Below are 59,014 nucleotides of genomic sequence, written 5' to 3'. Positions count from 1 at the left end.
TTTGAGCCTGGGGATAGAACTCAGGTTAATTTAATAGGTTCCCCCCCTCCAAAGAAATAAGCCAATTCAAGACGAATTAAAAAAAAAAACAAAGCATGTTTATGTGGGAATGGGCTCCCAGGTGAGTCCTCCAGCCTCAGAGGACCGCAAAAAGTTGGGGGCAGACTATAGTTTTTTAATAGATTGTAGGTGAAGATAATGTGTCTATCACATGCTGGTCTTAAGCCCAGGTATGATCATCTAGGGAGAGGGTGGGGTTTGGGTATCTAGTGACGTCAGATGATGGGGATTAGGACACTCAAGAATTCCGGACTCGGTTTTTTTTTTTTTTTTTTTTTTTTTTTTTTTTTTTTTTGGCGCCTTTTTCTGTTCTGAGGCTTTCTAAGTGGGCGGGGTTGAAAGGATAGAGAAGATTGGAATTTATCGGGATGGGAGATGGGGGTGCAAGCCTGGGACTCCAACCAAACAGGTGACAAGCAGCATTATCAGTTGATCCGGCCCCAAATGTATCCTTTAATAATTCTCTCACCAATTTTGAACCTGCTCTATTGGAAATCTCGGTGTCTGACTTCCTGGATGCTCTACTTGGGTATGGAGGGAGCCTTTTTTTTTTTTTTTTCCTTTTCTTCCGGTGTTTGCGTCTCTGACTGACCCCTTCTGAGTTTCAGTTCGGCAATGCATAGCATTTAGTCTTCTGTTTCCCATTCCTGGCTTCCCTTTCTCTCACCCACCACTTCTCCCTGGGTCAGCCCCTCCCAGGATCCCCATCTTCCCATCTCGTCCGCGCAGTCTTTCCTTCTCTTCCGGCCTCACTTTGCTCTAACCCTCGCGTTCCCCTCTGTGCAGAAGCGTTCCTTTCATTTCCTTGCTGGAGGGGTGGCCCCCGATCCCACACAGCAGCACAGCTCCCCCGGGACCTCCCCAGGCTCGGCCGTTGGAGGAGGCGTGGCCCCCGAATAACAGGTCTCCTGCTACACACTCGGCAGGCCCGAGCCCAGACAAAGACATTCCACGGCGCCCGCCCCCTCCGCCCGTGGGAGGGGGAGGGGAGACACGTGTACCGCTAGCGCCGGGTCACGTGGAAAAGAAAAAGAAACGAACGAAGGCGGCGGGCGCCCGCGCAGGCGCAAAGAACTCGGAGCCTGAGCGGAGAAGCTACGTCTTCAGTCGGCGCAGGCGCGGTGGTCCAAGTGGGGGACTTTGTTCTCCGCGGAGAAACTCAAGGGCGGTGCCGGCAGGCGCCTGCGCACGCGCGCCGCCTCATTTCCGGTGCTCTCTCGCTGGGTCGCTCGGGTCGGCTTCGGTCGCTCTCGCTCCCGTTCTTCCACCCCCGCCAACCGCCGCTCGGGCCTCAGCTGCCGTCGCATCGCCTCCTCGCTCGCTCGCCACACATCATCCCTGATGCAGCGCCGGGACGACCCTGCCGCGCGCCTCACCCGGTCCTCGGGCCGTAGCTGCTCCAAGGACCCGTCAGGTGCCCACCCCTCGGTGCGTCTGACTCCATCTCGGCCGTCGCCGCTTCCTCACCGGTCCCGGGGAGGCGGAGGTGGGCCCAGAGGAGGCGCGCGGGCCTCTCCCGCCACGCAGCCGCCGCCGCTGCTGCCTCCCTCTAACCCGGGTCCCGACGCGACTGTGGTGGGTTCGGCGCCGACCCCGCTGCTGCCCCCGTCAGCCACAGCCGCGGTCAAGATGGAGCCGGAGAATAAGTACCTGCCTGAACTCATGGCTGAAAAGGACTCGCTCGACCCGTCCTTCACTCACGCCATGCAGCTGCTGTCCGTAGGTAAGCGGGTCTTAGCGTACCTCCGGGTCTCTCGGTACTGGCGGTAAGTGGCCGCCGCTTTGTTCTTGCTCCCGCCCCCTCGGAGCCCGGGCATCGTGAGTTCTCATTTCGACTTGTCCTTAGAGATTCTGCACCTTCAGTCCCACCCCGGCCCAGGGTATAAGAAAAGGTTTCTGAGCCACGGATGAGGCCCAAAGAGGACTTGCGATCTCCGATCGTAGAGAGGTTGATGGATAGATTGTACTGTGCTCCCGCCCCCTTCTCCTCCCGAAGTAGTTGCCCCGCGCGCCAAGGACCAGGTCTTTAACAGAAATGAACCTATTTCTCTCCGCCTTCCCAAAGAGAAAACATTTTATTATTATTATTAATATTATTATTATTTTTGGATGGCGGGTGGTGGGGAGTGTTTTGACCTGGGGTGTGAGAGGTAAAGACGGCCGGAATGCCGGTCCCTCGAGGCACATCCACGGAGCGGTGCGGGATTTAGCGGGAACTCGGGTTTACGTTCATCAGAGGCCCGGTGCGACGAGAGAATCCGGGAGCTTGAGGTTTTCTCAAGTAAAGTTTTCCATTTTGGCCTGTGGAGTAAGAATTGTTGCAGACCCGGATGTGTGTTTTCCTTTATTTTTAAATGTGTTTTTGAAGTTATGTAAACGTGGGGGAAAATAACCCAGGAGACTGGAAAGAAATTATAAGAGGGAGGTAAGGACGGCAGGTTCTTTTAGGTGAGATGAACGAGCAGTTGGTCTTGTTTTAGTTTTTGCTTGAGTAGCCTTTGTTCTCTGTGGACTAGGGAGCTCTCTTCTCTTGACTTGAGCGACTTGGACATTTTTCTTATTCAAACCGCCTGTTGGACCCTCACTTGTAGTTAGACACGGCTTTAGTTAAGTTTTTTATGATACCTAAATTTATTAAGTATATAAGACCCTACAGTCTGTCTCACTGATTGAATAGTTGGATTCTTGTGGGGCAAGTGGAACCTTGTCACCAGACAAAAATTGGGAAGGTTGAGCAGATTCAGGAAGAAACCCTACTCTTGATCTGGTAACTGTCCTGGCACACTTGACCAAGACACCCCACAGAGACAACTTTGTCTATCAGTCAGGTAGGGGTAACACTCCACATGCAGATGAAGCATCCCTAACCTCTCAGACCAAGCCAATAGAAAGCATCTGCTTTGGACCCAATCCCACCCCAAAATTAGATCCTACCCACAGGAATAAAAGGTATTGCATCCAAGACCGTCTGAGAGATCCGCAGACTCTGGCCAAAATGATACTGTGGACAGTTCCTTGTGAAAACACCATTATCTAGTGGATCAGAGGTTAATAGCATTTTCTGCTCTCTGTTCAGTTCCCAGCACCCACATCAGGTGGCTCGCAGACACCTATAACTTCAGCACTGGGGGGATCTGATGTTCTCTTATGTCCTACACAGGCACTCAAAATACAAAGCTGTAAAGAAATAAAAGAAAAATACCATTTTCTTTCATCTGTTCTTTGTCTCCCAGCATTGTTAAAGGGGCTTTACTATTTGTACAATGCAGAAAGGTCAAGTATCTACAATGACTTAAAAGACCTTTTCTATTCACTCAAATATGAAAAAAAGTAAAGGGCCTTTGAAGCACAATAAATAAAACCTGTGGTCAGTAAATAGAAACATCAATTGTTTACGTTTCACCTTAGGGCCTCTGTTCTGTAACACTCAGGTTCTTATGTTTCTGTGCTTTTGTTCTGACAACTTAGTTACTGGTATTTTTATTCTTTTATTTTTTTTTAAAAAGAGACAGGTCTCAAGTAGCTGAGATTGGTATTTGGTCAGTGTTGACCTTGAACTTGTGTTCCTTTCCCTCCAGTGTTTGGGCAGTGTGTCTCACCACACTCATTTTGTACATTGCCTAGGATCAAACTTACTACTCTACTACCTGATCTAAGTATTGGGGACATTATCTTTTATACTTGTTTTTCATACTGGCTTGCAAATAGCAAACACTTTGACTAAGTACCTTCAGACTGAAGGATATCACTATGGTAAAGTGACTTGGTAGTCTTATTTTTATTTTCTCAAATCTTTATAACCTGTCAGATTAATTGCTGAAGAATTATATCAGTTTTAAGATGTTTTCTTTGGAAACTGACCCTTAACTAGTTACTTGGTCCTGAGAACTTACTTTACAGCAGTGTCATTTGTAAAGTGGTGAGTGTGAGGTCTAAGTTATGTAAAATCAGTCAATTTCCTTTGACCTGTACTCACTAAAATGTCACCATAGTTTTCTTCTGCTTATCCATTCCTATATACATATGGCATAGTTTGGCCTTTCTGACTTCAAGTGCCCCTGATCATTCTCTTTTCAACTGGTTTTCTGGGTTAATAGAAAAAATGTTTAAATGTTTCTTTTAGCTCTGCAGTCACAGTTTAACTTCAGCATGGTTACTTTTAAAGTTGAGTCTTTTTGCTTTTGCCTTATTTACATTTTTAACTTTTTAAAATTACTATGTGCATTGGTGTTTTGCCTGCATGTCTGACTGTTAGGTTGTCAGTTCCCTGGATGTGGAGTTCTGGATCACTGTCAGCTACCATCTGGGTGCTAGGAATTGAGCCCAGGTCCTTTGGAAGAGCAGCCAGTGCTCGTAACTGCTGAGTGATCTTCCTGGCCTTTGTTTTTGGTGTGTGTGTTTTTGGTGTGTGTGTGTGTGTGTGTGTGTGTGTGTGTGTGTGTGTGTGTGGCTTGTTTGTTTTTGAGCTGGGGTCTAACTGTAGACTAGGTTGTCCTTAAACTTAGATCCACCTGGCTCTGCCTCTGGATGGCTGAGAAGACAGTCTTATTATCTTTACAGATGAGGAGATAAGAGGCACATAGATAATAGTTGACTAACAAAATTAGCAGCGTCAGCAAGATTTACAATCAATCTACATTTGATTCACACACTTGACTCCTTTTTCCCTTCAACAGCCAAAAGGCTTTTCCTTGTTCCCTCATTATACACTGCCTGCTGCAAATAGAATTTTAAAAAGACAGACCCAGTTGGCTGAAATAAGAAAGGTATGGGAAAGTCTGGAGTACTCGTAGGAAAGTGAGGTGAAGAAGCTGAGATGCAGAGCACTAGAGAGCAGAGTCCAACACAACCTTTTTCTGTGCGCCCTTGTCCATCCCTATAAAATGCGTGAGACCCAGACCACCATTTCTGATGTCACCACACAGCCCTCCCTGACCATTGCCCAGTTTATTTTGTGTTTATTATCAGAACTGATGTGCTGTGTACTGCCTGTGTCTATATGTATGGGCGGGGCATCTTTACATAGTGCTGGCTGTTCTGGAACTCTGTAGATCAGACTGGCCTCAAACACACAAAGATATACCTGCCTTGGTCTCTTGTGTGGGATTAGCCACCATGTCCGGCTACGATTATGTATCTCCTTCATGGTTAGACTGTCAGATCCACCATTTGTAGTGATCTTCTGTCTGCTTTCTCACCACTGTCTTCCTCTGTCTTAGAAGGTGTGTCTCAGTGGCTTTGTACCCTGTTAACCTTACCTCGATAGGAAAATACAGAAATCTAAGGAATGTATGGATATCTATGTATGTACTTATTTTTGAGAAGGAATGTATAATTTGAACGTAGACTCACTGCTGTAGGCCGAATTGGTTGATGTTCAGCTGTAGTGATACAATGCAGATGTGTAAAGACACAGTTACCTAACCATGCTAGACTTTTGAGATGAAAATTTATATAAAAATGCTAGTCTGTTAAGTGCTCTTTACAGTTAGGAAAGTAGACATTTTAAATGACTCAAAGTGAGCATTTTGGGTAAAATAAGTCATCAGACAATATGCAAATCAGATTTGTGTGCTATGTCCTCAGAGAGCTATTTTCTATTAGCTTATTGTTTTTGCATTTTGTAAACTGATTCCCGCTAGATTTAGTTTTTTGTCTTGAAGGCCTGGAATGAAGTTCCATTGTAGAAGGCTTGTTTGAGCCTGTGCTTTCTTCACAACAACGGATTTTAGGGATTGGGAGATTTTCGCCTTGATAAGTTGAATATAAAGTAGCAGATAGGAAGTCATTGACACATGGACAGGTTTAAGACAAAGAAGTGAGGTGGAGACCATGCATTAGAAGGAGTTTCCAAATATTGCTGGTAATTGGCATAATGACTCTGGATAACAGTGGATAACTGTTTGACATTTCATTTGAAAACAGAACACTCAAATTCCTTAAAGCTCAGCAACAAAACTGGACTTGTTGGTACAAGCCTGTAATCCTAGGTGCTCAGGAGGCCAAGACAAATCTCAAGTTCAAGGTGTGCTAGAGCTACAGAATACAGGGCCAGCTTGGGAATTTAGTGAGACTTTGTCTCAAAATGAAAATGTAAAAAGGGAGCTGTGTGTAGTTTAGTGGTAAAATGTTTGCCTAGTGTGGCTGGGTCTCACAATGGAGCTCTAGCTAGCCTAGAACTAACTGTAAACCAGTCTGGTCTCATGGTCACAGAGATCCTCTTCCCTCTTCCCTCTGCCTCTGAGTACTGGGATCAAAGGCTTATGTGCTACCATCTCTGTGATAATGCAGCATTTTCTTGGAGACAAGATCTTGCTATTTAGCTTGGGTTGACCTTCAAATGGTGAATTTAATGCTCTCAGTGTCTTGATTGACACTACCTAGCTTCTTAAAAACAAACCAGTTAGGATGGACAACAAATTGGAGGTTACTGGTGGTTAGGGAAGAAAGTGATGGCTAAGCCTATAACTAGGTTAGCATGGAGACAGAAAGATGGGTCAGCATTTAAGAGTACTTATTTTACATGGGACTTTGGCTTAGTTCAAAGCATCCACATTTTGGCTCTTAACTGCCTGTAACTAAAGTTCTAGGGGATCTATCTGATTGATGCCCTTTTCTGGTTTCTCTGAATACCGGGCATACATATATACAGGCAGGCAAAATGCGTCTGGAGAGGTATCTGGGCAATTAAGCATTCTTCCAAAGGACCTGAGTTCAATTTTAAGCACTCATGCGGTGGCTTTTTGTAACTCCAGTCCCAGGGGATCTGATGCTCTCTTGACATACACTATCACCAGGCATACAAAGTTTGCATACATGTGCACTCATGCAAAAACACTCATACACATAAAGTAAAACGTTTGGGGAAAAAAGGAGTATACATAAAGATTTTTCTTTAAAAATTAATAATTTAAAAACAAAAATTTCCTTTGAAGTCATTCCCTAAAGAAAGGATTTGGGAAGCCGTGATAAATATGCCATAATAAGAAGGTTTTATCTATGAGAATTGAGTTCCTTTACAAGGATTCCAAAGTCAGGTTTTGGGGGCAGCCAGTACCCACATTTTCACTATTCTTTTTTAGTTTTTGTAGCTGTACTAGAACATATAGGCCAGGCTGGCTTCAGACTCACGAGATCAGTCTGACTGCTTCCTGAGTGCTGGGATTAATGACATTGTAGTGTGCCACCACTGGGCCATTTTTTCCATTCTTATGTATGTAACATATTGTTATGGGACTTTGTGTATGGGGGGGTAGGTAGCTGTGCCTTTTCTCAAATTCTTGATGGGGTCTATGACCTCATCCCCTCTTTAAAGAAAATGTCAAGAACCTAATATGCTAGGTGTTCATACTTGAAACAATTTGGTAAGTAAAAAGTCACAGGGTAGGGTTCTTTGATACAAAGATCATTGTCTTTCCAAAAGAGACACTAACAGAAAAGGTGTAGAGGCTGGAAATAATAGGGTCTTACAGAAGGCCTCTGGAGTGCTAGATCACATGTGCTACCATATTTGGTTTGGGTTAGCCATGGGAAGCTTCCTTTTCAAATGAATGAGGACGGGGTTCTCTTCAAGGATTACAGTTACTTATTTTGACCATTGTAGAATTCCAGAAATTAATAACAGAAGAGATGCTGTGGTCAGAAATATGTGCCAAGTGCACCTGGAGTCTAGAGGATGACATAATTTCACTCTTTGGAACAGATTTGCTAAGCTGAGTTTAATGCCTTAGCAAAAAAGAAAAAAATAGTAACTGTTTTGTTTTATAATTAGTTCCTAATCAAATGTTAAGAAATCAGTGTAATGTATAAAGTGTATAGTAGTCTCTTCTTAGTGCAGTTATTTTTACATACGCACTCAAATTTGTTTTGGTGGTACTAAGGATTAAACCCAGTGCCTTTGTATGAATGCTAAAGAAGTGTTCTACCTTTTTTTTTTTTTTTTGCCACAATGATGATTGCTCATTTTAATGTGTTCTACCTTTGAACTCTGTAATTTCTGCTCTCATTTTACCTTGTGTCCCCTACCCCTCATTTTGTTTGTTTGTTTGTTTAAGACAGGGTTTCTCTGTGTAGCTCTTGGTTGTCCTGAAACTGGCTCTATAGACCAAGTTGGCCTGGAACTCAGAGATCAGCCAAAGGCAGGCATCACCACAGCTCAGCTCTGTTTAAAAACTAGTTCTCAGTAAATTTTTCAGGCTTGATTTTTTTTTTTTTTTTTTTTTTTTTTTTTTGAAACCCTGCTCCAGCCTTCTGAGTCCTGAGATTGTAGGCTATATAAACACTAAGTCCCATCCATATATTTTTCAGGCTTATCCAATATTAACCTTTTGTGTGCTTTCTTTTCTTTTTTTTCCTTGTTTTTCGGTTTTGTGTGTGTGTGGGGGGTGTTGGTTTGAGGCAGGATCTCATAGCCCAGGCTTGTCTTCAACTTCAGATCATTCTAACTCCAAGTGCTGGGGTTTTATAGCATTGCTCAGTTTATCCTTATTAAAAGGTCATCTCATAGATGCAGCAGAGCCAGGATTCAACTCGGTTCTATCTACCCTCAAAATGGTTGTTCTAGTTCAGTATGTATGATTGTATACATAATCCTTGCCCTCTGGAGGCTGAGGCAGCAGGAAGTGTTTCAACTAGGTGAGACCCCCTTTTAACAAACAGCAACCATTCTTCATTCTGAGATTCATTAAATAGTCCTAATTTTTGGAAGTTTACAGGGGGAGAGAAGGGAAGAAAATTAGTAAAGTTTTAAAAAAAAAAAGCTTAATTCCACTTACTATGTCAAAAACAATGGGTTGGTCCAATTGATCTGTCATTAGTTTGGTGGCAATTCTATAACATTTCTGAATTTAGGTTTCTTTGCCCACTAAATGGGGATAGTATTGGTTAAAATGAGTAACCCACGACTGCTGACACATCGGAGACACTATATAAACAGGAAAGGTTATAATTGCCAGGCCGACAAACAGATGGGTCACAATCTCTTGAGTTGTTTATACCTTAGCTTTTCTTTCTTTGGCTCTTGGGACAGCCAAGGTCTTCAGAGGCCCAGGTAAACATCATTTGAGGGAGGCAGTCTTAGTAATGTTGTTTAGAAAGTGCTTTTGCTTGAGGGTAATACAATCTTTATAATTGCTGTTCCTAGCTCAGGCTAGCTTTGAACTCACAGAAGCCCTCTTGAGTGCTAGGATCAGAGGCATGTGCTACCATATTTGGTTAAGGTTATCCATGGAATATTCCTTTTCAAATTATTTTCTTTTGAAGGAAGCAAAAACTATGCATAGCTGGTATGCAGTTCACTGTGTAGACCAAGTACTGAGATTAAGGGTTCATGCCCTCATACCAGGTGTAAATTGTAGTTTTTAAAACTTTATAAAAGTATTTCATTGCTAAAGTGTCCTGTCCTCCACTAAGAGATCACATGATAGAGTGAGATTTGAAGTTAGAAAATATCTAGTGCTTTGTTGTTATTCTTAATATATTATTTAATGTATATGAGTGTTAATGCCTACATGTATATATGCGTGTCATGTGTTTGGGTGCTCGTGGAGGCCAAAAGGAAGCATCTGGGGTCCTCTGGAACTGAGTTAAGGTTGTGAACTGCCGCATGGGTCCTGGGAACTGAAGCGGTGTCTATACAAGAACAGTGAATGCTCTTAACCATTGAGCCATGTCTCTAGCCCTAAGCTTATGTTTTAGTCTGTTTTCTGGTACTTTAGCAGCTTGTGACCTAAAAGTAAATAACCTCTTCAATTTTCAAATTCTCAATTATATCAGCAACTACAGTGAGTTGTTTTTAAGGGGAAGTTAGGTAATATTTGTTAAGGTATTGAGTTCAGTTCTACATATTGAAGATGCCCCTTGCTGAAGGCCTACATTGTTTCCTACTCTTGTTTTCTTAGCTATTCTGACTCCTTTGTGTGTATGGTATGTAAAGGTCAGTGTTGGTGTTTTCCACAGTTCTTATCTACTGTTTATTTTATTTTACTTGTTACTTTATTTCTTAAGACAGGCTCAGTGGTTAGAGCACTGACTGCTCTTCCAGAGGTCCTGAGTTCAAATCCCAGCAACCACGTGGTGGCTCACGACCATCTGTAATGGGATCTGTTGCCCTCTTCTGGTGTCTCTGAAGACAGCTAAAGTGTACTCATAAAAGGGGTGTGTGTGTCTTTCACTGAATCTGGAGCTCACTGATTTAGACTGTAGATGTCTCTACAACTGCAGAATCTGGATTATAGGTAGCGTATGCCACCTTGCTTATAATAGTGCTGGTGATGGTGATGATGGGATTGAATTCATATTGTCATTGTGCAGCAAGTGCAGATGACTCAGACATCTCCCTAGCTCTACTAAGAAGTAATTCTGCGACATAGGGAGGCCCTAAATTTATAGGGTACATTATATTGTAAGTAAACAAACCTTCCTACCATCAGTTTTGCAATCCATTTGAAGAACTGAAGGCCTAACTATATCTCATTAGTTAAGAAATACAGAGGAACCCTGTACTAAAAGAGAGATGGAAGCAGGAGGATCAAGCATTCCCATCTTTGAAGCTTCAAATTCCAAGTATGTTGGTTCTGATGATTGTGTCTGTGTCCTTGGTGGTTATGATTGTTTCAGGGGTGTACACTTATCTCTAAGGTTGTCACTGTATATACTGTGCATAACATTGTGTCAGACTTGAGATGAGAGTTTTCTTTTAAATTTATGAATGGGTGTTTTGTCTGCTTTTATTTATTTAGCTGAGGAGGGCAGAAGAGGGCATTAGATTCTCCTCAAACTGGAGTAATAGATTGTTGTGAACTGTCATGTGGGTGCTCTACATGAGCAGCAAGTGCGCTTAGTCATAGAGCTCCAGTCCCTCCAGTCCTCCCTCCCTGTTACTTTAAATTACTGTGCTGTATTTTCTTGTTTGGATATTAAGTTTGGTCTAGATAGGAATTTTATGTATTATCCACATACTGAGAAATAAACTCTGATCTTGAATATGTTATTTTGTCTTTTTAGGTGGTTGGGTTTTGGTTTTGTCGTGGATTTTAGAAAAGGTCTCATTTATCTCAGGTTGTCCTCAAACTTTGTGATCCTCCTGATTGGTTCCTGAGTGCTGGGACCATAGGCAGACACCTCATTCTTTATAAGCTAATTTTGCTAATATTTTATAGATATGAAAACATGTGCAGAGCAGTTAAATAGCTTTCTAAGTTGACCATAACTAACGTGATAGAACAAGAACCTCTTTCAAAGTCTTTAAGACTGATTTGAACAAAACCATTTGCTATAGTGAAATAATAGCTAACTGTCATACTTAAATAGTAACTTGTGTTTTACTGAGAACTTCTGGTCTGATGAAACAGTGGGAATGGAGAAGGAACAAAAAAAAATCTGTAATTAGTTGAATTAGTTGTGATTATCTGGAAACAGCCACTGTATGCAGCACAGCTCTTACAAAAATTTTTGTTTTGTTTTGTTTTAGTTTCAATTTTTATCTGTTTGTCAGTGCCCATTGAGTCCAGAAGGCTATTTAGATTCTGGAGCAGCCACAGAGGTAGTTGAAAGTCACTCTGCCATGGGTACTGAACTGAACTCAAGATTTCTCGAAGAGCAGTGTGGCTTCCTAATGGCTGAGGCATCTTAAGTCCTCTTTGTATTTTTCTTGTTGAAGATTTTGATTTGTCCTAATTTTAAAAATCTTTCCCTACTATACTGCATTAATTTAGATAAGTGCATACGTATATACTTTGGTTTTTTGTTTTTCCTAGACAGGGTTTCTCTCTAGCCTTGGCTTTCCTGAAACCTGCTCTGTAGACCAGATTGGCCGAGAGATCTGTTTGCCTGCCTCTGCTTCCTGAGTGCTGGGAACAAAGGTGCGCGCCACATGTACTCATAAGGCAAGGAGCCTGTGAGTGGATGGTGCAGACCCTTCAGGTGAGGGTGGGAAGTAGGATTCAGGCTCCGTAGTGAACCTCTTACAGCTTTGGGGGTCTCATCCATCTATCTCAAATTAGCACATTTTTTTCTGAACTGTTTGGTTTTTACACAGTACTTCACAATAATGCTTTAAGCAGTCTTGCCAGATGTCTTTATAAGTACAGAAATTAAGTTCTGTTTTTCTTATTCAGAAATTGAGAAGATTCAGAAGGGAGAGTCAAAAAAAGATGACGAGGAGAATTATTTGGATTTATTTTCTCATAAGAACATGAAGCTGAAAGAACGGGTACTGATACCTGTCAAGCAGTATCCAAAGGTAACGGAAAAGGGCTCACTTCTGAGTTAATGTTGTTGGCTGTGATAAAGGCATGGGATGGCCATGTATCCACCTATAAAGCTTCCTGCTGCTTGAAGTACCTGTTATTGGGAGTTAAAATAGCGAAGTCCATAATTTATAATTATAGTCAAGAAATAGCATAATTATAGTCAAGAAGGAAATAGATACTTTTAGTATTAAAAAATAATTTATCTTTCATATGTTTTGTTCAGGCTGTAGGACCCATATAAAATTCTGGATCCCTTTATGAAAAGATTGAGCTAGAATTTATCTTATTTTATGTATTTGTACACATGCCTGTGTGTGTATTATATTAGCACCATGCACATCCCTTGTACTTAAGGAAATCAGAAGAGTGTATTAGATGCCCCTGGAACTGGGACTACAGGTGGTTGTGAATTGCTTTGTGGGTGCTGAGAACAGCATCCAAATCTTTTGAAAAAGCAACAAGTAGTATTAACCATGAGCCATTTTTCTGCCTCTTACTTAGAATTTAAATCAAATAAAATACAACACATATTCTCAAATCAGATGAAGTTAATTTTATTGTTATTTAATGCATATTATATAGTTTGCATGTATGTATGTGATTAGTGCCTGAGGAAAGCAGAAGAGGGTGTAGGATCCATTGGAACTGGAAACACAGATGGTTATAAACTACCGTGGAGGTGCCAGGAGCCTAACCTGGTTCCTCTTTTAGAGCAGGAAGTGTTCTTAATTCTTAACCTGATCCATCTCTCCAGTCTCTTGAGAATTAGCTTTTTAAAAGAAGCTGCTGCTGCCAGGCAGTGGTGGCACATACCTTTAATCTGGAGGCAGAGGGCGGCAGATTTTGAGGCCAATCTGGTCTACAGAATCAGTTCCAGGATAGCCTCAGCTACACAGAGAAATCCTGCCTTCAGCAACAACAAAAAGAAGCAAGGTAGATAGATTCTTTTGGGTTTGAAAGATGGCTCAGAGGGTAAAAGTTTTTATCACTATGCCTAAAGACCTAGATTTGATTTCTGGAGCCCATATGGTAGGAGAGAACCAAAGTTCTGACCATGTGTGTGGCTTACCTGATTAGTACTTTATTGTGTACATGTTCTGGTTTATTCTACTCCCTCTTGTACATAAATAAATGTAAATGTTTAAAAGAAATGTTCATCTTTTTAAAGGAAAGTAGCTAGGTTTTAGTTTACCATACATGCTACCGTGAGGTATATTTGTTGTATCTTAGGTGTAATACATATTAAGTAAAATTAGAATCTTATTCCTACTTTATAGGGTTGTTGAGGGTGTATTAGAATTCTGTTTTTTTAATTTTCTGACAGTTCAATTTTGTGGGAAAGATTCTTGGACCACAGGGAAATACAATCAAAAGACTACAGGAAGAGACTGGTGCAAAGATCTCTGTCTTGGGGAAGGGTTCAATGAGAGACAAAGCCAAGGTACGTTCAAGTAAATAAATCCCTAATGCCTTCTAGTTGCCCAGTGCCTGATATGGATGCTTTATGCAAGCAAATATTTAGAGGTTTGTTTGGGAGATGCTGAGAAAATGTCTCACTGTGTAGCCTTGGCTGGCCTGAAACTTGCTGTATAGACCAGGTTGGTCTCAAAGATCTCCTGCCTCTGCTTCCCACATGCTAGGATAAGACATGCATCACTGTGCTTCAACCTCTAGCATACAATATATGACTGCTGTAGGCTTTCATTGTGTGTAGGCACTCACTGGCAATGTTGGAAAGAGTCTAGATATGCCCTAATGATTTCCCTCCTTTAATGTGTTTATTTTATATATATATGGTTGTTGTATGCATGTACATCTACACACCAGACGAGGGCATCAGACCCCATAGGACTATGGTTAGACAGTTAGGAGCTACTATATGGGTGCTGAGAATCGAACTCAGGACCTGGAAGAACAGCCAGTGCTCTTTACCATTAAGCTATCTTTCCAGTGATTTTTGTTTCTGTTTTGTTTTTCTCCTTTGGCTGCATTATGATATTATGATACAATTAAGTTCCATTGTTAGCTTTGGTAAGCTTACCTCTGAAAACTTGAAATACTAAATTTAACCATACCAAAGACACACAGTCTGTTTTCCAGTGACAGGAAGTAAGTGTTCTGTGCTGGTGAGTTTGGGGTTAGATCATTTGATGTCTAGTTAACAGGAATGTGATACCTGCTAAGACGATAGATTCCAAAAGTAAACATGACTTATCCTGACAAAGAAAACATATTTAAGGGTTTTTTATTTTCTATTCCATAACACTACACAATGTGCAGTCAATTGACAAGAAACTTTTAGCATGTGTAATGGTTTTCCTTTCTAGAGTCAGCTTCTTAGATATGAATTACCTGATAAATCTAGATTTTTTTTTTTTCTTTTTTGCAGGCCTAACCTTTAGGTAGTTAAATTGATGATTTTGATTTCTTTATCTTTTTCTTTTGTCCTTTACATTTCTCATTAGATACATAGAATGAGTGAAGTACATTATTTTAGTTAATGAGATTCCTAAGAGATTTTCTTGTCTGTCCTGGACAGCAGAAGCACTTCAGCAGACCAGTGGTGATAGAAGAGCACAACGGATTTAAAACTAGTACCTGCGTGCATATGCTAAATACTGCACAGACTAAATACTGTTAACCTGAGTAGACTCTAAAATTCTCATTTACGTCAGCAAATGCTCTACTGGTTTAAGGAAACAGTTAACCAAGTGGTTTAGTTAGGTTTTATTCCTTTGAAGAGACATCATGACCAAGGAAACTTATAAAAGAAAGTTTTAATTGGGGCTGGCTTATAGTTACAGAGGTTTAAGTCCATTATCATCACGGGAAGAATGGCAGTGTGCAGGCAGACATGGTACTGGAGATTGGAGATGGAAGTGAGAGCGGTACATCTTGACCTGAGGGTAGCTTACACTGGGGGAGCTTGAACACTGGGAGCCCTCAGAGCCCACCTACACATGACATATTTCCTCCTTTTAGGAGGTCAAACCTATTCCAACAAGGCCACACCTCCAAATAGTACCACTTCCCATTAGCCAGGCATATTTAAATCACTACGTCAGTTATAGATTTAGCAGATAGTATAAGTTCTAGGACTTAGCTTTCCTTTCTTTAAGGGCTTTTTAAAAAAAGATATTCTTGCTTTCCCTTTGACTACAGGTAATGATACTGTTTTCTTTTAGTCTGTATGAGTTGTTTCTTTGCATTTTCCCATAGGAGGAAGAGTTACGCAAGGGAGGAGACCCCAAATATGCCCACTTAAATATGGATCTGCATGTCTTCATTGAAGTCTTTGGACCCCCGTGTGAAGCTTATGCTCTTATGGCCCATGCCATGGAGGAAGTCAAGAAATTTCTAGTACCGGTGAGGAAATGCATATTCTTTATTGTCTAAGCAAGGGAAAGAGTAAGATTGTATTGTTAGAAAGGCTGTGGTTCTTGACTAGGGTCTGTACTTTTGTTTAGTTTGCTGAGGTTCTCCCACTTCTTATTCTTAATTCTCAAAGCACTATACTCCAAGGCCTCCTTGTCTAACTATCTGTTGTCAGTCTCTTGGGTCCCTGGTGTGTTAACAGTTTGCTTAACAGACTAATAAAGTCTTCCTTCAGTTCACTGTTTTGGTACTACTGTGGAACCAGGAGATGGTATTAGGAAAATGACTTAAGGTAAGTCTGCAGTTAAGGAGTTCGTGTGCTAGACTTTTAAATCTAGAGTTAACAACTGGAAACTTAACAGCATCCAGTGTTACTAAGCTAATCTCTAATGAGGCACATGGAAGGGTTCTTCTGGTGGAGATTTTTTATTCAGAGTCTGATTTAGAAGAGGTGTATGTTGCAGGCATGACTATTGATGGCATATACTTTTCTTTGTGTTTTTTGTTGTTGGTTTTGTTTTGTTTATTTGAGATAGGTCTCATTGTGTATCTCTGCCTGGCCTAGAACTCACTGTGTAGACCAGGCTGGTCTCAGCTTGCAGATCTGTCAGCCTCTACCTCCCAAGTGCTATGATTGATGATGTGTTCCACCATGCTTAGAAAATGGTGTATACTTCTTAAGGTCACCTGATTATAGAACAGGTTAAGTACAAGTTGTCTGAACTGTTCTTTAATGTTTGGGAATCCCCCTCCCTTCAGATTTTTGAGTTTTCCCAAATACATAATGAGGTTTCTGGAGGATGGACCTCCAGTTTAAATAAGCACCTTTTTTGTTTGATCGAGAACCTTTAGCGTTGCCAAGGCTTGTCTTGAATTTGCTATGCGACTGAGGGTGCCCTTGAATTCATTGAGCTTTGTGCCCCTCATTTGCTATCATTAAAGGCTCTCAGTGCTTCACCTGATTTTGTGTGTTACATATCCAACCCTGGGCTTGTTTATGCATGTTAGACAAGCCCTCTACCTACTAAGCTATGTCTCCAACCCCTCAATTTATATGTACTAAAGTTTAATTGACACATTGTGACAGTTGGAGACTCCTGAGAAATGAGTTGGGTATTGGTACTTAACTATCTAATCGAAATAGCAGTGATATGTAAGGTCAAGGAGAGTGGAGTGTTAGTTGCCAGGGAAATTGCTCTAATTATGTCATTCTTTTTTCTAAGATTTATTTATTTATTATATATAAGTACCCTGTAGCTGTCTTTAGGCACACCAGAAGAGGACATCAGATCCCATTACAGATGGTTGTGAGCCACCATGTGGTTGCTGGGAATTGAACTCAGGACCTCTGGAAGAGCAGTCAGTGCTCTTAACTGCTGAGCCATCTCTCCAGCCCCCCTAATTATGTCATTCTTAAAGTAGTATTCAAAATAAATAAAAGTTCATCAGGTACTAAGGTTGAATGTTTCTTGTGGAAAATAGGAGGGTTTTATGTTCTATAAATGAGTAAAACACATTTGACACAGATGTAAGATAACTTGGGTATAATCCCCACAGTTCATGTGAAGATGGAAAGAGACTGTACAAAGTTGTCTTCTAAGGTCCACACACCTACTGTGGCATATCCATGTATGCACAATGGCTCTTGAAGATCTCAACTATGAGGAAAAACAAACATAAAATGATATTTAATACCTGGATAGTGAGAACTACATGGTATTTTAGGGAAAGAGGTTTGGCTTGGCAATAACAGAAAAAGAGGATCTTCCCCTTTCCCCTTTTTGGCTACACTGAAAATTTGACTCAGGGCTTTGTTTGTAGAGTAGGGATAGTTTCTACCACTTGGATGTACTCCTAGCCCTTTAACATGTTTTGTAAGGGTCAGAGTTCTCAATTATATAACACCAATGCATAGAACCTCATTAACGGTAGTGTCTTCTACTCTAGGAAAAGTAACTGTTTGCAAAGAATGTATTTGAGACTAACCTAGACGGTGAGTTGTAGTTGGTTTGACTTGTCTTGAGAAAGTTTTGTGTATAGAGAAAGGAAGTGATCAAGGGAGAGATTGGCAGGAACTGCCTTCTGAAGAACTTCATTTATTAGTGAGGGTCTGCTGTCAAGACTTTACTCAAAGAACTGACAGTGTTATTTAACATGAGAATTTTGACTTAAAGCTTCATCTAGGCTTTCAAGACTACTCTCTTTGGGAGTGGTATTTTGAGATAGGGTCTTATCTCATTGTGTAGCTCTAGCTGCCCTAGAACTCAAAACTATAGACGAGGCTTGCCTCTGTCTCATAGAGATCTGCTTGTGTCTGCATCCAGGAGTGCTGAGATCAAAGGTATGTGCCACTGTCCCCAGCTCCAGGGTTTGGTGGACCTTGTGATTTTTAGAAGCAGAGGCAGATGTTACCACATGTTTTTTGTCTTTAATTCCCAGGACATGATGGATGATATCTGTCAGGAGCAGTTTCTAGAATTGTCCTACTTGAATGGAGTTCCTGAACCCTCACGTGGTCGTGGGGTATCTGTGAGAGGACGAGGAGCTGCACCTCCTCCTCCACCTGTTCCCAGGTAAAATTAGTTGTAAAACAAATACATATTTGACTAACTCAGGCATCAGAGGGTTTATATAGTACATCAGGTATGGAATTCTAGATCTTAGCAGTCTAACCATAGTGTTGCATTCCTACTGAAACTTTGGGGCTTTTCATTTTGAATAGTTCTGGCATTTAATAAAAAATTTCTATATCTATTCATTCCTGAGTGTTAGTGTGGATGTGTTAAAGGACACTGTGGTAGGAATTCTATCATGTTGATTTTGGGGCTTGAACTCAAAATGTCAGTCTTACTAATCAGCTGATGTGTTTACCCACTAAGCAATCTCATTTATCCCTAGTTGCCTTTTTTGTTTTTGTTTTTAAAGACTATTAATCACTTATGTAGCCCTGGAGCCTGCTACATAGACCAGGCACATCTGAAACTCAGAACTGAGATCCACTTGCTTCTGTCTCCCAAGTGCTGTGATGAATGAAACTCATGAGCCATCAAACCTGATTATTTTATATGATTTCAGAATTTTACCTTTTGTGGTTAATATTTATGTAATATTTAGACAGTCTAGACCTGCCTGGGGTGCTGTGATCCATGATTGAGCCCAGAGAATCTTCTAGTTTAGGTTCCTTATGTATGTTATTCTGTGCTTTAAAGTCTGTTTTAGGGTTAGAGTGTTTGCCTAGATTGCATAAATCTCTGGGTTTGATCCTAGGACTGTACAGACCCCAGGGTATGGTGCCACACAATTATAGTGGCAACACCTACGAAGTGAAGGATGAAGAACAAGGTCATCCTCAGTTACATACTGAGTTCAAGACAGACTGGGTTATGTGAAAAGTAAAAAAGGACAAGCAAGAGATACAGGCTCTGATTTACCAAGTGTGTCCACAGAGGCCTCCTTTAAGAAATTAAAATTAGGAACTGGAGAGATGACTCAGTGGTTAAGAGCAATGGCTGCTTTTTCAGAGGATGTAAGTTCAATTCCCAGTACCCACGTGGTGGTTCAGTCACCTGTAACTCAAGCTCCAGAGGACCCACCACCCTCTTGTTGACATCTGGCCTTTGGGCACAAAGTGTATATGTGGCACACAGACGTGTACATGCAAAATGACCATAAATGTAGAATAAAAATTGTGAAGAAAATACTTGGGTGTGCATATATATTGGAAAAAAATAAAATTAAACGGCAGTGGTGGCAAATGCCTTCAATCCCAACATTCAGGAGACAGAAGCAGGACAGTCTCTGAGTAATGGCCAGCTTGGTTTACAGAGTGAATTCCACACAGAAACCCTGTCTTGTGGTGTTAGGGGGTGGAATTTAAGGTGTGGTAGCATACAACTTTAATCCTAATAACAAGTCGATTGTATGAGTTCCAGGGTTACATAGACGGCCTTATCTCAAGTAAGTAGTTGAAAAATGTAAAATCATTCACCTCTAGAATTTTATGAACAGTCCTTAGAATGAATATGGCCTCATTTTTAAAATCTCAAATTAATGTAAATTTTCTTTTTGTAGAGGTCGTGGTGTTGGACCACCTAGAGGGGCTTTGGTTCGTGGAACACCAGTGAGAGGTTCTATCACCAGAGGTGCCACTGTGACTCGAGGAGTGCCACCCCCACCTACTGTGAGAGGTGCTCCTACACCAAGAGCTCGGACAGCTGGTATTCAGAGAATACCTTTGCCTCCAACACCTGCACCAGAGACATATGAAGATTATGTAAGAATGTTTTAAACAATGCATCATTTCTTCCATATTTAGGTTGCCAGATAAACTCGTGTGAAAAAAGTCTTGCTCTTTTATGTAGATAAAAAACACAGCTTTAAGATTTGGAATCTGCATTCTTGTTCAGTTGATTTTTGAACTATGTGATGGTTTCTCTTCTATTTTAGACATTGTTATTATGTCTGTATAAGTTAAATGAGAAGTAAGTTGTGGTTTAACTTACAGAATTTTACTAAGATTGTTTTGTTTTACTAAGTTTTGTCTTTATTTTCTCTTGTACAGTGGATATTAATAGTTTTGAGAACTTTCTTGTAGCCTGTTTATTCAGAAGCCCATGGTCTCCTATGGGTTGTGATCTTCTGCTTTATCGTTCCAGGGTTATGATGATACATATGCAGAGCAGAGTTACGAAGGCTATGAAGGCTATTACAGCCAGAGTCAAGGGTGAGTCAGGCAAGAGGTCATGTCTGCACCGTGTCCCCGGTGGATGGCTGGGGGATAGAGTTGGAGAGACTAAAGAGTTGGGCAAAGAGTAGCCTAAGGAGTAGTGTGACTTAACGTTCTGAAGGAATTTCCTCTGCTTGTGATGACTTTAAGTCATGTTTGTGGATCTGAGAATTTGGATAACTGAGTTTTATTCATTTAGGCTTTGAAGCTAATTGATGAACATTTACTGAGCGAGATAGAAATGAAGAGAAAAATACCATTAAATAATAGTTTGTTAAGAAATGTCACTCCTGTCTGGAGGAAGTATACAGTTAGTAGAGTGTCCTGGAATGCATGACATCCTGCATCTCATCTTAGCATGGGATCAGGAGTTCAAGAACAGCTTGGGACATTGTCTCATGACAAATCAAATCACCTCATCCCACCCACACTGGAGATGCCTATGATTCTAAAAAAAGGCTAGAAGTTTAACCTAGGTTTTTTTTTTTTTTTTTTTGGGTTTTTTTTGGCTTTTTTTTGATTTTGTGTATATATGTGTCTTGCCTATGATTGCTTGGAAAAGAATCTCAGACATTTGGAATAGAGATAAAACAGGGCCTTGTCCAGTTCTCCTCTGGTGAGCTATATGAATTTTACATACATGATTATTATATTTTAAGAATCTCAGTTTAGGTTGTGGTTTTTCCACATTAAATTGTATGATACTTGCTTTTTTGTCCCCCCCCCCCCCTTGGTATACTTAATTAGGCTTTTTGGTAAATATATGGTTTATACATGTTATAACTATTGGGGTGGTTAGGAGTGGCACAGAGCCTATATTTCCCCCTATTTTATAGATAATAAACAGATGTGGACTGTTGAGAGGGTGGCAACATGAAAACTTATACTGTTGTGTTTTTGTCTTTTCAGGGAGTCAGAGTATTATGACTATGGACATGGGGAACTTCAAGATTCGTATGAAGCCTATGGTATGTTTTTATTTATATGGTCTGGTAAATGTGCAATTAATTGTCTGGAAAAATATTGGTTGATGGATTCTTGGGAGTCAGGCAGTCACGTACTCAGGGGTCGCCATCGGAAGACTGCCGAGCTGATCGATGTCCCCTTGGGGCTCTGCTCTTAAGTCCTATGGCTTGTGTGTCTTATTTAGCTGAACCTGTGCACTTCCCATGTTTTGCGGACAGACTCTGTTAGGTAATGCATGTCTCACTCAGGTAGTTGTAGACCTTTTGCTCCTGATACCTTGGCCATGTTGGTAGACATTAAGAACTTATTTGTTGGGCTGGAGAGATGGCTCAGTGGTTAAGAGCACTGACTGCTCTTCCAGAGGTTCTGAGTTCAAATCCCAGCAACCACATGGTGGTTCACAACCATCTGTAATGGGATCTGATGCCCTCTTCTAGTGTCTCTGAAGACAGCTAAAGTGTACTCTAAATCAATCTTTAAAAAAAAAAAAAAAAAAAAAAAAAAAAAAAAAAAGAATGTACTCATCTAGCTTTATTTTCCCCCTCCCACATTAAAAAGAAAAAAAATTGGAACTCTCTGAAAATACCATTGCAAAGAAAACTCCAGCTGGAAGCAGCTTAGTAGAATCGACAAGTAGGGAAACATAGTGCCTGTTAGAGTCAAATCAGAGGGTTTCAGGGGTGGGGCTAAGTTCCCTCTGAGTTGGCAAACACCCAGGCTGGCTTGTACTGTGGAGTTGATGGTGACCTTGATTTTTTTGACTTTGGCATTATAGCATGTGATATAGGACTTCTTGTCTAGTAGATAAGTTCTCTGTCATCTTGGCTATATCCTCAGTTTTCATCTCAGTTACTAATCCCATAAAGCATTTATGCTTGGAAGGTAACCTCTGAGGTTTCCTTAAAACACGTTGCTCAAGTATCCTTAGAGCTAAATATGGCTTTTTATTAATGGGTCTCTGAGGGTAATGTTTTCTTTAATATTATATATATATATATATATTAAAGTATGTATGTATGTAGCTGTCTTCAGATACAGCAGAAGAGGGCATCAGGTTCCATTACGGATGGTTGTGAGCCATCATGTGGTTGCTAGGAATTGAACTCAGGACCTCTGGAAGAACAGCCATTGCTCTTAACCACTGAGCCATCTCTCCAGCCCTGAGAGCAGTCATCTTACACAAAGTCTTCTGCACCCCTGAGGAATTCCCTACCAAGGGGCTTAGCTGCTAACAGTTCCTCTTAAGATGCTCTACAGAGAGACTTAGAAAAGGAATCCAGTGGGTCCTCTCATAAGAAACTAAGCTTAACCCATTGGCAGTATACACAGTCAGCTACACACACACATGCACTCACACACACTCAGCTGGAGCAGCTCAGAGTTCTCCTTCATGATCCATATGCAGTAGGAGCAGGCTCTGATTTCACTGGCCAGACTTGATCATATATATATATATGATCTCAAAACCCCATCTCCACAGTGACAGACTTCCTCTAACAAGGCTACATCTCATAATAGTGCCACTTGTAACGCGCCAAGCATATTTAGACCACAAATGCTATGCAACTTTCTGTCCATACAGTAAAGCAAGACCTGTGTTAGTGGTAGCTAGTATTTCCAGGGAGACATGAATTAGTATGGTGAAGATGGGAGATTTAGTGGGAAGAGTAAGCTTAAGCAGTTTAATCTCCTAATAGGCCGTCCGTAGAAGTAAGTGGTCATCATCTCAGGTATTGGTATCCTGTCAGGGCTGTCTGCATGAGAAAGGAACTAAGATATTCTCAAGGGTTTTATAATGCAGCATTTGAGTAGCCATCATCCTCTAGGGCTTTGGTACCATGTTGTGGAGAGTCTCACTTAACAAAGCCTTTGTTTGCTTCTGGAGAACCAGAGCACATTTCTACATAGCAATACCTGATTTATTCTTGCAGTGAAAGTGTCTACCTGCCAAGTGGAAACTGCACGTTTGGCCATCCTAACTGAATGACTTTGGGAATAGGAATAGTCATTGCACTCACTGAATCTTTTGCTGCTTCTAGCTGTAAATGTGTTACATTTATCCAGGTTTTGGGACTACATGCCAGTCATGTTGTTTATGGAGAATGTTGCTGCTCAAGGGAACTGTACAGTAATGTACAGTTAGCAATTTGAATTCTCTTCTACTCACAATCATGGGAAATTACTCCTGCTGATCAAGGAGCCAAGTAAAGAGGAGAGCAAGGAATGCTTGGAATATGTCATGATACTAGAAGAAAAACAGTCTTGTTGGTAACATATACTGTAAATGGTTTTGCTTTTCCTACAGGACAAGATGACTGGAATGGGACCAGGCCATCGCTGAAGGCTCCTCCAGCTAGGCCAGTGAAGGGGGCCTACAGAGAGCACCCATATGGACGTTATTAAAACAAACAGGAGGGAAATATCAGTTATGAGCAAAGTTGTTACTGATTTCTTGTATCCCAGGATTCCTGTTGCTTTACCCACAACAGACAAGTAATTGTCTAAGTGTTTTTCTTCGTGGTCCCTTTCTTTTCCCCACCTTCCTCCATTCTTAACTCTGCATTCTGGCTTCTGTATGTAGTATTTTAAAATGAGTTAAAATAGATTTAGGAATATCGAATTAATTTTTTTAAGTGTGTAGATGCCTTTTTTCTTTGTTGTTTAAATATAAACAGTGTACCTTTTATAATAAAAAAAAAGTTGAGTTAAAAAAAAACACAAACATGTTAGTTTCAAAAGTGGCATTGCTTGCTTAAAGGTTCTGAAGTAAAGGCTTGTTAACTTTTTCTTAGTTTTGATTTGAGGCACCCCGTAAAGTCATAGTTGCAGAATCCCAAACTAGGCTACATTTCAAAATTCAGGGCTGCTTAAGATGTAAAATCACAATGTTAACGGCAGTAGGTGCCACCATGTAAAAGCGAGCTCAGATGTCTCTAAAACATTTCCTTTAAAACCATATGGCGGTTGAATCTTAAGGTTAAATTTTAATATGAAAGATCCTCATGAATTAAATAGTTGATGCAATTTTTAACGTTAATTGACTTAAAACAACAACAAAATTAGGTTTGTAAAATGACTTTTTCATTCTGTGGGTTTTGAAATCTAGCCCCAGACATACAGTGTTGAGAGATACTTAGTGGGGAGGGTGGGGTTTGAGTAAGGTTGATGGGGAGAGCCACCTGAATATAATCTGATGGAGTTATTTCTAGTCACAGTCTTTTCAATAATAGTACTAATAATCAAATTTTCAGTATTTAAAATGTCAAGAGTATTTTGTCCATCTGAGATTCTGCACTGTATGAAAAACTCACTTGGACACTGGGCCTGAAAAGCTGATGATGTTCATTAAATTGACCATTGTCAGTTTTGCGCTGTTCCCAAGATAGTTAAGTATGTCTCAACACTAGCATGATATAAAAAGGGACACTGCAGCTGAATGAGAAAAGAATCAAAATCCACTTTGTACATAAGTTAAAGTCCTAATGGATTTGTACTGTCCTCCCATTTTGTTTTTGAAGATTAAATGCTACATGTGTAAGTCTGCCTAAATAGGTAGCTTAAACTTATGTCAAAATGTCTGCAGCAGTTTGTCAATAAAGTTTAGTCCTTTTTTAATCAAAGTAAATGTGATGAATTGTTATTTTTGGGGGTGGACAATAAAATAGTTTTCTCTTTCACATAAACTTAAATTAACTTTAAAGTTAATGGGCTTGTTAAAAGTTTGGAGACATTTTTAAAAGTGGTGGTGGGGTTTTTATTTTAAGGTTACCAAAAAAGTTTATGAGTTGTTAAGTTTTAGTTTAAAAAGAACCAAAGCTTTTTCACCCCCTGGAAGTTGTTGAAAGCAGTTTTATCCAGTCCTATCAAAAAATTCTAATTTTTAGAGAGAAAACCCAACTGACACAGATTGGTTTTTACGTGAAGGTATAGGTACTTAAAAGTGTCAGCCACCCTGGCTTCCATCTCTGTAGAGCCCCTAGGTGGCCTTATAGTGACACTAACTCTCTGTGCTCAGACACTGATTTCACCTGTGTTCAGATACCACTATTGAGAAACACCTGGGTGCCCTTGAGGGCGACCCTTCTATTCCTAGAGATGCATTAACCATTGAGCTGGCCTGGGGAGAGCTGGCAGGATAGACTGGTCCTGAACTCCCCACAAGACTGAAAACAATGCAATTGGTTGTCCCTATGTAAAACATCACTCCTAATCCCCAGGGATCTCGTTCTTTCCCGAAGAGCCACCTAAACTGCTCGGGGGTGAAAAATCCTCTTGTGTGACGTGCCAAGCTGCCTGTAGCAGTGCATGATGGGCATTTTTCTTTTCTTTTTAAAACACACCAACAAAAGATGTATTTATAGATTGTGATAAAGTGTAAATAACTGAATTTTCCACCGTGGTTTGAAGTCAGCTTTCAGGGCATTATGTCTTGTTTTGATGAAAAGAGATCACTCTATACCCCCCTTTTTAAAGGAAAATTATCGCAAGAGAATCAGGATGTGTAAAGCTAACATGCATCGCAAAAAACCAAAGGTAACCTAAATGTCTGATTTTAATAGCACATATTTCTCTTTTATATAAACTGTGACAGCAACTTGCATAAACAATTTTTTAGTTGTTAATTTTAATGTTAAAACTTGGCAAAACTTGTTTAATAAAAATAGCTGTAAAAAGAAAAACCATATGCTGCCGCATAAATTATCCATAACTCTTAATAATCCTGCCCATCACAAGTGAACTGTAATGTAACCTGGGCACAAAGTCTGACATCTTAAATGACACATTGTAAAATTTCAATGACTGTAGATGAGAAGACCTGCTGCACCCCAGAGTAAAGCTTTCTGTTCAGCTACTTTAAAATGTATGAGGATGAGCCCCCAAGACACCTTATTTATATTCACAGTGCAATGTTATTTGAATTTTCTGAAAAGTTGCATGTTTCTTTCCTGTAATGTGTAAAATGCATGCAGGATCTCTATCTTATTTTGTATGTCTTTAATGCTTTTTCCAAACATTCATTCCTTATTTCTCGATTTTCAGGTGACTGAAAATTCCTGAGGTTTTTTTCCTGGAATAGACTGGGTATCAGAGACCCATGTCAGGTATGTGAAAATGTTTTTCATTGTGTGTCGTGACAAGGCAGTAGTAGTGCTAAGAGGTGGCCAAATTCAGTTTTACAATATTTAATCATTTCTGTGTCAGTTTATAGGATGTGATGAGTCTCAGTGTAATAATCTTAATTGACAAGCCAGTGTCAATTTAGAACTCCTGAGTTGTACCTTATTCTGCAGATAATCCACTGATGCGGGGTTTTATTTGGAGTGTATTTTTTGCAAGCAACAATGTGCCTAATGGAAATAAAGGGGCCTTTACTGGATTTTAGGGAGGCACAGGTTGCCCAGACTAGAAAATACAGGAGAGTCACTTCCTAGTCAGGATTACTAGAAAGGTAAGCTCTTGACTGTGTTTGGCTTCTCTCTCCTCTGAACGTACAAGTTCCACAGAAGAAATACCAGATAGCTTAAAGCCCTCACTTTAATACTTTTGTGTAAGAAAGAACTAATTTCTCAAAAATGAAATTTAATCAATCTGGTGAGGTTGTTCAGAATGTCACTTTAGCTCTCAAGAGTCTAAGGCATGGAAAATAGTTCAAGACTAGCCTGGACTGTAAACTGGGACGTAGTATAAACAAAAAAGGGGGTAGGGGTGAGTCAGGATTATTAGGAAAGGAAATTTTAGATCAGGCAGAAAAGGACAACTTTTTACAGTAGTAATTACTGTAACTTACAGAAGCAGTGAGGTCAGGCAACTTCATAAGGCTGTAATAAGTAAAAGCTGATTGTTGGCAGATTGTACCATGTTAACCCTGTAGTAAAAGTGTATACGGAAGTGGTGTTTCTCACACTGAAGAGAAATTGTGTGTTGGAAAGAATACACTAAACATAGTTCAGTACATACCTGTGAGTCCCACTCAGGAAGAGAAGGCATAATGAGAATCAGAAGTTCAAAGTAATCCTTAGTCCACAAAGCAAGTTAAGGCCAGCCTTTGCTATATGAGACACTGTCTTTAAAGACAGAGCAGGGAAGGGCAGAGGAATGGACATGTAACCTGATAAACCTAGAGCTTTTGTTCCAAAATAATTTGTTTGTACAACTAGGAAAGGCAGATTGTGAGAGTGGAGTAAGTCAGTTGGTAGGGAGTAAGTCAAAGAAGGACTTGGCCCTCAGTTGCTACCAGTGCTCCAAGTCAGAACAAAGATGCATCAGGAGTTGCTAAGCTAAGCCAGTAAAGCCAAGTCAGACCATTTTCTGGTTGAAAAGAGCAGCGTCCTATTCAAACTTCTCTCATGTGGGAGTGGAGCATAGATCTGAGCCTAGCAAATGGAGTTGGTGGGAGATCGACATGTAACAAATGCTTGCCTCACAGGTTTTGGAGTTCTGTAGTCCATAAGGCTTTGTCCCAAGAACAAAAGTAGGCTAAGGAAGTAGAGCTCAATTTTAATGCCTACTGTGTCTGGTAGTGGGAGTGGTAAGATAATTTCTACTCTTCTATAGCAAGTCGAGAGTATAACATACCATCACTGCTATATACCAAGAATCCATTCTGTGGAACAGCTGCATCTGTAACACAGTACCTGTATTCAGTATTCTCTCAGAGGCTGCTTATTAAAGATGTACAGTAAAGGTTGTAAGCTGGGTGGTAGTAGCAGTACTTGGGATCTCTGAATTCAAGGCCAGGCTGTTCTACAAGCAAATTCCAGGACAGCAGAGCTACACAGAGAAACCTTGTCTCAGGAAAAATAAAACAAAAACCTGTTGTCCAAGTAGCGGTCGTTCCTCTTGTATCAGATATGACAGTCACGTGGCGAGGCTTTGGTCAGTACTGTACTTTGGAGGCCTTTGGACAACTTTGTACAGTTGGTTCTTCTACCTACCTGGGTTCATGGGATTGAACTCATGTCAATCCCACTTTCCCCACTGAGGTATTGCTAGCATTACCAATCATTTTTTTATATATAAGAGAACTTGAACCACAGAAAATATCAGTAGCAGCCAAAGTCACACAGTTGTTAAGTAGCATAGGTGAGTTATTTGTCCGAGTCTCCATTTTGCTGATAGTTGCATACATGGCCATTTTTGTAACTGGATGGGCTAGGGATATAGCTCTTGACTCTGAACATGAAACCTTTGGTTCTTAGCACCACATAAATTGGGCATAGTGATACTATGTAGTTGTAGTGTAACAATAGCTTAGGGCTGATTTCAAAAAGTGGAAATTTAAGAAAAAATTTATGGTGTGGGACTGAGAGGTTTTAGAGCCAAGACTGTGTTTGAAAATTGTATTATTAGCAAAGTAAGAAAAAGGAGGGGCCTTAAAATGGTACCATTTCTCTGCTGGAGAATAAAGGGGATGGATGGATCCTCTCCCTACTTCTGGATTTCTTGTCCCCTGCCTGAAGTACTTTTGGCTCCTGTATTACAAGAAGGAGGATCATTGCTTTTCTACATTGATTTGGGCTGTCTACGGATGGGAAGTTTGCATTTGCCTTTATGTTTATTGTCTCTTAGTAATCTGTGCTTTACAAAGCCAAAGCTGTTCTCAGTGTATCTCAGGGTGACCTTAAACTTCTGATCCTCAAATTTATAGAGAATTGCATGCCCCTACCTCATGTGCTGTACTTACAGATGTGTGTTTTCCACATCTGGCACTTACATCTAAAAATTCTTAGTTTTATTTAACAGACTCAAGGGATTTTTTTTCCCCCTATGATAGAGTCTCTATGTAGCTTTGGCTGTCCTGGGACTCACTGTGACCAGGATGGCCTTGAACTCAAAAAAGAGAACCACCTGCTTTTGAGTATTGGGATTAAAGGCATGTGCCACTGTGCCTGGCCGATTTGTCCATCTTAAATTCTCAGTTATGTGCTAATTGCTGGGTGTATCATACCAGCATGCCATGTACTTCTCACAGTTCACCATGTGATGCTACGTATTTTGCTGGTATAAAGCTCCCCAAGCTCCCCACACTATTCTAGTCGAACATTCTTCTAATGTGCAGTGATTTAGAGGATCACAGCATTAGAGAGCTAAAATCTAAACATAAGTCTAGACTCATACTTAACTGCTGCCTTCTGGATTCTTGTAATTTGTTTGGTTAACCACCAGATAAATTTACTGAAAGGTGCTCCCAACTATTGCTATTTAGAATTCATGCTTCTGACTTTGCTTCTAGATTTCTGTAGTTAAAAAGATTTGAATTCTTATGAATTTACAGCCTCCGTTGACTCACATGCACTCTTGGATTCCAGATTAATAGTCATTGCATGCTTGGAGCTAGCACAGGTCTGATGAATATTTAATAACATGGAATAGACAGGCTGGAAACAGCTGTCAACAGCAGCTGTTGAGGGCAGGGGAGGAAGTACATTACACTGCCTAATTACCCCTTCTCCTGTTTTCATGCCTAGAGAAGGAGGACTGTCTTCTCTAGGCCTTAGCAGAAAAGTTACATGGTGATAAGCACTGCCTGCCCTGGCCCAGTTGGGTCATGTTAGCAATTTTTTTATAGCCCGGGCTGGCCAAGTATACACTGTCTAGTACGCTGCTTCTGCTAACTGCATCTCTCCTACAGGAGCAAGGCTCTGTTTTCTCACATCCCTAGCAGACAGAAGCAGGAGATAAAAGGCCAGCCTTTACTAGCTTATTGACAGACTTGTGTCTGGCAGGGACTTGGACCTCTAAATCAACAGCCATGTCTGGTGGAACATGCCTGTGATCCCAGCATTCCAAGGGTAGCCATCTTCATTATATAGCTAGCCAAAGTTCAGCCGAGGCTGCATTAAGTTTTAAACAAAAATTTCTCCCAAGTTTTCCGGGTTGTTTGGTGTGATCTGGTATGACTATATCATTACGTGGCCTCAAACTTGACAAAGATTCACCTGCCTCAGCTTCCTAAGTGCTGGGATTAAAAGCACATACCACCATGCCTGGGTATTTTATTTATTTATTTTAAAGGCTTATTTTTAGTATTTGGGTGTTTCGCATGCAGAAAGATTTGTGAACAATATGTGATGCTCTGGTGTCTGAAGATGAGAAGAGAGGGTGTTGAGTATCTTGAGACTGGTAAGGCAGGAGTTAACAAGACGGTTCTGCTCCACCATGCGGTGCTGGGAATCAAATTCTAGTTCTCTAAAAGCAGGCAATGCTCTTTACCACTGACCCTCTCTCCAGCCCAGTTGTGGAATTTCTTGACCATGAATGTAGCATCTATTCTTACCATTCCCGACCTATGCTGCAGTGATAGCCTTTGGCTGCATCCAAAGAAGGATGTGGACAAGTAGAGGCCACAGATGTTACACAGGCAACTTGACTAGATACAAGAAGGCCCTATGCAAGTTGTGGGTCTCCAGAAAAATTAGATGGGTGTGCCCATCTCTCAGTTAATACTCTGATGAATGGCAGGCTGTGTAAGGCCTTGGGTTTCATTCTAGCACTGAGGGCAAAGGGGAAATAGAAGAAAACACCTTGTACTCTGATAATACCTTTTTAAAATTATTATCGTTATTTTTAGATAGTCTTATACAGCATAGACTGGCCTTGAATTGACACTGTAGTGGTGCTGACACTCTGCTTTTGGTCCTCCTACCTGCATCTCTAGTGCTAACATCCCTTGTGTACGTCACTACACTCTCCCTTCATGTTACTGAAACTAAGGCTTTGTATGTATTAAGGCAGTGCTCTTCCAATAGCCACATCTCTAGCCCCTCATAGGATTCTTAATCTTCTTAGAAATTGGTATAAATAGTTCTTTTGATTTTTTAAAAAAATATAGATTGTTACAAATTAGAACACCTACTGTGTGTTAGTCACTGGAAACTGAGTGATCAGTACTAGACCTAAGTCCTTCCCATCATGGGGCTGACAGTCTATTTTGAGAAGTAGAAACTGCACAGAAAACTCATCAACCCACGTCATTTCAGTTGTGAGCTATCCTCTCTTGGAACTCTTCCCACTCTGGGGAATTCTTTCATGGTTTCTTGAATGTGTCTGAATTACTCAGTAATTTATATTGTGATAAGTTTCCAAAGGAAAAATAGTCTATTGAAAGTATACTGCCTGGGTTTCTTTTTTTAAAAAAAAAAAAAAAAGAAAGAAAGAAAGAAAAAGAAAAAAAAAAGGCAACTGCCACCAAAGACTTGCTTGATCCTCAGGGACCTAGGAGATGGTTTGGGAAAAGGATGTGGTACACTGAACTGAGCAGAAGGTCATCTGAGGCAGTGAGACAGTCATCTAGAGCTTGTTGGGCTTGTTATGCATAACCTCTGCAACTGAGCCAGACCCCAACCCATGTTTCTGATTTTAAAACATATGAATACATGGAGAACCTGTTTGGAAGCCTTGTTAGTCCCGACAAGAAATGAGTTGGGAACTGTGGCAGGGCTGGGATCTAACTCGGTAACACCCTAACACCCAGGTCTAGACCCATACTGCTGTGTGTATATAGATAGACATGCTACTGCATGCATGTGGAGGCCAGAGGACAACTCTGGAGTGGTTCTTTCCTTCCACCATCATGTGGGTTCTTGTTAAGCAGCAAACATCTTTATACACTGAACTATCTTGTTGCCCCAATCTACTTTTTTTGTTTATTTTTTTATATTTTATATTTATATTTGTTTATTTATTTTTTTGTTTGAGAAGAGTGACTTACTGTGTAGTCCTGACTGTCCTGAAATTAGTTACGTAGACTCGGCTGGTTTTAAATTCTGTCAGATACTTGGGACTTGCAGCCCATCTAGTCTAGCCTCTGCTCAGGTCTCAGTAGCATAGTTTCTTAAAACAAGGTGGAATTTTGTCTATCGCGTGCATGAATCCCTGAGATTGGTTCCACAGTGTCTTGTTTCCCCAACCTATGATTGAGAAATATAATTGAAAATGAAGATTAGAGCTAGAGAAATGGCTCAGTGTTTAAAAGCTGTAAGAGTGCTTGCTACTTTTTCAGAGGACCCAATTTGGTTCTCAGCACCCAGATTGGTAACTGGCAACTAGTTCTAACTTGAGAAAAGTACAAATCTATATATAAAAAATAAAACTGTAGAGAACTAGGTATATTCAATAGCTCCTAGAACATAACTTAGTGATTAGATATGGGATAATAGAGATAATAAAGATCATGCTGAAACTGGACATGGTTGAGAGCAAACCTTTGAGGTAGGAGGATCTGTGCATTTGATCTCTAGCGAAGCTACAGTATAGTGAGACCTGGGCTGAAATGATGGTAGGTGTGTCCTTTAGAAGAAGCTGGGCTGGAGAGGTGGCTCAGCCTTGGTTCCTGGCACTCATGTCTACAGTGCATTCAGGAGCAGGTACACACTCACATGCACACATAATTTTAAAGATCTTTTCTAAGAATCACTTCTGTGTTTTTTTACATAATATCAGGCCCCAGCCCAGTGTCCCATGATAAGATGTGTCCTCTATGGATAACCCTGAACTTTGGGGTCTGGGCTAGACTCTTAGAAGGTCAGATGAAATAAACCTTTGAACTTAAGATTTAATTTTCTGACTCCTTTTTAAACTCAAGCTTTTTTTGGTTTGGGATAACCAAAGTTGTAGTCTGAAAGCTGGGTGTGGTGGAGTATACACTTTCAAGGTAGAGACAGACAGACTTCTGAGTTGAAGGCTACATAGAGTGTTCCCAGATGGGGCTATTGTATGAAATCAAGGGGCTGGATCTCAGCAGTTAAGAACACTGGCTGTTGCTGCTCTTCCAGAGGATTCAGATTCAATTTGTACCACTCACATGGCAGCTTACAGCTGTCTGTAAGTACAAATCCAGGGAATCCAATACGTTGACCCAGACATTAATGTAGGAAAAGCATCAATGTTAAAGTTCAGTTTTAAAAAAGCATGAATGTAGTGGCAATTCTGGGATTTTGGTTTCTTTTTTAAAAACACAAATATTAAGATCTGGGGGCCATATGATACTGCTTCAGGATGTTAACGGCAGCTGACTGATTTGCTTTGTGCTCTAGCACAGGTATGGTTTTGCCAGCCACAGATAGTTTCTGTGATTATGTAACATTTGGAATCCTGGGAACTTATCAGAGGGTATATAAATGCTAGGGACCAGAGAGGTGTGGGGTTGGTTGCCATTTCTTAGTGTTGTTCAAAGAAGAGATTAGATTCAGATCCCCGATCCCCCCCCCCCCCCCCCCGCTTTCTTTCCTGTAAATAGCAGATACCAGCTGCATAGTAAGGCCTCGGATCTCTCTGCTCAGTAATACATGGATGGGAGAGCCACATAGGGTTTGAGAAATAACTTCACTGCCAAAAAGAGCTCAAGGAGCCTGTGAGCTTTATCTCCTGCTCACCTTTGTGTAGCTGGGAGCCTGACTGCTGAATGCTGCAAGGAGTTCAGCTAGGAAAGGGAGGGTTGTAAGGTATAAAGTCTGACCAGATGATGGCTAAGAAGCCCCCATTAGCTTTAAGTTCCTTAATTTTCCACTTTGTGTCTTTGCAGCTGTCAAAGGAGCCTGGATACCAGGAGCTACCTGCTGTATAGAGGCTGGCCTGGGACACTTCCTGGGACATACAAACCCAGGAGAGGAGCTCAGCAGTTGTGTTTCACCCCACCTCTTGGTCTGATTTTTCCACAGAAAGCCAGCCAGGATCTTTAACCCCAGATGGAGTCCTCAGAGCTTCAGGGGACTCATTGCTAACAGTCCTACCTACTCGAGACATTTTAGGAGGGGCGGGGGTTTAACTCGGTGTTTGAACACTTCACTTGCACATGTAGAGGACCGGGGTTCATTTTACCTTACAATAAATAAATAAATGAGAAAATGAATAAGTAAATAAATGCCTTTTAAAGAACTGAAAGGCAACAGATATGGTGGCACACAACATTAATCTCAGCACTTAGGAGGCAGAGACAGATGAATCCTGGAGTTCAAAGCCAGCCTGATCTACAGAGCCTGTTCTAGGACAGCCAGGTCTACATAGAGAAACCAGTCTTGAAAAGCCAGAGACCAGGGAATAAATCCCTGGTGTGGCTCTCTAGGCCAGAAGACACTTGGCTCCTGTGCTGTTCACACATACTACTATATATGCCCACTGCTACACCATCGCTGGAACCTTTAGCCTGGGAGCCCTTATACTTTTCCAGAGGACTCCCAGGAAACATAGTCAACCTCTAATATGGGAAGGAAAGTTGAGAATCGTTTACTGTAGGTAAGGCATTTTAAGCTGAGCCTGTGTTCTGTTGTTAGCACTTGCCCACAAGTTTTTGAAGGGTGGGGCGGTTCTGTGTCATCTCTACTATTTTCAAGTATCTGCCTCTTCGTGAAGAGTTCAATAAAGGTTTGGTCAAGTGATGAACAGTGAATGGTTCTACTCTGATAGCTCTATCAGCCTTGCTTTTTCTCTTCAGAGATAGGTAAGTCATCTGTAGCCTCTAGGTATGAGATAGCCTCTTAAAAGGAATTTTACAGGAAAGGTCTGAATTAACAGCGGTCAGCTCGATTTAAATTTTAGTTCCTTCCTTTTGTGTTTATCAAAGCATGTTTATTCCATAAGTAGTTTCTCCCCATGGAATGGAAACCTGAGAAACACTTTAAATCTGAAAAACGGGGGCTGGGCAGAATACTGCCCTGTGTGGTTTCTTCTTCCAGGCTTATTTTTAGTTCTGTTACAGTGTCCACCTCCAGCACTGCTTTACGCCCCAGGGACCTTTCTCTCGGGAGGTCTGACTTAGGGCGTTTGGCCTACCACCCAGTTGCCCTGCTTGTCAGTCACCTGCAAGCTGAGAAGGGTGACATCAGCTTTCCCCAAGCCTTGGACTGCTCAGAGACATAAATATTTAAAAAGGGCCTTTCTCTAGCTGTTGCCAAGGTGACGGACTCTCGGGATGAGTGGGAGTGTGGAGGAAGGACTGGCTTTAGAAGGGTGTGTATGAGGCTGGCCACCAGCCAGGATTAAGCTTGGAAGGCTCTGCCCGCATACCTTGCCTTACATGAGCCCTTTAGCTGCTGTGTTGTTTCCAGGCCCATCCCTAGGCTTGGATGCTGTTTGGTTGCTGTTTGGTCTTAGGTAAGTTGAATTTTTCTGGGCCATTGTTTTAACATCTCTTGGGCTTAAAAGGATCTCTGTCTTGGTGCAGGTAAGTGGAAAATAAAAAGTATATTTGCTGTGCTTTGCTAGTAAATCCTAATTAGAGGAACTAGACCCTATTGCTCTTTTTGAAGGCAGCCTCATTGTAGTCCATTCTTGCTTCAACCTTGCCTCAGCTTCCTGAATGCCAGAACTGCAGACATACGCTACCACGACTGTCCTCTGATACGTAAGCTGGAATCCTAATGCCACATGGATTCCATTGCTCTCACATAATCTAATGACATTTTCTCCTTCATAAAGTAGTGTGTGTCTGTGCACGCACTTATATTGAGATAGTGGCCCACTTTAGTTCAGGCTGGCCTGGATCTCTCACAGAAATCTGCCTGCCTCTACCTCTCAAGTGCTGGAATCAAAGGTGTGCACCACTGTGGCTGTCCCAAACACCTACGGCTTTCAGATCTATCTGGACTATCTGGATAGCGTAGGCCATTCCAGTTGGGCCTGCCTAGTAATTTAGAAGGGGAGTTCATGGGTGTTGGGGCCTATGATACAAAAACACACATACATACACATAGAGTTTAATACACCTGCCTGGTTGTCTTTTTTCCTATGCAGCACTCCCCAACTTTTCATTAGCATGTGTCTGAGAACTTAGCAGTAGTACTTCCTGAGCTCCAAGCTCTGGATGTGCTTCCCTGATGCTTTGAGAACTCCTGTTTCTTTGTTTGTGGCTCCCTCTAGTGGGGTGTTGATGGTAAAAAAACGAAAGATCTAAGACTGACATACCATTCAGAGAGACAGTGGGGCAACTGTCCCAACTCCTAATGAGAGCCATCCAAATTCTCTTATACTATATCTCTGCTATCTACTCCATTAGTCCTCAATAATGAATAGGGATTGATCCTAATTTTTAATGTTTTTCTAGCTTCCAATTGTCTTGGTTTTATTTTCCACTAATAAAACGCACCAACAAAAGCAGGTTGGAGAGAGTTTATCTCAGTTCTGATGGCAGACCATAGGGAAATCGAGACAGCAGTAACTTGAAGCCACTAGTCATATCCACAGTCACGAGCAGAGAGGATCTGTACTTATGTTCATTTTCTCTTTAGTCCAGGACTCAACCCTTGAGGCATGAAGAAATGAGTCCATTGATATAATTAAGATGGTCTAGGCCAACCTGACCTAGAAAACGTCTCGTTGGAATTCTTCCCTGTTATTCTAGGTTGTGTGTCAGTATCAGGTTGACAAAACTAATTTCAGTTATGCTCAAGCCTACTAGATGTGAACCTCTGTTTTCTGCCTTTTCTCTAGACTACAGGTCTGTCAAAACAGTATGAGGCCTTTGCTTATTTTTAACTCACATGTTCAGGCGGGGCATTGTGGCCTTTAATCTCAGCAGAGGCAGAGTGGATTTCTGAGGTTGGAGGCCAGCCAGGAATACAGATTGAAACCCAATCTCAAAAAGTTTTCCTAGTGGATTGCTTTATTATCTCTGTAGAACATAAAGTGTGAAGAGTTTGACCAGAACATAGGTCTGAGCTGATTATGGAAGGGGCTAATCACACAAGGAAAGTGGTTCAAGAGATTACAATGTGAACACCCTTGAATGTTCTTGTATTAAGAATCAGATCTGAGGGGGTGGAGAGATGGCTCAGTGGTTAAGAGCACTGACTGCTCTCCCAAAGTTCAAATCCCAGCAACCACATGGTGGGCTCACAACCATCTGTAATGAGATCTGACACCCTCTTCTGGTGTGTCTAGAGAAAGCTACAGTGTATATATAACTTTTTTTTTTTTTTTTTTTTTTTTTAAATATCCGAACTGTCTTTGGGAGACCAAATCACTTGGCAGCTGGGGTGGCTGCAGGTGACATCTCTTCAAAGCCTTTGATCTTGTTAACCATCAGATTTCAAGATTCCTTTCTTGAGTTGTAGCATATTATACTATGAAAATCTCATTTTACCTGGCTCGATCACTAATTCCCCCTCGACTCAATTCCCCCTCTACTAGTCTAGAGTAGCGGGACTGTTGGGCTGCTTTGACTTGCCAATCATTTACCCACTGAAACTGCAAGAAGACTCCACCACAGATTGAGAGTAAGGAAGAGAAATTTCCCAAGGGAGAATTGTCTTTCTTGAAATAATGAATGTAGAGCAAGCAGTCATACAAAGTGGGTTGGATTCATGGGTTCCCTTGCTGTCTTACACTGAGTTGTAGATGTGCCAAGTCAATTCAGTAAGTATTTCCTGGGAATTCTGTGTACAGTGTTTGCATTTTTCACATTGCAGATTCATAGACATTTCCTACCAACTCCACGGGTGGTTACCAAATTCAAGAGATGTTTCATCCCCATATGGTAAAACACTTTACAAATAAAGGATCATGCTAGAGATTAATCTCGGCCTTACAACAGACACCAGACCATTGAACAAAAGCCCTGAACTATAGCAAACCTCGTCTCAGAAATCAGGTCTGACCCCTCCTAGGAAGCTGCCCACCTCTAAACTTGGTATAGTTTAATATATTATTCTTTTTCTTCATTAAGGTGTAGCAAATTGTTAGCTCTTTGTCCCCAGGATGTAGCAGTAACTAAAAATAGGGCTAAGAGTGACACGCATATTCCCAGGAATGGCCCAGCTTTGGTGTATGGTGTTTCCAGAAACCAAAGGAGAACATCAGATCCCCTAAACTGGATGTACAGATAGTTGTGAGCTGCTATATATATGTGTCTGGGGAAATTGAATTTAGGTCTCTAGACTCAGCTAAGTCGTGCTAAGCAGTGAGCCATCTCTCGAGCCCCTCTGTGTGTGTGGTGGGGTGAGCAAAGGTGAATGTATGCACAGAAATGCTGGTACCCTCTGAGATCGGAGACAGGATCTTCTTTATTCTAGTTAGGTTTATATTGCTTCGATAAACACCAGGACCAAAAGGAGCATGGTAAATACAAGATTTCTTTCATCTTACGGTCCATCATGAAGAGAGGTCAGCAGGGACCTGAAGTCAGGATCTTTTTTTTTTTTTTAGTATACAGTAGGGTTTATTCAGGGCATGGGGAGGGGAGTTGAGAGGGTAGTAGAGACACAGAGCAGAGAAGAGAAGAGGAATAGAGAATTAGAGGCCGGCCATGAACGTGGGGAGAGAGTGGGGGAAGGGAATGGGGAGAGCTGGGAGCAGGAAGAGAAGAGCAAGAGCTGAAGTCAGGATCTTAAGCAGTTGTTTATCGAAGGTACAACTTGTTCCCCATGGCTTCCTCTGCTTGCTTTTATATACATCCCAGGACCACCTGCTGATAGACGGGGTTACCCACAGTGGGCTGAGCCCTTCCACATCAATCATTAATCAAGAAAATGCCTACATGGCTTGCTTACAGGCCAATCTGATGGATGGATGCAAATGTCATTCCCACATAGGTGTGCCTGGTTTGTAGTAAGTTAACCAATACACCCTGGGATGCTGAAGTCACGATCTTCTGTAAAAAGCAATATACACTCCTACCACTTCCATCTCCCTCCTCACTCAAACACTTAAGGCTGAGTGCCCTTGCACTGTTCCTCTGTCTAGAATCTTCCCTCTCCCCAAAATACTTCCTCTAAGTCATTTCATGGAAGCTTGTTTTCCTTCCTCATCCTATTTAAACATGCATCTGAACACCTTTTCCTGTTTCCCTTTCATCCAACACACTCATCAAATATACTACAGAATTTGCTAATGTTTAGGTCTGTCTGCCCTTATAATTTAAGTTCTGTAGAAATCTCTTAGTATCTTCTAATTCATTTAATATGTGCCAGTCATTATAACCAATGAAGTCACAAGACAACTAAAATTGCTTGTCAGGAGCTGGGTGTCATTCTTATGGTGCATGTCTTTAATCGCAGCACTTGGGAGGCAGAGGCAGGTGGGTCTCTGAGGACAGCCTGGTCTACAAAGCGAGTTCCATGACAGCCAGGGCTACACAGAAAAACCTTGTCTAACAAAACAACAGCAACAATAATAATAAAGATTGCTTATGAGGCTGGGAACATGGCTGAGTGGTAGGACACTTGCCTACCATGTGTGAGGCCCTAATTTTAATCCCTCTCCTCACCCCCATAGATTGCTTATTAGTCTTACAAGGGGAGAAATTACACTAACAGCAACAGTAGCTATTTGCTTACTCTCTTGCATGTTTGCCAAACATGATGGCTAACACAGATTAAAACAGGTACTACATGGATTCTCTCATTTAATCTCTAATTTAATTTAACCCTACAAGATAATTTGTGCTTCCATTAGGTTTGATTTCTATCCCTGCAAAAATCTGACACAGTGAGAGTAATAATTCCAACACTCTGAAGCAGGATCAGAAATTCAAGGACAGCCCAGTCTACAAGAGGCCCTGACTTAACCAAAATCAAAGGGCTGGTGGGATGGCTCAACAAGTAAAGGTTCTTGTAGCCAAGCCTGACAGCCTACATGGAAGAAAAACTATACTCCTACAGGTTGTCGTCCTAAATCCACCGCTATGCGCATCCTTCCTCCTCCCCGCACACCAAATTCTAAAATGTTAAAAAAAAAAAACAAAAAACCTGATAGGTGATTATTATTAATACCCAAGAATGATCCAGAATTTGAAAATGGCAGGATCAGGCTCTAAGGTCTCAGCAGTGAAATGAACAGTGGTGTAAACATGAGAAATGCATAGAGCTTAGGTCATCAAGATTAGGTCAAAGACTGGATATATAGAGTTTTGGAGGAAAAAATGAATTGAGTCCTAGATTTTGACTGGGGTGGGACAAAGTACAGTAAGACCGAGAGCACTGAAAGCCCAGTTTGGGACACGCTGCATATGAGGTGATTGTGTTGCACAAGAACAGGATTTCACTAGAGACAGAAGGCTGCTCTGGTGATCTCCTCCAGCCAGAACAGGGTGAAGAAACACAGGAGGTGGGTTCGCCCCCTCCAGAATCTCTTAAGCAGCAGCTGCAGGAAAGGCACGCTGAAAGGCAAGACAAAGAGCTGTAGCACAGCTTTTGTCCAAACGGCCCCTTTAAGAAGCGCGCTCCCGACTCCTAGCCCGCCTAGCATGCAAATTGAGCAGCCGGAGGGAGCGTGCGGCTGATACCCGGCCCAGGCTGCGGCGGTTAGTCCTCTCTCGGCCGCCGTCGCCTCCGACATATTGCCCGCAGGAGCTGCGGCGGCGAGTGGAGAGCGCCGGGGGAAGGAGATGGGTGAGCAGAACTAGCTGGCCTCGTCCGGGGTCGCGGGATGGGGTAGGGGGCTGGCTACTAACTGCTGCCCCACGCGGACCGGAGTCGCGGGGAGGGGGAGGGGAAGGGACGCGGTGCAGGCGGATCCCCGCCCCTCCGGTCCTGAGGGGGCGGGTCACTGCGTGGTGGGCGGAGCTTCCAAATGGGAGAGGGCCCCGAGGGGCTCGGGCTTTCTTCGGGACCCAGTTTTTCTGGGTGGAAGTGGGGGCCGGGCACCCTGGTGGGAGGGGCTGCGAGCTAAGGGTACAGCTTTAGGCTTGTGGTCGCCTTTGTGGGAAAGAATCTTCTGGACTATAGGAGTTTACATGGACAGCGGTGGGGCCAGAAGAACACCTAGCCCACCGAGGGAGTCCATTCTGAGCCAAGCTTCTAGTCCTAGAGAGCTTTGCCTGGCTTGTGGGCGGGGTCTCTGGTTGACAGTTGTGTGTGGGCGGGGTTTCTGGGCTAGGGGCTTTATGTAGGTGCCTAGCTTATAAAAGATAGTGGGTGTGGGCAGAGTTTCTGGGCTGAGGGTGTGTATGTAGGGTGGAGGGTGTTTCCAAACCAAATATAACAATGTGTGAACAAAGTTTCCGCTCTGGGGGCTTGAAGTCAGCTCTTTGGACATGCATATTTTGAAGAGCTGTCAGAAGACCTTCAGAGATAGAAAAGCTTAGGCAAAATGTGTATGAATGGAGGCTGCTGTGTTTCCATGAGGAAGTTGAGTAAGTCATAACTTCGATGAAGGGTTTGGGATCTATGTTCAGGATGCTGCCTGGGATCTTAGGCTAGCTTAGGGATATAGTTTTGTAAAATCTTAAGTTTTGGATTCACAACCATGGCACTCTTTCTAAGACCATCCTGATGTTAAGCTCAGGCCATGGGGGTCACTGAGTTAGATCTCAGAGCCATAGAGGTAAAACTCTCAGACCTGGCCAGATTGTAAGCTTCTGGAGACTCAAATCCAGATGAAGTCCAGCAAATACCCGAGCTGAGCAGCTCAGGACTCGAGATCTGAAAATCTTACCTCACTGGACCCATGAACTGGAACAAGGGAAAGACAGTGAAAATAATACTCTAGTAGCATATGCCTGTCATCCTAGCATTTGGGAGACTGAGGCAGGTAGATTGTGAGTTTGAGGTTACCTGTGCTACATAGTGAGTTGCTTAAAGTGAATTTACTGACCTTCCATTTTAGTGGGTGAGCCAGCAAACATGTTAGCATATAAGGTAATTTCAGAGGTACCAGAAAGATTGCTCAGCAGTTAAGTGTTTTTATTTTGCAGAGGGCCTAGCTTTAAAGCCTAGCAGCTACATTGTAACTCACAGCCACCCCTAGCTCCAGCTCCAGGGACCTGAAGCCCTCTTCTGTCCTCTGCATGTATTACATGTAGTACACATTACGTACACATATGTGCACGCATGCAAAATGTTCATGCACAAAATAAATTTTAAAAATTGTTCTTTAAAAAGATAATTTCAGAGAGTGAATTGTAGAAAAAAATAGAATGGAGGAGGGCATCTCCTTCTAAAATGGCAGGAAGGGCACTGGGATAAGGTCCGGTGGTTGAAATGCTTGCAATCATGAGGGCTGGAGTTGGGTTCCCTGCCTGTCTAGAAGCTGCCTGGGTAGGTGTGGCACCCACTTGTAATCAGTCCCCGTATGTGGGAGGCCAAGATGGATCCCTGGGGCAAATTGGTTAGTGAAACAGTGAACTCTGAATTCAGAAAGAGCCTCTGCCTTGGTAAACAAAGAAGAGCACAAAGGAAAAGGACTTGGCTGGGCAGTGGTGGCTCACATCATTAGCCTCAGCACTTAGGAGGCAGAGGCAAGCAGATCTGAGTTCAAGGCCAGCCTGGTCTATAGAGTGAAATCCGGGAGAGCCAGGACTATACAGAGAAACCTTGTCTCCAAAACAAACAAACAAACCAACAAAAAAGGGTTGGGAAGCCAGAGAGGTTGCTCAGTGGTTAAGAGCACTGGCTGCTCTTCCAGAAGTCCTAAGTTCAATTCCCAGCAACCACGTGGTGGCTCACGAGGATCTGTAGTGAGATCCAATGTCCTCTTGTATGTGAAGACAGCTACAGTGTATACTCATAAAATAAATAAACCTAAAAAAATAGTGTTGGGAAGATCCTTAGTTATGAATGTGCTTGCCATATAAGCGTGAAAACCTGAGTTTGATCCCCAGAACCTATGTGAAAAAGGCAGGCATGTGGCCTGAGCTTGTAATCCCAGCACTGTAGAGACTGAGGCCCGTGGATTGCTGGGGCTCACTGGCCAGCCAGCCTAACCTACTTGGCAAGTCCCAGGCCACTGAGAGTTCCTGTTTGAAAGTGACAGGAACAAGATCAAGTTAGAACTATGCAGACCTGCTGTCTGAGATCTGTCCCTGAAGCCCAACTCCAATGCACAACGTACAGCACACAGAGGAGGTGACATATGTGCATGTGTGCTTACTGGAGAGGGAGGGGCTATGGATACCTAGAGCACCGAGTCGGGTGGGACACAGGCAGAGAAGAGCAGGTGACGAAGAAGCAGGCAGGAGCTGCTCTATTGGCTCCTGGGAGGTTCGAATAAGAAAATGAAGAACATGATCTCAGGGGCTCACATACAACATAGTAAGTTCCAGGACAGCCAGGCTTACAAGAAGAGATACTCTCAAAACACAAACAGAAGAAGGAAGGAAGGAAAAAAATGAAATACCAGTTAACCAAGATAGCACTGCTGTTGTCCTTGATATGTGGCCTACAGGAGGACGAAGAGGTCCCAACAGGACATCTTACTATCGAAACCCCCTCTGTGAGCCAGGATCGTCAGGGGCCTCTGGTGGAGGCCACTCTTCTAGTGCATCAGTGAGCAGCGTCCGTTCTCGAAGCAGGTAAGCCATCTCTGTGTCTCTCTCTTCCTGTTGTGTAGATCAAGCTGTCCCTTAGGGATTTTAGGATGTACTATCTTACATGCCTGGTGGGGCTGGGGGGGACCAGAGTGAGCTCTGAGGTTGGTCACTTGGAGAGATGCTATGAGATTTTGTAGAAGAAACCACAGCCTTTGTTCCAGTTGGGGTTCTACTCCTCATCTACTGACAGCTTGCACAGGTTGCCATCTGTCTTTGGCCCTCATTTGATTCCCTCCCGGGAAGCAAGGGAGACCTGAATAACATCAGGAGAGGAAAGGCTTTTCTCCCTGGCTCCTTTTGTCGACCAGGCAAGATGAGGAAGACTCCTCTTTCTGAGCTGCTTTTCTGATTTAATACACTATCATGTGCTCCAGAAGCTTTTCCTGGTCAGGCTCTCAGGTTAGCTCCTGATGGTACTGTTTTCTACCTCCAGGACCACTTCTGGGACGGGCCTCTCCAGCCCTCCCTTGGCTGCCCAGACCGTTGTGCCTCTGCAGCACTGCAAGATCCCCGAGCTGCCAGTCCAGGCCAGCATTCTGTTTGAGCTCCAGCTCTTCTTCTGTCAGCTCATAGCCCTGTTTGTGCACTACATCAACATCTATAAGACAGTCTGGTGGTACCCACCCTCACACCCACCCTCCCACACCTCCCTGGTAGGTGCTCAACCAGCAGCATGCGTGCGTGCGTGCGTGCGTGCGTGCGTGCGCGTGTGTGTGTGGGGGGGTTGTGTGTGGGTGTGTGGGTGTATGGGTGGGTGTGGGTGTGTGCGTGCTTGCTTGCGCGTATGTGTGTGGTGTAGCTTAGCAAGCACCACTGTATACCCACTATATGCCTAGCTCCATATTGGGCATAATGGATGAAGAAAATAGGAAGCTGATGGCTCTTAACTGTCTCTAGCGTGCTTAGGAGTCACTGGGCATGGTAGAGGCAGCAAAGTTGATTCTGAGATGAGCCATGGAAATGTATGAATGTTTCAGTGATGGGCAGAGGAAGAGGTTTAGGGACAAGGACATAGTGTCAGAGCCAGAGTGCTCACACACCACTCTCTTATCCCCAGGGACTGTCCCACTTCCCTTCTCTGGGTCCTGTTCTACTCCTCTAGGTAATTTCCTGGCCTGAGTCAGCTGGAGGCCAATGAAGGTCAGAGAATGGGGACAGTCTCTGTGGAAAGGACTGGGCAGGGGGAAATCGTGGGTACAAGAAAAGCCTATGTATAAAGAAAGGGCCCATGTGACCTCAGGCCTCTACCCCCTGACAGAACTTCCACCTGATCGACTTCAACTTGCTGATGGTGACCACCATTGTTCTGGGCCGCCGCTTCATTGGGTCCATCGTGAAGGAGGTGATTGGGTCTAGAGGCTGGCCAGGGGCTTTGGGACTCCCCTTTTCTTTGGGATGCCAAACAGACACACTTAGCCCTTAGCCCTAAGGTATTTCCTTTGAGCTCCTTGTGGATTTATTTGACAAACTTTTCTGATATCCCATTGGCTTTCCCAATCCATGAGGCATCGAAAAGCTGGACCTTACCAGATTCTTTCCAGGCTGTTGTGCGCCCTTCCCTGGGTGGGATTATAGACCGTCTTTGGTGGGATTTGGGCATAGCTCCTCCATCCAAGGCCCCATCCTGTCGTATCTCACCCCAACCCAGGCTTCTCAGAGGGGGAAGGTCTCCCTCTTCCGCTCCATCCTGCTGTTCCTCACCCGCTTCACCGTTCTCACGGCAACAGGCTGGAGTCTGTGCCGGTCCCTCATCCACCTCTTCAGGACCTACTCCTTCCTGAACCTCCTGTTCCTCTGCTATCCGTGAGTACCTCTCACCTCACCCCTAGCACCTGACACTGAATTCTGCCCATTTTATGGCTGGGTTATCAGGCCTCTGTGTCTGGAAGACTCACAGGCAGACAGGCAGCAACGATAACCTCTCACAGCATCTCATAATATCTCTTGAGATCAGGATGATTAGGCTTTTTTTTTTTTTTTTTTTTTTGTAGAAGAAATTGAAGTGGTACAAGCTCTTACATGTACTGATGGAAGGATGGAATAGGATTCAGATGTGTGCATACCCAGGGGGACAGTTGCAAGTGGGAATGCATGGGCTTGCTTTGTCTCTCTTTGCCTTTCTGTTTTTGTTGTTGTTTGTTTGTTTGACTTCCTGTTCTCTCTGTATCCCTCCCCTCCTCCCCTTCCACCTTCTGTCCCTTTTCCCTCTGTGTTTATGAAATCTCTTTGGGGCTTTTCAAGTCTTTGTTTATATGTCTCTATGAGTGTGTGTTTGTGTGTGACACACACCTATGTGTATAGCTGTGTGCATGTGCACTTGCCTTAGCTCTCTCACCTGCCTCACCAGAAACTCAATTGTTCAAGATGGAGATCCTGGAACTGCCCCTTTCTGGTCCAAAATCAAGCAGGTTCCTCTCCTGGCTGCCTGGGCATTAACAGTTACTTCCCAACCTTGTCCTTTCTGGTTCTTCAGCTTCCTTAGGGTGGACCAGTTCTGTCCTGAAAACCCAAAACCAAAGCAAATCAACACAGCTTGTGTAGAGGGCTGGGGATGTATCTCGGTTGTCGAGGGCTTATATGCAATGCTCACACTCTTACACCTTACTGCCAGTACCACAGAACTAAGGAAAACCAAACAGGCTTTTATAGAGTTAAATATCTTTAGAAGAGGCGTGCCAGTGACATAATTAAAGTCTAGAAGAGATAGAGTGTTTGCCCCACATGCAGGAAGTTCCAGGTTGGGGTCCCCAGCACCACATGCACTGGGCATGATGGCAAAAGCCTGTACTTCAGCACTGAGGCGGAGGCAGGGGATCAGCTTCAAGCTTAGCCTTGGCTACATACTAGATTCAAGCCCAGGCTGTGTAGAAAACTTCCCTCTTGAGGTCTGGGGTGATGGCTCAGTGGTTAAGAACACTTACTGCTCTTTGCAGGGTGCTAGGAGGGTTTAGCTCCTAGCACCCACGTGGCAGCTCAGAACTGTCTTAGCTCCAGTCTTAAGGGCTCTGGTGCTCCCTTCCTACCCCTAGGGCCCTTTATGCATATACGTTTATGCAGGCAAAGTACTAAAGCATATATATATACACACACACACACACACACCACACATATATATACATATATATATATAAACCAATCAATCAATCCTCTACCACCTACCACAGAGTTTCTCTTCCTACCCCTGGCTGTTCTGGGGGTGGCCTTGAACTTGGAGATCTGCCTGCCTCTGCCTCCAGAGTGTGGGGATTAAAGGTGTGAGCCATCATTGCCTGGCAGTAACTAGTAACTATAAAGCAGTGAGGTAGGTGCTCAGTTTCAGGCTGTGTGCTTCCATAGACCAAAAAGGTGATTGTCTGTCATCAGGGGGCACCTGTCAGAGAGGCTTTGGTTCTCACGCTTCATTACCCTGAGAAGTGAGTGGGGGGAAGAGCTGGCTTTTATAGTTTTTACCATCCTTCCTTATTCTTGCTTCTTCTGTTTCAAGCTGGGTTCTCGCTGGGGTCACTCTGGGAAGATAAGCTGCTGGCTGCAGGGCGCCATCCCATAATGTAATCATATACTGTACAGTTGAGTAGCCACCAGCTACCCTGGTTACAGAGCCTTGATATGGGTTCCTCTGAAGCGTGTTGAGCTCTGAATACAAAATACTTAGCAGACTCTGAAGGTGCCTTCAAGTGAAGAAAGACATATCCTTAGTAAACCTAAACCCTCAGGCGCTGAAACAACTGTCCTCTGTGCACCAAGATGGTAAAATAGAATATTCAAGCCATTTCTCTCCGTGTGGCTACTTAAAAAATGATCTTTTCTACCTTTTTTTAAAGATTTATTTACATTATGTATGAGTTCTAGGAATCAAAGCCAGGTCGTCAGGCTTGGTGGCCAGGACCTTTACTCACTTAGCGGCGTTTCTGGCTTTTACCCACTTTTTGGAATAGATTATCTACTTGTCTATTATCTCTGAAGGCTTTTGTCCAGGACATCCTTCAGGTGTCAAAATCTAAGATCCTATCTGTATGACGATACTGTAATACTCAGTTAAGGCACATTTTTCCTGTATACCACACTATTTAAAGAACCTTTAATACCTAATACAGTGTAAGTGCTGTGTAAAAAGTTGCTACCTCAAATAAAGCTGCCAACTGTTGTTTAGAGATGCATGCCAGTGGGCAACCTATACATGTCCAATGCAGACACAGGCAGCAAGGATCAGAAGCTTGTGTATTGGTACACATCAAGAATGTATCATTGTTTCCGTGCCCAGTAGCACATGCCTGTAATCAGAGCATGTAGGAGGCATAGGCAGGAAGATCTTGAGTTTGAGCATTGCCTGGTCCACATAGCAAGTTAAGGATGAGGACAAGCTTGGGCTCCATAGGAAGACCCTGTCTCCAAAGTACTTTCAGCTGGTGCCACTTATCTGTACAGACTGTTATATCGTTTTCAGGTTACGGGACCCTTGTGGTTTGTCCTCAGAGTCCCAGCCACATACTTCCAAACCCCTGACTAAGTCTTCCTAAACCACTGGGTGCTGCACAGGGGACGTGTGTACTGTTCAAAGATCTGTTTCAGCACCTGGCACAGGAGTATGGGTTGTTACATGCGCTCCCCTGCAAAGTGAAAAACATTCTTACATAATGCACCTAGTTATACAACCTAGATCTATTTTGTGGCATTGTGTTTTGCTTTGTTTGAGACAAGGTCTCAATATATCGCTCAGGATGGCCTAGAACCATGATCTTCCTGCCTCAGCCTCACAGGTTTTGAAATTACTGGCACATGCTACCAAGTCCATCTTTTTTTTTTTTTTAAAGATTTGTTTGTTTTATGCATATGACACACGTCTGTGACCGCACTGTCCTTGACACACCAGAAGAGGAAATCAGATCCCATTACAGATGGTTGTGGGCCACCATGTGGTTGCTGGGAATTGAACTCATGACCTTTGGAAGAGCAGCCAGTGCTCTTAACCACTGAGCCATCTCCCCAGCCCTATCAAGTTCACCTTATACTTTATTCGTTTGCTTGTTTTTGTTTGTTGAGACAGGGTCTCTACATGTAGTCCTGGCTGTTCTGGAACTCACTCTGTAGACCAGGCTGGCTTCAAAATCATATCCGCATGCCTCTGCCTCACATATCCTGGGATTAAAGGGGGTGCACCACCGTGCCTGGCCCCCATCTTCTGCTTATAATTGATTGGAGGTGTTTTGTTTTTTTATTTTGTTTTTTTCTGCTTTTCTTAATTTATTTGGTCTCGGACAGCTCTAACTCTAAACCTAGGCTCTGCTTCTTCTGTAACTGACTGTATGAAATGTAGAAGACTTGGCTTGGATGGTAGACTGTGCCCATGAGTGTGGGTTGACACGGTTATTGTTTGTTATCACCATTCAGGAAAGACCTTACCTCTTGCTTCCTAGTGAGTCCTCAGTCCCAGTGTGTACTCTGTATACTCTATACCAAGACATGTTTTGAACCATTGACTTGGATGGATAGGTGGAGGGACAGAACGGTGGGATGGGAGGGAAGCCCAGAAGGGAAGTCTGAGTTGTCCCCCACCCCCAGTTTAAGGGTTGGGATTCTGACCCAAGGATAGGCCTGGCCTCTCACCTCTGTCTTCCACAGCAGGTTTGGGATGTACATTCCGTTCCTGCAGCTGAACTATGACCTTCGCAAGACAAACCTCTTCAGCCACATGGCTTCCATGGGACCCCGAGAGGCAGTCAGTGGCCTGGCACGGAGTCGGGACTACTTTATGACACTGCGGGAGACTTGGAAGCAGCACACACGACAGCTCTATGGCCCAGAAGCCATGCCCACACATGCCTGCTGCTTGTCACCCAGCCTCATTCGCAATGAAGTTGAGTTCCTCAAAATGGACTTCAATTGGCGTATGAAGGAAGTGCTTGTCAGCTCCATGCTGAGTGCCTATTATGTGGCCTTTGTACCTGTTTGGTTTGTGAAGGTACATAGTTCTCAACTCAAGCCGAGTGGCTTGATGCTCCCCATTCCCCCAGCCCTCCTGCTTGTATAAGTAACTTTCCTGGGGGGTTTGTTATTCTTTGTTTTCTAGATGTGTCTGTGCATGTCTTTCTGTCTGTCTGTGAGTGTGTGTGTGTGTGTGTCTGTCTGTCTGTCTGTCTGTGAGTGTGTGTGTGTGTGTGTGTGTGTGTGTGTGTGTGTGTGTGTGTCTGTCTGTCTGTGAGTGTGTGTGTGTGTCTGTCTGTCTGTCTGTCTGAGTGTATGTGTATCTGTGTGTCAGTGTGCTTTTTTCTTTAATGTATATGGGTGGTTTTGTCTACACTATTGGTCTGTGCACCATTTCTGTGCCTGGTACCCTTGGAGGCCAGAAAGGGGTATTAGATTCCTCAGAACTAAAGTTATAGATAGGTGTAAGTCACCACATCAGTGTTGAGAGTTGAGCCCAGGTTCTCTAGAAGAGCATTAGCCAGTGCTCTTAACAATTGAGCTACGTCTCTAGCCCCACACAAAATAATTTTTTAAAAAATTGTCTGTTGAGAGGACTCTTTCTGCAGAGAACTTTGATATGTATTCAGCTCTCTTTATGCCTAGGCTGTCTGTGGTTCCTCTTACCCTCATCTAACTTATGAGGAAAGGAAAGAACAGATAAGTTAAATGATTGGCCAAAAGTCACATAGTTCATGGTTAATGTGCAGCAGAGGCAAGATTGTCCCATTCCTTTGGAGGCTCACACATGCTCTGCCCTGGAGTAGGGACAGTAGAACAGTTTCCACCATAGGAAATTGACTGGTGGGCGCACTTTTGCAGTTGTTGGTTTCAGGTGGTCTTGAAATCTTCACAGTACTACCCTAGTTTCTGGGTAGAATCAGGGAGCGGAGTGGGAGTAGGCCATTCTGGACATCCTGAGCCTGATCCACTTCTTGCTGTCCCCAGAATACACATTATTATGACAAGCGCTGGTCCTGTGAGCTCTTCCTGCTGGTGTCCATCAGTACCTCCGTGATCCTCATGCAGCACCTGCTTCCGGCCAGCTACTGTGACCTGCTGCACAAGGCCGCTGCCCACCTGGGATGCTGGCAGAAGGTGGACCCGGCGCTGTGCTCCAATGTGCTGCAGCATCCGTGAGTTGCCCCACCCTGCTCTGCCTAACCCACCCGTTTGGCTAGGCAAGGGTATGGAGTCACTTTTCCTCTTGCTCCTTAACTCTTTCAGTTGGGGCTCTAGATTAGACCTGTTGTTTGTCCTTGGGGAGCTTGCATGTGTACTGGCTATGTGAAGGACCGGTGATTCTGCCCAGTGATGCTTCCGTCTCATTCTCTCTGTTGCCCACTGACTGACTGAGTGACTGATTGCTCATGCGTGCAGTCATTCCTCACTCCTGTCACATGCTCACGGAGTTCCTCAACCATTACATTTCCCATTCCTTCAGGAGTTCTCTTCAGCCTGGGGCTCTGTGTCCGGCAGCAGAGCTTGCTCTTTGACCTATAAGCCACAGGACTTTAAAGAGTAGAAAGAACCTTCCAGTGTATGCTTGTCAAGACCTCAGTCAGAACAAGAGTGGTTCTCTGTTGGCTCATGGTAGACCCTGTCCAGGGAGGGAGAGCTACAAATGTGAACTCTTTAATAGGTTCTCTAGTGGTGGGGGAGATAGCCATATAAAAGTTAGTCCTCCAAGTGAGGCAGCCGAGCTACAGAACAGAAGTTCACGCCTCCCCTGCACAGGGGCCCTGAGGTGCTGGGCTAAGCCTCCTTTAGCCTCCTCATTCTTTGCTGGTTGGTGCCTAAGGCTTGTACAACTCTTCAGCAGAATCCTTTTCCTGATTATAGGAAACCATCCCTCATAGGAAACTCTTCCGTGTCAGAGGCCAGCTAAGAGGGCAGACAGCTTTGTAAAGGGAGGTCAACTAGAGTGCAAGCCGGAGTGCAAAGTGCAAGCCCAAGTGCCCTTGGGTTGAAGCTACTGTCAGTCACGGTCCCTCTCATGCTGTTGGGGACACTCAGAGAGAAACGACTGACCTGGATCGGCTCTGCTCAGCCTCAGGCACTGGAGGGGAGAACAAAACACGCCTTAATCCCAGCACGGGGGCAGAGGCAGGTGGGTCTCTGAGTTCAAGGCCAGCCTGGTCTAGAGTGAATTCCAGGACAGCCAGGCCTACACAGAAAATTCCTGTCTCAAAAACACAAAAAAGAAAGAAAGAATACTGCCCATCTGCATCTCACTCAGGCCCTTGGCTAAGATCACAGCCTTTTGCAGAGGGTCCAGACCGATTAGCCGGGGCCCATGAGCCCTTAGTTTTTTTCCTGCATCCTAACACATTACCTCTAGCCAGAGTGGGTCTCTTTGGGTTCTCATATGCTTTATGCACTTCCATGTCTAGCCTTTCTCCATGAGACACTAGAATGTTCTTTCTAGCCTCTCTTATTTCTCCACCATCCAGAAGAGCCACCTTCTTGGTGACAGACCTTTCCATTCAGTGCCCCACCCACACAACATCCTCTTCCCTGGCTTTGTGTCCTGCTGCTCACCCCAGGACTAAAGGCCTCTGGAAGCCATGGTCCTTGCCTATGTGGCACTCAGCTCTCACCTCTTGCATCAGAGTGCCTGGCTGGGTTTTATGGACATTTAAAAAAATTGTTTAGATTGGTTTATTTTATGGTTATGAGTGTTTTGGCTGTCTGCCTGGTGACCACAGAAGTCAGAAGAGGCTGTCAAAACCGCCTAGAACTGGAGCTACAGATGGTTGTGAACCACCATGTGGGTGCTGGGAATTGAACCCAGGCCCTCTGCAAGAAGCAACAGTGTTCTTAAGTGCTTAGCCATTTCTCTAGCCTTGTCTACTTTTTTTTTAGGTAAAATTTACAGAAAGTAAAATATACTATACAAACTACAAATTTTATAATTTTTTCAGGTTTTTTTTTTTTTTTTTTTTTGGTTTATTTTTTTCATTGTTTGTTTTCTTGAGACAGGGTTTTTCTGTATAGCCCTAGTTTTCCTAGAACCCCGTCTATAGACCAAGTTGGCCTCAAACTCAGAGATCTGCCTGCCTCTACCTCCTAAAAGCTGGGATTAAAGGGATGCACCACCACGCCCAGTTCTATCACTGGACTTTCCGCCATAGTTAGTGGTGTGGAGACTTCTGATATAGCCTTTTGCTGGAGCAGTCTCCAGCTGCCTTTTAAACTTACCCAGGCTATTCTAACCTGTGACCCACCAAGGGGCTGGTTCTTTACTTCCCTGATCTGCGCTGGTCCAGTCCATGTATGTTTTCTTCCGTTTCCACTTGTGTGTGTCACGCACGCATGTGTGTGCACATGTGTGTGAGTATGTTGTTTATGCACACCAGAAGAGGGCATCAGACCCCATTACAGATGGTTGTGAGCCACATTGAACTCAGGACCTCTGGAAGAGCAGCCAGTGCTCTTTACACTGAGCCATCTCTTCAGCCCCTCACCCCGCACTGTGTCCACTTGAGATTTCCCTGTCTGCTGGCATCCTCTGTGTCGCTCGACCTGGAAGTTCTGCCCTCGTCCTTCCTGCCCAGCTATGGGCCATCAGCTTTGTATCACAAGCACTCAGCACTGAGACAACAGCTGATACATCCCTCAGCTCACCACATTTACAAGATAGAAAACACAAAATAAGATGCAAACTAGAAAACCTAGGGATGACAGTACAGTCCTGCCATGCCCTCACCCTCTGCCAGTGCAGAATTAACCACGGAAATACAGAGACACAACTTAATAGGATTTGAGAAAGGTCACCCTAACATCTCCCTTCTAGTTCAAGAAATAGCTTTATCTCTGACATCAGTAAACTATATATAAGGAGAACAATTATGAGATCTATCAGTGAGATGAACATTCTCAGCATCTGGTCCATTTGTATCTGACAACCTTAGAGACAGTGTCTCACTCTCTATCTTAGTGAGTCCAGAGTCTGTACCTAAATCACCTTCTTATCACCACTTAAGCTTTCAGATCCTCTAACCTTTATAACTTGCATTTACTAACCTTAAAACATCTTCATGGGCTGGAGAGATGGCTCAGTGGTTAGAGCACTGACTGCTCTTCCAGGGGTCCTGAGTTCAATTCCCAGCAACCACATGGTGGCTCCAACCATCTGCAACTAGATCTGATGCCCTCTTCTGGTGTATCTGAAGACAGCTACAGTGTACTTATATATAATTAATAAACAAACAAACAAACAAGCAAGCAAACATCTTAGATTCTAAACAACTTAAGCTCTTATGTCTTTAATCTTTAACAATAAAAACTGTAAAACTATTAACTGTCTAGTCTTCAACTCCATCAGAGACAGGAGAAGGATAAGTATTACCTGAGGAAACAGGAAATACAAAGCAAGCAGCTTCTAATAACAACTTGCCAGCCCCCCAAATGAGATTAAATATCTGTAACTCATCAAAGGACTAGAATCACCCACCCCGCCTCGCCTCATGCGAGCGAGGGTGTTGTGTTCTTTAAATTGCTTCCTGCTGTCTGGGAATAAAGGGATTTTCTGGGGACCCTAAAAAGATCTGAAAATTGCTCACTCCTAGGACAGCTGGCTGTTTTACTTGCTGTTCAGGCTCTGTGGGGTCATCTGAGGCTAGGAAAATGCATGGCTTAACTTAGTCCTGTCTTCAGTGGTGTCTGGTCTTTTTCTCTTAAGACAAACTTTAAAGGTAAAATTGTAGGGACATTTCTGCATTGACACATGAGTATAGCAAATAGCCCTGATTTTTTTTTTTTAATATGTGCATTGGTGTTTTCATGTATTATGTCTGTGTGAAGGTATCAGGTCTTGGAGTTACAGGCAGTTGCGAGTTGCCATGTGGGTGCTCAGAATTGAACCCCGGTCCTTAACCACTGAGCTACCTCTCCAGCTCCTATAGTTCTGATTTTAAAACTGAAGCATATGGCCTTTGAATTACTTTACTTATGTCCCCTGTCATTCCTAGTTTATTGGCACCTGTATAAATGGTAGTTTCTAATTTAGTTTCTCTATGTTTGTTGTATTGTTTGCAGTTTAGCATTCCATCTCTCAGTCCTGTCCTTACCTTAGTCTACTCTACTTAGGAGATTATAACCATTACTGAACATACTATAATTGTTTATATGCTGATAATGAAACAAAACTATACAGGGGCCAGATGCCCTGTTTTCCTTCTTTGGTTTTTTTTTTTTTTTAGATTTATTTATTTTATGTGAGTACACTGTAGCTGTCTTCAGACAAATGAGAGCATGGAGATGGTTGTGAGCCACCATGTGGTTGCTGGGAATTGAACTCGGGACCACTCTCCAGCCCTTAGTGATTCTGTGACTATTTATACTCAGTTTCTCTCCTTTCTTCAGTGTCTATACATGCTTACAAAACATTTCTACCTATTTCTCTTTTACCACTTCCAAACTTACATTTATCTCAGACCGTATGCTTCTCCATTTCCTTTAGGGATTGTTGGTTCTGAGGGCCTCAGCTGGGGATCACTCCAGGCTACAGGCTTTGGCTTTCTGCACACCTCCTCCTCTTTGCTCCTCATCTGTGGGTGCTGTGCAGCCCCATCTACGACCCAGGGCTGGAAGGCTGGCTTGCAGTTCCTGTCAGCTTCGTCCTCCCTCTGCCCAGTGAGGCCGGCCTTTCTCAGCCACTCTGCAGACACATGCTCGTACTAGCACAAACCACACACACACACCACACACACACCACACACACACACACACACACACACACACACACTTCCTTTATCTCACCATAGCTTAGTTTTTCCTTTTCTAGAACTTTATATATAGGGACTCATAAATAGACACTCTTGTGTCCCGCTTCCTCCATTCAGTCTTATATCTGTGAGGGGCATCCTTGTGGCTGTGTGCTTTTAAGTGAATGAACCCTTGAAGAAGCAGGAATGTAGTTTCATGAGAGCTGGCGATAGCTGTAGGTCTGTTTCTGATCAGTACCTTGACTATTTGACGCCTCTCTCTCTCTCTCTCTCTCTCTCTCTCTCTCTCTCTCTCACACACACACACACACACACACACACACACACACACACACACACACACACACGTTTTCTCTCATTGTTGTCATTGTTCGTTATTATTGTTGGTTTTCCCCCTAAGGCAGTAATCCTGGTTGTTCTGAAACTCACTATTGTAGACCAGGCTGGCCTTGAACTCAGAGATCCACCTGCCTCTGTCTCCCAAGTGCTGTGGTTAAAGGTGTGCACCGCTGCCGCCCAGCTTCCTTCTCAATGCCAAGCTTTGTGGCATACTCTGAGGGCACAGACGTGAAGTAGACTCTGTCCACCAGTTCCTAAAGCAATGGGTACAATGAGGAACAAATAAGTGGTAAATCCTGGGAAACGTAGACCAGTCAGTAGCAAGAGCCTCAAGGAACAATAAAGGAAACTCAGTTCTGTAAGGATCTGAGAAAGGTTTTCTGGAGGTTCTTCCGTTCCGACGGGTAAGAGAGAGCCTGCCAGGATAAGGCATCCAAAAGATCAGTCTGTTTGGAGGGCATGTCCCATGCAGGGATATGAACACTGCAGTGGAACTCAAGGGATGCCGTATAGGATCCCAAGAAGCCATGTCAAATTGCACAAAGATACTGCATAGTCTTCAACACATCTCAAGCAGCATGGTCACATTCGTCCCTCATCCACCTGGGTAGCCGTGTGGGGACCCGTAGCAAATGACAAGTGAGGCACATGGGTGGGGACAGGCTTTTTCTTCATGGTCCCTCACCTGTAGATGTCCCAGTGCTGTGAATTGCTTGATGTTGTTACTCCATTTTATAGAGGAGGCAGCTGAGACCCAGACAAGGAGTCACAGTGTCAGGGTACTAGAAATGGAAGTAAAGCCAGTGACCACCCTACACCCAATCCTTTCGTCCCATTTCTGTGGGTGAGCTGGGGACAGATTGTACTGTGCTTCCAGGTGGACTGAAGAGTGCATGTGGCCCCAGGGTGTGCTGGTGAAGCACAGCAAGAATGTCTACAAGGCAGTGGGCCACTACAACGTGGCCATCCCCTCTGATGTCTCCCACTTCCGCTTCCACGTGAGTGCTCTCTTCCGGGCAGGAGGGTGGGGCCATAGCAGGGAGGACAGTTATAGCTTTTCTCACTGTTGCCAAAACTCAGGAAAACGTCTGCAGCTCCCTTCAGTTGCAGATCTTTTCAGAGATCTTTTGGGATAGAGGGAGAGATGATCATACAATCAAAGAAAGAGTTCTGAAGGTTCTGATGGCTCACACTATTAAACCTAACACTGGGAGACACAGACAGACAGATCTTATCAGTTGAAATAGACTGACCATTCAGTGCTGAGTGCTATGCATTTTTAACTTAGCCAAAGGTGTCCTTACTGAGAAACTTGGGAACTCCTACAGAGGGCCTGAGTCAGCACAGGGGAAAGGGTTGCTCTGAATCAGCAAGGCTGCTGGCCTCCAGTCCCCTTTGCTAACAGAGACTTCATGGCAGTACTCTGAAAGGAGCTCAAATTCTCTTACTTCCTAGTAACCTCTGCTGAATCTGGGAGACCACGTGGAACCTGGGTACTGAGGGCCATAGTTTGGAGATGGTTGACCTGAACAGTTGCCTTCACTTCTCAGCAAGTGAGGAGCTCTGCTCCGATGCTCATAGCCCTTCACACCTGGGCTCAGCATCCTGGGCTTCCACTCCACTTGGGCCGCCTTTCCCCACCCTATAGAGTGAGGTGCTCTCTCTCTCTCTCTCTCTGTGTGAACTGATCCTGAGATAGAATGCTCTTGAACTTAGTTAGCAGTAACATTTTTTTCCTTTTTTCCTTTTTGGTTTTTAAGACAAGAGTTCCTCAGTGTAGCCCTGGCTGTCCTAGAACTCACTCTGTACCCCAGGCTGGCCTTGAACTCAGAGATCCACCTTCCTGTCTCCCAAGTACTGGGATTAAAGGTGGTCATTGCCACTGCCAGGCAGAAAAAAAAAATTAAGTTCTGCATTCTGTTTTCCTTTGGAACACCTTATAAGACTGAGGCATTGCCATGTCCCCAGGCTTCCAGTCTAGGAAGGGACACTGCAGAGGAGGGAGGAGGCACAGGTATTCAGGCTATAGAGTATAAAGCTCTTCATATTTCTGATTCCTAGCAGCTGAAAGTAAATAAATAAAATGGCTTGCCATGCTGCTGCTGAAGATGTGCTGAGCTAACACTGCTATACATATAAAGCCTAGCAGCTGGAGAGATGGCTCAGTGGTTAGAGCACTGACTGCTCTTCCAGAGGTCCTGAGTTCAACTCTCAGCAACCACAGAGTGGCTCACAACCATCTGTAATGAGATCTGATGCCCTCTTCTGGTATGTCTGAAAACAGCTACAGTGTACTCATATAAATAAATCTTTTAAAAAAAAAATAAATAAAGCCTAAGCTCCAGCCCTACACACACACACACACATACACACACACACACACACACACACACACACACAAAATCACAGCCTCAACAATACTCCAGAAGTTGATAAAACATTAAAAAGACATTGGGTTGGGTGTGATGGTGCGTGTTTCTAATCCCAGCATTCAGGAGACTGAGGCATGCTCAGTCTGTGAGTGCAAGACAAGCCTGGTAACAAATAAAAAGAAGTTGATTTTAGGCCAAAAAGAATTTGAAATAGCAAGCAAGCCTCTTAGGAAAGGCTTCTCGGAAGTATCTGTCACAGCTTCTATGGAAACAAAGACAGATATGGTGGCCGAGCCCACCCCTGGCCTTTCTCTCTTTCCCATTCACACATGGGGCCCCAAGAGCTTGTCCCTTTCACCAGCTTCATGAACTCCTCATCCAAGAACAGGTTTCTGGAGCATGTCCTCTGGCCTCTGCCTACCCTCTCTTGGGTAGTTCTTTTTCAGCAACCCTCTGAGGATCCTCAACATCCTTCTGCTCCTGGAGGGCGCCGTCATTATCTACCAGCTGTACTCCTTAATGTCCTCAGAAAAATGGCACCAGACCATCTCCCTGGCCCTCATCCTCTTCAGCAACTACTATGCCTTCTTCAAGCTGCTCCGGGACCGCCTGGTACTAGGCAAAGCCTACTCTTACTCAGCCAGCCCCCAGAGGGACCTGGACCATCGGTTCTCCTGAGTCCCAGGGTGATCCTCAAGACAACATCCGGGCTTCACCCAGGGGCTTCCTGGCCAAGGGCTCTTGGGGTTGGGGGAAGGGTACAAAAAACAAAAAACAAACAAACAAACAAAAAAAAAAACAACCAGAGCTTTGTATTTTTGTTACATACTGTTTCTTTCTTTGATAATTGATGTGATAAGAAAAATCTTATTTTTATACGCCAAACAAAGCTTGTGTCCTGTGATTCTTTCTCTTGTTCCTGCCTGTCGTTCAGAGCCAGTGGTGTGGGCATGTGAGCCAGGAAGCTCCACATGTGACTTCTGTGACCCTCCTCC

At 43.3% G+C, this 59,014-nt stretch overlaps 2 protein-coding genes across 4 annotated transcripts; both read left to right on the top strand.

The window, feature by feature from the left end:
- Nucleotides 1-1,290: 1,290 nt before the first annotated feature.
- Nucleotides 1,291-34,145, top strand: KHDRBS1 (KH RNA binding domain containing, signal transduction associated 1). Of its 2 annotated transcripts, XR_013975129.1 has the most exons (11): nt 1,291-1,783; nt 12,177-12,301; nt 13,636-13,752; nt 15,531-15,677; nt 18,126-18,259; nt 19,758-19,959; nt 20,342-20,409; nt 21,322-21,380; nt 23,684-23,871; nt 26,419-26,480; nt 33,902-34,145. XR_013975129.1 is itself a non-coding variant. In XM_080921317.1 (9 exons), the coding sequence occupies exons 1-9, from the start codon at nt 1,402-1,404 to the stop codon at nt 23,779-23,781; spliced, it is 1,332 nt and encodes a 443-aa protein (XP_080777443.1). In that variant the 5' UTR covers nt 1,291-1,401; the 3' UTR covers nt 23,782-24,992. The 2 variants fall into 2 exon arrangements, 1 of the variants encoding a protein (XP_080777443.1); XM_080921317.1 differs by lacking the exons at nt 26,419-26,480; nt 33,902-34,145 and having other exon boundaries at nt 23,684-24,992.
- A 6,519-nt stretch (nt 34,146-40,664) lies between these two features.
- Nucleotides 40,665-58,808, top strand: TMEM39B (transmembrane protein 39B; the record flags this gene model as incomplete). Of its 2 annotated transcripts, XM_080921020.1 has the most annotated exons (9): nt 40,665-40,700; nt 43,474-43,600; nt 44,052-44,271; nt 44,877-44,960; nt 45,267-45,421; nt 49,241-49,577; nt 50,528-50,715; nt 56,525-56,645; nt 58,455-58,808. In XM_080921020.1, 9 exons carry the CDS (start codon nt 40,697-40,699, stop codon nt 58,695-58,697), a joined length of 1,479 nt encoding a protein of 492 aa, XP_080777146.1. In that variant the 3' UTR covers nt 58,698-58,808. The 2 variants fall into 2 exon arrangements, with proteins under 2 accessions (XP_080777146.1, XP_080777145.1); XM_080921019.1 differs by lacking the exon at nt 40,665-40,700 and having other exon boundaries at nt 43,461-43,600.
- Nucleotides 58,809-59,014: the final 206 nt, after the last annotated feature.

Source organism: Micromys minutus, assembly GCF_963924665.1.
Source record: "Micromys minutus genome assembly, chromosome: 9".
In the NCBI taxonomy this organism is placed as follows: Eukaryota; Metazoa; Chordata; class Mammalia; order Rodentia; family Muridae; genus Micromys; species Micromys minutus.
This window is presented reverse-complemented; position numbering and strand designations above follow the sequence as displayed.

Excerpts from the sequence above, each read along its gene's own strand:
- KHDRBS1 (XM_080921317.1), top strand. The coding sequence starts at position 1,402 with ATGCAGCGCCGGGACGACCCTGCCGCGCGCCTCACCCGGTCCTCGGGC. Across the intron at positions 20,410-21,321 it reads TATTACAGCCAGAGTCAAGG|GGAGTCAGAGTATTATGACT; the intron begins GTGAGTCAGGCA and ends TTGTCTTTTCAG. Across the intron at positions 21,381-23,683 it reads AGATTCGTATGAAGCCTATG|GACAAGATGACTGGAATGGG; the intron begins GTATGTTTTTAT and ends CTTTTCCTACAG.